Genomic DNA, 72,089 nt, shown 5'->3' with positions numbered 1-72,089 from the left:
AGGTAAGAACTTAGTGAAGAACTGAAGAAGTCTCCCACTAGGGAAATTGTCCCCTAAAACAGGAACAAGGAGTGATCATGAAGAAGCAGCATCACTGAAGCATGAAGAACCGCAAAACTCTGTCAAAATGCTGATCTGTAGAACCCCCATGGAAATAGAAGGCACGAACCATCAACCAAAGGAACCTCCATGGAAATAGAAGGCACGAACCATCAACCAAAGAAGCATAGAACAACAATATATCCTCCCCTTAAGGTAGGTGAGGTGACAGGCAGCTGAAAAGATGGGCAAAAAATCTCCTACAACACAGGAGCCAAACACATCGAGACTGAGGTACAAACACAAATAAAGGCATGTGTCGTTGACACTGCATGAGGAATTAGAGAAAGAGGGCCTATAAGCGGCAAACAACTATCCCCCCCATGGCACTTTATATAATAGTGCGAGTACAATGAATCACAATGATGAAAAGGATCCTGAATCGCAAGAGTGGCACTTTATCTCAGTGCGTTGCATAAAGATGCTTACAGTGAATATCAACAATGATCAAAAAAAATATAAGGCTGAAACAACAGAAGGTAAAGCCCAAAATGAATCAACTGAAGCAACAAAATTGATCTCCGGACCTGAAATAAACAGAGTATCCACCAGAATGCTAAAATGCAAAAGACTGAATAGGATGTGTCTGGAACAGAATCTGGAACAACAACCAACATCACTGGAAAGAGCACAGAAAGAGCTTTCCAGCGATATAAAGAAGTCCAAAATTGGAGATCGGAAGCTCAAGATACGCCTCTCGGAGTGCAAAATAGAACATTCGACTTTGATTGCCATAATAGGCAACCAAACTATACCAAAACTCAAAAAAACCTATACCAGTATCTCTGTCTCAGAATCAGCTTTTCGACGCTTCTTTCAGATCGGAAAAATACCTCCATATGAAAAAGTTATGGCCAAAATACCACAAGTAGGTCTTGATTTCAATGCATTACAAACCCTCATGAAGAGCATATGTTAAAAGTGAAACTTGGGCACAATAATCAAGGAAACGAATAGCACCACTGCGATCTACTCGAAAAATCATGCACTTTCAAAAAAAGAATCGCCTCGATATGAGGTCGTATGAGAAAGTTATGATCCTCCGAAGTTTCCAAAACAAGAACTGTGCACAGTCACGGTTGAGAATCTGCAATTTCTGAAGAATTCATGCATGAAAATCAAAAAATAACTCCAATAGTGGATAGAGCACAAAAAAATAGCCAAGTTCATAACAAGAATCATCAAAATCGGAGTCCGTATGAGCAAGAACGAGGCATTTGAAAACTGCATTCAAATCTGCGGCTGCCAACGGAGAGGGGTATGGCTGTAGCTTTGCATGCTCGATTCTGAAAAATATACAGCTTGCATGTAAAATCTAAAAGATACCCAGATGGTTTTTCGGGGCTGAGAACAAAACCCAGAAAGCGTTTTTCTTCCTGATGAACAGAAGATGTTGCTGTAGTGTAAATTAGATGCCTTTAACAGAAAAAAACGGCTCCAAAAATCAGAAAACGACCCCAGCAACCAAAATTTGACATGCAAATGCTGGATCAGCTTCTCAAGTCCATCAATTGCATGCTGAAACCTGCAAAACTGATTGAAAACTCCAAATATGCAAGTTGGTTGTCAGATTTGAGATTGAAACCCCAGAGAAAAACTGTTTTTGTCAAAACTTTTCTGATTCTCAGGATCATCCAAAGATGCAAGAGAAGAGCATACTTCGTTTTTCAAAAAACTACAATAAGGTTTATTTGTCCCCCCCAAATCTCTCAAATAAGGAAACTAAAATCTACTCTTGCACATAGAAAAGCTCTGATACCATGTTAGAATCTGAAAAGATTAATAACCCAGAAAACTAGTGCAAAGAGGAAATATCTAAACTATGAATGCAAATGATACAAAATCAAAATAGCATCATAGAGTTAGTCTCCAAGAGAGTAATGCAAATGCTGGAAGCAAAATAGCATTAAGAGGATGCAAAAATAAGAGATGCAAATACAAGCCAGGTAGCATGCTTATATAGGCTAGGAAGAGGGAGGAGGTGTCAACACCAACCAATGAGGAGCAACCATCTATCGGACTAAAGATAGCAAAGTATCTTCCCAAGATAGCTAATGGATGCTCACATGTAGGAAGGTGACACCTCACAACCATTCACCTAATAAGACATGCTTTATTAACCTAAGCGAGATTATTAAAAAGTGTAGGAAAAACCTAGCAAAAAAGGAAAAATAAAAAACTACACTAACACTTGATTGATGCTTTGAGTTTGATTTAGATTTTAGTGTGCACTTAGTGTTGATTTTGAACCTTTTGAAATAGAAACTTGAAGTTCTTTTTAAATTCTCAAAAATGAAGTGTTCCTAACTTTGCATGAATGCATCTAAAACCTTGATGTTGCAAGGATGCAAATGATTGGATTGGTTTGCTTTCACTTGTTAAAAGATTTTTTTTTTTTTTTTGCAAATTTTTAGTTTTTAATGGATTTAAGTATGATTTGGTGGTTCATTTTAAGCACTAAAACGAAGTGTGTATGATTTTGCTTCCTTAAAAGAAAATGGCCAAGATCTCCCACAAGAAGAAGAAGAAGTAGATGGAATAATAAGAATATAGACAAGAACAGGAAGAAGAATTCCAAGTGCTTTGTCCACCTATAAGCTTGAAAAATCTGCAAACACTATGAGATATACTATGAGTTCCTTTGTTTTCTTCATGCTCATGTGGACCTACAAAACCAATTTATTTAATCCTACCAATCACAAAAATAAGAAAAATTAGCCAAAATTAGAAAATGACATACAAAACTTGACTAAAAAAGCTAATGAAGATGACCCATGCGGGGTCCCACCGGGCGTGCCAAAATGTATATGAGCAATGTTAATATGCTAATAGAAACTAAATTTAAATAAAACTTCTACAAACTAAACAAAATTCATAAACTTCAAGATAGCCTAAGATGAGCTCTCAATTGACAATATGAGTCATTAATGGGCTCTCTCAATGAGAAGCTCTCTTGTTGAGTGGCTTTGTCTAAATAGATAGGATGTATGCTCAAGCTTATGCTTCAAAAAGGGCTTCAAATAGAGTTGGAATTTGGGTGTGAGTGTATGGTTTTGATGTAAAATGGCTTCTTAAAATGGCATTATGACTTTACTTCATGGATTGTGTTAAAATGGCTTGGGAGAGGATTCCTTAAATACACAAAGGGCTTGAGGGATCAAGGGCTAAGATGCAAGGATGGGAAATAGCTTATGGAAGGTTTAGATTGAATGAGAGAAGAGCACATAGATTGTGCTTCTTTACAGCCAATCAGAGAGTGACACATGTCACAGAGTCATTGGTTAGAGCAAGAGGGGTTGAGGGGTCAACAAAGGAGGCTCAAAACTCATAAAGACCCTCATAATGGCTTGTAAGAGCAATGAATGAGCTTGTAAGAGTCATTTATGGCTTTGTCGGCTTAATAAAAGTTTCATGGTTGGGATATTTTGAGGGGATAGATTTTGGCTTGGCTTAGGAAAGTCTTAAGCTTGTTTAGGATTGTGCAAATGATTAAAGGTAGGATTAGAGATGGCTTAGGATTAGATTAGGGATGTTAGAGATGGGCAAGTGGATGGCATTTAATGAGGGTGGGTGAAGGAGGAGATATTTGTTAACTTTGGCTTGGGTTAGCAAGTTTTAACCCATGTTTAGGGAATGTGACAAGGTTAGGAGGGGATTAGGATTAGGATTAAAGATAAGGATGACATCTTCTAGAAGAGTCTAGGCTTTGGATGAGGATGAAGACTTTCTAGAAGAGTCTAAAACTTCCTAGGATGAGGATAAAAAAGGTTTTTTAGAAAATAAATAAAGTTTTATTTCTTTCAAAGGTTTTATTTGAGGAGATATTTATTAAAACATTTTTAATAAACATGATGATTAATATTTAATTTTAATTGAATATTTTGAGTTGGGATTAGGGGTAGGAAATGATGGGAATAGCCTTTAATCAAAATTAAAGAAGGATTAGAAAATTTTGGAAGAAGTTAGTGGTCTTAAGAAAATTGGCCAAGTTTTGGGCAATAAATAAATAAATAATTTATTTTGAGATTTTTGGTCAATTTATTAATTAAATAATTAATAAATAAGAAAATAATGTTTAAATAAGATTTAAACATTTTAGGAAGGGATTCCTTAATTAAATATTTTTAATTAAGATAAAGGGATTTAATGGCATAAAAATAAATAAATAAATTAAATAAATAATTAATTAATAAATGATGATGTCATCAATTTTTTTTTTCAAAAAATAAAAATACTTTGCTTTCTAAAAGATTTTTAGGTGTCTACACTACGACCCCTAGGGACATATTCAAAAAATTCATATGGGTCAAAGGGGGCCATAAGGTGACCTATGACCCTCTTTGACACATTAAACATTGACATATGTCTCCAGGGGTCCTCAGACCCCTAGGGACATATTCAAATGGGCAATATGGGTCAAAGGGGGTCATAGGGTGACCTATTACCCCCTTTGACCCATTAAACGATGACATATGTCTCTAGGGGTCCTTGGACCCCTAGGGACATATTCAAATCGTTCATATGGTTCAAAGGGGGTCATAGGGTGACCTATGACCCTTTTTGACCCATTAAACAATGACATATGTCTCTAGGGTTCCTCGGACCCCTAGGGACATATTCGAATGGGTAATATAGGTCAAAGGGTGTCATAGGTCACCCTATGACCCCCTTTGACCCATTAAATGACAACATATGTCCCTAGGAGTCCTAGGATCCCTAGGGATATATTCGAATGTGTAATATGGGTCAAAATGGCTCACAGGGTGACCTATGACCTCCTTTGACCCATTAAACGATGACATATGTATCTAGGGGTCGTATAACCCATAAAAACATATTTGAATCATTCATTTGAGTCAAAGGGGGTCATAAGGTGACCTATGACCTCCTTTTACCCATTAAACGATGACATATTTCATTAGGGGTCCTAGGACCCCTAGGAAAATATTCAAATCATTCATATGGGTCAAAGGGGGTGATAGGGTGACCTGTGACCCTCTTTGACCCATTAAACGATGACATATGTCTCTAGGGGTCCTCGGACCCCTAGGGACATATTAGAATGGGTAATATGGGTCAAAGGAGGTCATAGGGTGACTTATGACCCCCTTTGACCCATTAAACAATGACATATGTCTCTAGGGGTCCTAGGACCCCTAGAGAATTATTTGAAAGGGTAATATGGGTCAAAGGTGGTCAAAGGTCATCCTATGACCCCCTTTAACCCATTAAACGATGACACATGTCCCTAGGGATCTTAGGACCCCTATGGATATATTTGAATCATTCATATGACTCAAATGGGGTCACAGGGTGACATATGACACCTTTTGATCCATTAAACAACAACATATGTTTGTAGGGGTCCTAGGACCCCTAGGCCCATATTTGAATGGGTAATATGGTGCAAAGGGGGTCATAGGTCACCTTATGACTCCCTTTGACCTATTAAATGATGACATATGTCCAGAACATATTCGAATCGTTCATATGCATCAAAGGGGGTCATAGGGTGACCAATGACCCCCTTTGACCCACTAAACGATGACATATGTCCCTAAGGGTCCTGGGACCCCTAGGGACATATTCAAATGGGTCATATTGGTCAAAGGGGTTCATAAGGTGACCTATGACCCCCTTTAACCCATTAAATGATGACATATGTCTGTAGAGGTCCTAGGACCCCTAGGGACATATCTGAATGGATAATATGGGTCAAAGGGGGTCATAGGTCACCCTATGAACCCCTTTGACCCATTTGAACGATTCCAATATATTCCTGAACATATTCGAATTGTTCATATGGGCTAAAAGGGGTCATAGGCTGACTTATGACCCCCTTTGACCCATTAAATGATGACATATGTCTCTATGGGTCCTAGCACCCTTAGGGACATAGTCAAATCATTCATATAGGTAAAAAGGGGTCATAGGGTGACCTATGACCCCCTTTGACCCATTAAACGATGACATATGTCGCTAGGGGTCCTAGGACCCCTAGGGACATATTCGAATGGGTAATATGGGTCAAAGAGGGTCATAGGTCTCTTTCACCCATTAAATGATGACATATGTCCCTAGGGGTCCTAGGATCCCTAGGGACATATTCGAATGGGTAATATGGGTCAAAGGAGATCATAAGGTGAGCTATCACCCTCTTTGACCCATTAAACAATGACATATGTCTCTAGGGGTCCTAGAACCCCTAGGGACATATTTGAATGGGTAATATGGGTCAAAAAGGGTGATAGGGTGACCTATGAGCCCCTTTGACCCATTAAATGACAACATATGTCTTTAGGAGTCCTAAGACACCTAAAGACACATTTGAATCGTTCATATGGTCAAAGGGGGTCGTAGGGTGACCTATGACCCCTTTTGACCCATTAAAAGATGACATATGTCCCTAGGGGTCCTAGAACCCCTAGGGACATATTCGAATCATTCATATTAAATAATGACATATGTCCTTAGGGGTCCTAGGACCCTTAGGGACATATTGAAATGGGTAATATGAGTCAAAGGGGGTCATAGAGTGACCTATGACCCTCTTTTACCCATTAAATGATGACATATGTCCCTAAGGGTCCTAGGACTCCTAGGAAAATATTCTAATGGGTCATATGGGTCAAAGGGGGTCATAGGCTGACCTATGACCCCCTTTGACCCATTTAATGACGATGTATGTCTTTAGGGTTCCTAGGACCCCTAGGGACATATTAAAATCGTTCATATGGGTTAAATGGGGTCATAGGTGACCTATGACCCCCTTTGACCCATTAAACGACAACATATGTCTCTAGGGGTCCGAGAACCCTTAGGTACATATTGGAATTGTTCATATGGGTCAAAGGGGGTCATAGGTTTGACCCATTAAATGATGACATATGTCTCTAGGGGTCCTAAGACCCCTAGGGACATATTCAAATCGTTCATATGGGTGAAAGGGGGTCATAGAGTGACCTATGACCCCCTTTGACCCATTAAACGATGACATATGTCTCTAAGGGTCCTAGGACCCCTAAGGACATATTCAAATTGTTCATATGGGTCAAAGGGGGTGATAGGGTGACCTATGACCCTCTTTGACCCATTAAATAATGATATATATCGCTAGGGGTCCTCAAAACCCTAGGGACATATTTGAATAAGTAATATGGGTCAAAGGGGGTCATAGGGTGACTTATGACCCCCTTTGACACATTAAACGATGACATATTTTTCTAAGGGTCTTAGGACCCCTAAGACATATTCGAATGGGTAATATGGGTCAAAAGGGGTCACAGGGTGACCTATGGCCCCTTTGACCCATTAAACGATGACATATGTCTCTAGGGGTCCTAGAACCCTTAGGGACATATTCGAATCATTCATATGAGTCAAAGGAGGTCATAGGGTGACCTACGACCCCCTTTGACCCATTAAACAATGACATATGTCTCTAGGTGTCCTAGGACCCCTAGGGACATATTCAAATTGTTCATATGGGTAAAAGGAGGTCATAGGGTGACCTATGACTCTCTTTGACCCATTAAACGATGACATATGTCTCTAGGGGTCCTCAGATCGCTAGGAACATATTTGAATGGGTAATATGGGTCAATGTGAGTCATAGGGTAACCTATGACCCCCTTTTATCCATTAAATGATGACATATGTCCCTAGGAGTCCTAGGACCCCTAGGGACATATTCGAATGAGTAATATGGATCAAAGTGGGTCACAGGGTGACCTATGACCCCCTTTGACCCATTAAGCGATGACATATGTCTCTAGGGGTCCTAGAACCCCTATGAACATATTTAAATTGTTCATATGAGTCAAAGGGGGTCATAGGTTACATTTGACTCATTAAACAATGACATATGTCTCTAGGGGTCCTAGGACCCCTAAGGACATATTCAAATCATTCATATGGGTAAAATGGGGTCATAGCTTGACCTATGACCCTCTTTGATCCATTAAACGATGACATATGTCACTAGGGGTCCTGGACCCCTAGGGACATATTCGAATGGGTAATATGGGTGAAACTGGGTCATAGGGTGACCTATGACCCCATTTGACCCATTAAACGATGACATATGTCCCTAGGGGTCTTAGGATCCCTAGGGATATATTCAAATGGGTAGTATGGGTGAAAGGTGGTCACAGGATGACCTATGACCCCCTTTGACCTATTAAACGATGACATATGTCCCTAGGGGTCTTAGAACACCTAAGAACATATTTGAATCGTTCATATGGGTCCCTATGACCCCCTTTGTCCCATTAAAGAACGACATATGTTTTTAGGGGTCCTAGGACCCCTAAGGACTTATTGGAATCATTCATATTGGTCAAAGGGACCTATGACCCCCTTTGACCCGTTAGATGATGACATATGTCCCTTGGGGTCCTATGACCCCTAGGAACATATTCAAATTGTTCATATGGGTCAAAGGGGGTCATAAGGTGACCTATGACCCCCTTTGACCTATTAAATGATGACATATGTCTCCAGGGGTCCTAGGACACCTAGGGACATATTCAAATGGGTAATATGGGTCAAAAGTGGTCATAGGTCACCCTATGACCACCTTTGACCAATTAAATGATGACATATCGAATTGTTCATATGGCTCAAAAGGGGTCATAGGGTGACCTATGGCACCCTTAGACCCATTATATGACGACATATGCCTGTAGGGGTCCTAGGACCCCTAGGGACATATTTGAATGGGTAATATGGGTCAAAGGGGGTCATAGGTCACTGTATGAACTCTTTTGACCCATTAAATGACGACATATGTCCCTAGGGGTCCTAGGACCCCTAAGGACATATTTGAATGGGTCATATGGGTCAAAGGGGTTCATAGGGTGACCTATGACCCTCTTTGATCCGTTAAATGATGACATATGTCTCTAGGGGTCCTAGAACCCCTAGGGACATATTCAAATTGTTCATATGGGTCAAAGGGGGTCATAGGGTGACCTATGATCCTATTTGACCCATTAAATGATGACATATGTCTCTAGGGGTCCTCAGACCCCTAGGGACATAGTCAAATGGGTAATATGGGTCAAAGGGGGTCATAGGGTGACCTATGACCCTGTTTGACCCATTAAACGATGATATTTGAATGGGTAATATTTAAATTGAACATTACTAGATACTAAATTAATATGTATATCATTATGCACATGAATGACAAAAATATATATCAAAATAAATGTATCAATAGACAAAATTTTACACAAATATATATCAAAGATCATGTATCCATAGACAAAGTACTCAAATATATATCAAAATACATAGATCCATATACAAAATGTGGCTGATCATGTCATCAGAATGTGTATAATATCAATGTTTCTGTATACAATTTGGCATATGCCATCTCAAAATGTCTCATGATGCATCTTACGACAACAATACTATCCTAGGGTGCTCGTGGATGATCAAAATGTAGCCTCTTCTGTAATGCCCTGACCGAAGATCCTTGGAAACAAGGTTTCAAATCAAGCCAAGATATATATTTTTTAAAAGTATGAATGCACAAGACAACATCATACAAGGATCACAAAGATTGCAATGGAAGACTTCAACACAATCCCGACAACCAACGAATCTTTGAACGCCACTACCAAACTGACACACCCAAACAAAAGCCAACAACCACCACAACATGATGAGGGCACAAGAAAAGAACACTCATCAACAAAACACCAAGCTGGATTAAAATGCAGAATCCCGAAATTTGGCTAGGCCTGAAATATTGAAGCCTTGAAAATTGGCTAAGTCTGAATTTCTGAAGCCCCAAAATTTCCTAGAATCCATAACTTATCTCCAAGAGGTCTGAAACCTATCTCAAATGATTTGTCGCATATATTAAAATATATCTTACGTATAAGTTGACTTATACTTAAACGATATATTTTAAACCCCAAGAGACTAAAACAGAAACACAACCCCAAGAGACTAAAACGGAAACATGAAAACTCGATTTCAAGAGAAACTGACAGAATTCAAAATGCAACAGCATAGGGTCGAAGAATGCCCAAAAGGGTATCCAAAACCACTCTTAAAAAGATCAGATCACGAAGAAAAGTGCCCGCTGATGGCACGTGCAGGTTTTTCACAAAAACCTTGCGACACTTTTTACTAAGGGAGGGCGATACTTCTCCTTAAGGCGTGCGACACTCTTCTAGTGTCATACAAAATTCCTCAAGAAGGCATGCAACACTTTTTAGCATCGTATGACATTTCTCAAGAAGGCATGCGACACTCTTCCAGTTTCGTATGACATTTCTCAAGAAGCCGTGCGATACTTTATAGTGTCGTATGACATAGTTTGCATGGGCGTGCGATACTTTTTAAAGTGTCCCACCATGCTGAACAAATGTCACCCATAGAAACACGAAAACACTCCCAGAAGAAAAAAAGACCAAAATTAGAGCAAAGAACCTCCACACCAGGGAGTACCAGATCCACAAAGGCTCGAGGAATGAACACTCGAGTGCAAGAACAACACAGAAAGGAGAACATCTATCCATCTAAACTACAGTAGCAAAGAACACACTGAAATAAACATCACAGAGAAGAAAAGCAACATCGCAATGTACATAAATATATCTAAGAAACAAAACAACCAAACTAAGTACGCGGTTCCTCCCAACCGTCAATAGCATCATAAGACCATCATGGATCCTAGCCATCCCCCGCGCGTAACATCCCAATCCATCGACTAGATCGTCAGTACTGTCGTTATAGGGATGTCACTACTAAAACATGCAACAATATAAGCATAAGGAAATATAACATGCTATTAGAAAAGCATAAGATAATCCTACAGTAGATAACATCACCTATCACATGCTAAACAACAATATGCAACAGATATGCTAATACAACAATTCACAGCATCTAATCATATGCTAAACATCATAATAAGGGAATGCGTCAAATAAAATAACATCATCTAAACATGATATACAAGCATCCCAATGAAAGCATAAATTACAAGGAAGCATACTCCAAAACCCGAAGTACCAAGTGAAAACATCTAGCAACGGTCGCACTAGGACAAAGATCGCCTCTGTACACCAATCCCTAGCAGTGGTGAAGGTAGCTACGCCTCCCAACCACGTGGCATCCGTAGGTCCACACCCACCGTGCTGATGGAGATAATGATCCAACCACAAACACACATAAAACACAACATCCATGGCTAACACTCACGCCAGACAGTATGATGGCTGCAACCAAGAACCTAAGACAATGCAAGGAGTACAGGTCCTGGTCAAACACTCAAAAGGCTACTAAGTAGGGGCTAACATCATGGAGAGTTGCTTGGCATTGAAAAGCCCAAGCTCAGATCTGTGTAGCTCAACTCCCTCAACGGAAGGCCAATACATAGTGTAGGTCAACTCCCTCAATGGAAGGCCAATACACAAAAGTACCATTTTATTATCTTAAGTTTTATTACCAGTCACACATTTTCTTTAATTATTACTTATTCAAGCTCCTCTCAGCCATACCCATGGTGTCATGATCACCGGGCTGCGAGATAGAAGCCCCCTCCATATGCTACCCTACCCTACCCATGCTCATCCTACGACAAGTGCCCATGGGCATGCATACCCCCATCCCAACCCCAATGATCATAACTTCTGGCAAATCCACGAAAGATCGAGCCTCGCAAATCACCCAACAAATGTACGCGCATGTACTCGTGTGTAGGGCACCATCATCACGAAGATCATAACACAAGGATAGGAATGAGAGCACAATGCAAGGAAAAAACCCAACTGAAAGTAACACAGGAAGGACGGATTCTACACGAATCCCAAAGCCAATAAAACCATACATCATTAAATCACTCAATCAGCCTCAATCCGAGAGTATGGATTCTACACAAATCCTAATGATGCAACAAGACCAAACATCATCAACTCACTCAACCAGCCTCAATCCAAGAGTATGGATTCTAGACAAATCCTAAAATTCACGAACAAAAGTAAAGGTCCAAAAGAAACCATAACAAGTATAAAATCACTCAACCGAACACAACATCGGGAGTACGAATGCAACACACATCCCAATGCAACAAAAGGTGCAATAGTGGTCTGACTGATATCCAAACGGATCATCCAGGTGCACATCCCACATTGTGCTAAGAAAACCCAAGAAAACAAGGTGGCATGCAAAACGAGGTAAAAATTCTAAAAATTTGGAAAATTTCAAAATTAAAACCCATTTGGCCTTTGGGTTCAAAAACTTCAAAAATCCAAAAATAAATGGAATTAGACACCGTATGCAAAAACGGCCAGCATAACGGCGTAAAATTCCAAACCCTCATCCCAAAAAATAGGAAAATGTTCATACCCGCCCAACCGGGTAGAACTAACATACAGAAATAGAGGGGAACACTAGTTCTCAGCCTCCAAACAAACGGCTACCCAAAAAAGAAGCTGAAACGAAGCAGAAACAATAAAACAGGAAAGCCCTACCTCACAGCTAAAAGGGCAAAACGGGAATCTGAACCATAAAATAAATATCTCGCAGAAGTAGCTGAAAATCGTGGCAATCCAAAGTTTCCCCGACCTGGATCCAACAAGCCCGACCTCGCGACGATCCCACGCCCGTAGCTCCCATAACGAACAAAACAGTAAATCCTCATGAAGAGGATTTTTGGGTTTTACTCTCCAACTTTCCAATTTGAAAGTGAGAAGTGAGGAATTAAATTCCTCTTTAGATACTTATTCACTTTTCGAGTGTATAATCGATTAGGGCAAATAACCAGCCAACCTAGTTAAATCCTAAATCGACCCAAATGAAAATAGGCTATTCCTATAAATAGGAATTCATCTATGGCAAAGCTGCCAGAAATTAAAATAAATCAATTAAAAAGCCGAAAAACCCAAAAACAAAAAAATCACCTTAAACACTTTTGCGACAATGCGAACCTCTAAAAGCACAGACACACTTACTGGTCTAATCACATAATGCAAATGAGTTCGGATTTAATAATCATCGAAAGGTTTAATTTAAACATTTAATTAAGGATACGTCGACCATACAAGGATGACATTGGTAGAGTATGAACGGTTGAATCACTAACTCCATGTGCCACTGCCAGGGATATAAATCCTGCACACTAAACAACACGATCAAGTGCAATTGCATATAATAACATAGCCGAAGCAATAATGCGTTAAATTACCTAATTTAACCATTTATTTAATTAGATTAAAATAATCTATTTACATCACTCACGTTCACATAAAGCATAACAATGCAGGAATGACGTAAATAACCATAGCATTAAATCCATCACATAACATAATAAGAGATATGTCCAAATACTAGATAACCAGATAACATCATAAAACACACTGTCATCTCAAAATGGCATCATCATGCAATATGATTAACTGAATAGCATAGTAGTCTAATATCTATGATACTAGAATCAAAGAGTAACATTTGACCCTCAGGTCATCTCAAATGTAAAACATAACATGAGTAACAAATATCTCTCTACTCAGAAATATAACAAGGTAAATGTCTGCAGCACATAACCAAATAATCCAACAAGAACAATCTATTCTAATTACTTAAGCATTTAATAATGATTTATTACTCTGCATTAAAAAGGCATTTAAAACACATAAGCAAACACAGTCATAAACATGACTAATCACTGCTACAGGAACCTAGTCCAGTGTAGCATGGTAATGGTACACAGTGCAATCTCTGCACACATCTCAGGGTAATCACGGAACAACCTCATGATAACACATCGATCCTGGTAACCACTGGCACAAACCTCAGAGAACCAAAAATCACATCATAATCTCAAAGATTAGTCAAAAGCATAACCAATGCAACTGATAAAGAAACATAAATCCAAACACCTCAACGGTGTAGACCACTCAGGGTCATAATCATGATCCATCACAACAAAAGATCAGGAAGGGTGCATCCATCAGGATAACTTACAAAAGTCAAATGGGAGAGGCACTACATCTTCATTGCACTAGGTGGATCGGATGCCTCCTACATAAACAAAAAAGGAAAACCAAAAGTTAGACTACTAAATTTATATGATTCTTTATATCTAACATTGAATTACTCAAATGCATAATGATCATTTTTGTAATGAAGATTTATACTATCAAAATTTCATAATAAATACCTCTCTCGTCGACCTCCTGCGCCAGTCAGGAGTCCTCTCGTATGCCATCGGCAATGATGGTACCTCGCTGATTGTGGGCTATATATGTTCAAATATGTTTGTTAGATCAATCTACAATTCAAACTATAACATTATAACTCATCAATGCTAAATTTATAACATATTTAATCATGAATTCAAACTACAACTTACTATTTTAGGCTCTGCTTGAGGAGAGAGTGGCCGCATCATCAAATTTACATAACTCTCCCATTAGACCTCATGTGCACTAGGAGTCTCCTATGAGACACAAAATAGTAGTTGTTAATATCATGAAAATTAGTTTTGAATTTATTTATGAAGATAAGTGATGCAGGAGCATCGAATGCTCATTAGGGGAACATTGAAGATTGAAGGCATTACAGAGGTCATGAAGAATCTCTTGAAGTCAATTGGGCAATCCTTGCACCAATTATGGCTCATGAAAGCATAAAAAGTTATAGTGTTGGACTCATATGTGGAAAAAATTTGTAATTGGGCATGAGATAGGATTTTAGGATTTCATATGGTAGATGAGTCATTTGATAGGTTCATGTAGGTTTTCATGATCATATCTTGTCATTAGACAAGTCAAAATGTTCAATAAGCCCATTAAAAGCATAGTTTAATAGTTAGAAATTTGAATAGTAACGATTATGTGTTTTTTGGAGGGAAACTCCATAATTTAAATTTTATGAAGAGTTAACAAATGAAACAAATTGGAGGTGGTTGAGGGGGTTAGTAACCATCCCTTGAAACTTATAAATTGTGATTGTACGGCCTGGAGGGTTAGATTTGTACGAACTGTCTTAGAAAATTGAATGAAATTGCTTGGTTTTCAAGAACAACTTGAAGAATCCTTTGTTTTGTAAGTGCTTTCTGATATTGAAATGAGTGGTAATATCATCTTAGATATGTGAATGCATGGTGAATTCTGGAGGAGAAGTTCTAGAATTGAGTTTTGGGGTTTGAACAAGCAGGCCCTGGTTTTTAAGCCATTTTAAGGAGGGTTTTGAAGTTTGGGTGTTTAGGAGTGTGACCAAGACCTATAATCTTGAAAATTCTTTGATTTAGATCATTAATAGAGACTATGGAAAAGTATTAAGTCAGATTGCAAGTTTTAAGGGTACTTGCTTTGTAAAAGTGGTCTAATTAGGCCTAATTTTGAGACAAATTGCCCTGTTTCGTACAATCTTTCCAAATGAGTGATAATTGATTTTTGGATATGTTATAAAAATAAAAAAAGGGTATCTGAAAAGCTAGTTTATTTTCTTGGTGTTTTGGAAAGTTTGGGAGAAAAATAAAGAAAATATGGTCTACTAATCCAAAGAAGAGAATAGCTAGTAAAGGGCAAAACTGGTCTCTTTTGTATCTACTGAAGATTTATGGGTCTAGAAACCTTAGAAACATGTTGTTTGAAGTTTTTTAAGGTGTGTAGAGGTGGCGGGAACACTTGGTGAATGTAAATCCAAGTTTGGAGTCTTTGGTGGCATTGTGTGCATTTGGGAACACCATTGAAACATAGGGGTTGGGTCCATATTGTGCTTGAATTTGCAAGTTTGTGGTTAGATCCTCCATCCTCTACATCAAATGGTATTAGAGCATCAACAAGGTCTTTTATGAGTAGATAAGTTGTAGGTTTGATCATCATAGGAGTCTTTGTCATCCTTAGTGCGCTTGTCCCTTTGTTGAAGCCTTGGAGTGTCTAATTCCTCCTTGTGTATCCCAGAGTTGAAAGGTACATAAGTGGTGTCCAGAGATTTCTTGGTGAGGAAAGAAAAAGAATTAGTGAGTTGGCCCTTGGGAAGGAAGAAAACTTGTTGTGAAAATGCCTCCTAAAAATCAAATGGCTAGAGAACATGAAGAATTGAGAGAAGAGTTGGCAAGAGAGAAAAGAGAGAGGAGAGAAATTGAAGCATCTAGAGTGAGGGAAGAAAGACATATGAGAAGAGAGAGGCTGCAGCTTATTTCAAGGATAGAATCCTTAGAAAAGGAAAGGCAAGAACCTAGAGGAGAAGAGGTTAGAGGAAGAAATAATGGAGAGAACCATGAAGAAGAAGAGGTTGGTAATGCAAGGCAAGAGCATGAGACAATAGATGATCCTGAAGAAAGGAGATTTATGAGAATTATTAAGGTAGTACAAGGTAATGGTGGGAAGAACCATATTGATTTGCCAATATACCAGGGTTAAATGGATAGTGAAGAAGTGCTAGGGTGGATAGAGGCCATTCAGAACTACTTTGATCTTGAAGACATAGAGGCAGATAAGAAGGTAAAAGTAGCAAAAGCAAGACTGAGAGGAACAACACTCACTTGGTGGACTAGCGTTCAGAATGAGAGAGAGGAAAGGTGGTGCAGGGCACCTAACCTATGTGGCAAGGGGGAACAAGTATCTATGTTGCCAGATACCTTGCCACTCCATGAAAGCGAGGATTCAAGTAGAATAGGAAGTTGGAATAAAGGTTTGGTCCATATTTTAAAAGTTGGTCTATGTTTTGTAATAAAGGCACATGTAAGGCCCACGAGCATTTTGGTGTGGTTATAAACCAACTGACTCCATGGGACCAAAAGGACTTAGAATAGGGTATTTAGAGTCTAAATAGTATTAGCAAAAAGTGGTTGTTTGTTTGTTTTATGGTTGGAAATGCCTATATGGTTGTTCCAACAGTCATGTAGACCTTTATATATGTCATATGTGATCTCATTTTAAAGGGGGAGATCAGAGTGTACGGTGGTTTGGAGAAAAAATAATAAAAACTTCAATTTTCTAGAAATTTACTATTAATCACTAGGCTGTTACGCTGGTACAGATCCATATAGAAATTTATGAATGCTAAGTGTATGAAATAGTTGCAGGGGTGAGTTAGGAAACTTTTGGTTTTGGTTTGACTCAAAAAGGAGTTGGGGTATAAAAGTTATCTGCATTTTAGTAGAAGGTGGTCTGAAAAGCTTTATTTCCTAGACCCTTCCACAAATGCATCCCTAACTTGCATTCACACTGGTGGCACCCTCTAAAACTGAGGGATATGCAAGCTAGGAGACTAGGAAACATAATGCCAAAGGTTGGAGGCCTGGAGAGAAGGGAAACTATTTTTCCAAGTTGGCCCTAGGTCAAGCAAGCCCATGTGCTTGACCAATTTTTGCAAGGTAATTGGTGACAGTCATGGTTGTAGGCACTTTTGATTAGTTTGGGTGTTGGAGTTGGATGCATTGAGTGTGTTGGAGATTTCCTTAAGTGTTTTGGGTCTTGGGAACCCACCTTGCCCATTCTTCCTTGAAGCCCTAGCCTAACTTGATCAACTAGTCCTAGGTACCAAGAAGCAGTTTGGAGGGTGCTGGAGCATGATCAGCCCAAAAGGTTTTGGATTCTTAGTAGGTGCCAAGAAGGTTGTTTGGACATATGGAGAAGTCCCTATGCTATTAAGGGATACTGGGAGAAAAGTGCAAAGAAGCTAATTGGAAGGCTACAAGGTTTGTAGGCCTAGAAGTGCAAAGGTGTGTTGAGAGTTTGGTGGAACCAAAAAAATTGATGCTTTTGGGTTGGAACAGTATGTCCATGATTGTCTCCATTTCTGGTGACAGTTGGTGAGGCTTTTGAAGTGGGATTTCCTTGTTTGGCTTGGAGGTTGAGTATACCCGGAGTGGGTAAGAGGACTTGTGAGAGGTCCTAGAATCCTAAGTTGGATTGTGATAGCCATTTATTGGCTTGTGGAAGGTAGTTGTTGTAGACTCTGCATCAAAAGGGGATTGAATAAGATTTCATATTGGGAGAGAATGAAGACCATGGTGAGAAATCAATTCTTGCCATCTGATTTAGCAATCCAAATAAAGATAAGAAGGAACAATTTGAAACAGAGGGATATGGATGTCATGTCCTATACTGAGCAATTGCATACCTTGAGTATTAGGGGAGGACTGGAAGATGAAGATGAGAAGGTGGCTAGATACATTAATGGCCTCAAGTACAATATTCAAGATGAAATAGGATTGAATGTACCAAGGACACTTGGAGAATGTTTTCAATTGGCAATTCGAGCAGAGGAGAAGTTGAAAAGAAAGAATGAGAGGCAAGAAAATTAGAGAGGAGGTGGAACAATGAGAGGAAGAGGTGTAAGAAGTCAGTTTGACACTTCAAAAAATCAAGAGAAAGATAAATGAAAAGAGATTACATCTGAGACAAGAGGAAGTTTAAGGGGAGGAAGATTTGGAAGTGGAAGAGGTAATAGTGTTTTCACAGGTAAATGCTTCACATGTGGAGGAGTAGGAAATCAATCCTACAAGTGCCCTGAGAAAGGTGTGGATTTAAGGAAGGAGGAGAGGAGAGTCACCTTGACCCAAGGAGAAGAGGAAGAAAAGAAGTATGATAATAAAAACCCTGAACTTGAAGGAGAATCTTTGATGGTGAGAAGAGGACCACAAATGTAGCAGCAAAAGGAGACCAGACCATCCATTTTCAGGACAAATTGCATGAGCCATGGTAAGATTTGTAAGATGATAATAGACTCTGGTTCCTTTGATAATTTAGTGTCTTATGAAATGGTAAATAAACTAGGATTGAAGAAGTATCCTATTGATAGACCATATAGGGCATCTTGGGCAGTGATGCACAAAATATTGTTGTAAGGGAGCAAGCAATAGTGGATTTCTCTATAGGAGAATATAAAGATCAAGTTATATGTGATGTCATTCTAATGACATGCTGCCATGTAATCCTTGGAAGGCCTTGGCAAGCCTCAAGGAACACTATTCATTTTGGCTCATCAAATGTTTATATAGTACACAAATATGGTGTGAAGTTTAAGCTAAATCCTTTGACTGGTCATGATGAGGAAATAGTTATTTGTTTTGGAAAGAAAGAGTTTGTGGACTTGCAGGAGCAGAGGGAGAGTAAACATGATATGAAAGATCTACCACTAGAGCCATCTCTTTTGGTTATGAAGGATGAGATTGTTCAAGACAAAACTTAGAATTCTGCTTATAAGCAGATAGTGACAGCAAAAGGAGTGATGATAGGAATAGTATGGTGTCCTTTGGTGATGAGAGTGAACAAAGAAGTGAACATATCCATGGAGGATAAGAGACAAGGTCAGCATGACATCAGACAACAAGTAATTCAACCTATGTCAAGGATAAAACATGACTGTTCACAATTAGCAGGCAGTAAGGTTATCATGACTGTTAACAAGGAACCAATGCTTTTTGTTTCTAATGATTTGTATGCAGGTGTGTAGGGTAATACATTGCAGGTGCAAAGTTGCAAACATCCCTCTAGAAGGATGGGAGGAAAGAAGATAGTTCCCCTTAACTCTTGGGACAAGAGTTTCTTTGAAGGTGGGGTGTTTGGTGCAGGGGCACCTATTAAATCATCTAAGAGAGCCTTGGTACTAGATGAAGATAGAGGATCAAAGACATGATTGATTGTTAATTGGGATATATTAAAACCAATAATGGAATTATGTAATAAACAATGTACTTTGAAAGACAAAAGTCATAAAAGTCCTAGTAAGGACCTAAGGGCAACATGATGTAAAATGGCCAAAAGAGCCATATGGGGTAGTCTTAGGATAGTTTCATACTTAGTTGCATTTAATAAATCCATATGACCAATTTTGAGTCAATGGAATAGTTTAGAAAGTTAGGGAATGCATAAAAACTATAGTTTGAAATTTGAATTTTAAATTCAAATGGTCATATTAGTTTTGGAGGGAAAGTAGTAATTTGGTATTTGTTTGATTAAATAAACCTTTTTAACCAACTTGGTCAGTTGGACAGGTGCATATAAGCCTATTTAAGTTGTAATGAACATATGCAAGACATGAATCTTTATTGGTACGGAAAAAATCATAGAAATTGTACGGAATACCAATCATACTTTCCTTTGCATCAATAAGAAAAATAAAAAATAAATGATACTTATACATACAATGGGCCTCTCTGTGCGAATGGAAATCCTTGATGATCTAGGATGCTGAATCTGTACAGGCTCATCGCCAGTAGTCACACCCTATATACAATAAAGAATGTAATTAAATGGGATTACCACAAAAATTTTACAAGAATGCATCGATATTTAATCAAATAGAAAACATCTAATTACCTTTCCTTTGTTAGTGCATGCTGGCTCACCCCCTGCACTTTGTCCCCCCGGGGCAGGTGGTATCTCCAAGATAAAAGAAAGATTAGCAACCATATATGCTAAAATATCAAATAGAAAAAATATGCGAACACAACATAATGTACCGTAGATGTCTCAAGGCCAAATGAAATGGCCGAGAGTGTAGCATCATCTATCTATATGAGCTCCTTCTCGGTCATCAACTAAACATGAATGAAGATAACATACATGTGAAAGTCAGTATGGCTTAAAAATTAAAATTACTCTATTATAAAAATTAACTTTAAATCACATATATCATAACAAAAAAATGTATACACATACCGATACCGAAGGAGTCCATGCCTCTACATTTCGCTCCTCTCTCGCATCAAGATTTGTAGCCTCTGCACGTGTGTCTGGTGTATCCTCGTCTAATACAAAATGATACTCAAGAAGATAACCTATGGGACCCAGGCAATTATTCTTGCATGTAATGCAAGTGTGAGGTAGAAAAATGTGTGATGAGCTAGCCGATGATGAACTGGCACCAACATCATCAACATGAGGAGGCAGGACTGACCTAGCCTGAAATATCATTAGGCTACTTAGCCTATGAATGGCTCTGATGGTCTGAGAGCTAGCCTCTGCCATAATATCTGGATGCTACACTCGAGGAGGGGGGGAGATATCAGTGGGGGGGGGGGGGGGGGGACAAAACTGCCAAGTTTCTTTCGCTGGGAAGAGGGTCTATCCTAAGGAGCTCCTAGTCCTAAGACCATGTTGGGCTTCATGCTCCAATAGTTCACTTTAAGTTTCAACACAAATTCTGCATATAATTTTCTACGGAAATAAAATGGTATGTCTAAATTTTCATGTGGAGGGATATCAAAGACCATCCACCAACGATCCCAAAAATTTGCACGTATGGCATCATTTGTGCACCATTTAATCGATAGTTTGGATTTTTTTGGGTCAACTGGTATACGCATTTTCAGGTTAGCAAAAAGGCTAGCCAAATCGTCTTTGGTTATGTTGAGGGCTGCGACCTCATCATAATCCAAACCATCATCAAACATTTGGTGCATTTCATCACGCCAATGAAGAGCAACATTTTGTTGGTTTGTAAGAGTTTCAATGTTATCCACTATGGTGTTTAACGTGGATAACATAGGAGCCAGTGCAGGTACATTATTATATGTTCTATGCAAACCTCTCAACTCGGTGAGATTTTCATTTATCAAATCCTCGATTCAAGGAGGGTTTTGAGGAGGTAGAGGATCATTTGGTGGATGGTTTTGTGGGGGTACTGGATCGTTTGATGATGGGTTACGAGGAATATTATTCCTTGCCTCAATGTCATCATTCTGATTAGCCATTCCTATTGAATTGCAAAACGTAATATATATTTTTAAAAAATCTAAATTTTAACCATTTTTGTCAAAAAAAACCCTAGATTCAACTAAAACAAACAAAATCTTCCTAAAATCTATTGAATTTAGGTTAAAAATGAGTTGGAAAAAAAAACATACTTGAATATCTAATATCCGATCTTGTATTTGATATCCGATGGATAATGGTAATACTGGCCCCAAATTAACGCGAAATGAGGGCCCGCGGGTCTGTGATTTTATTTTATGCTATGCACAGGTATCAGATATCCGATATCCGATATGGCCGCAATAACATATAATGACATATAATATATATAATATAACATATAATATATAATATATATAATATAACATATAATATATAACATATAACATATAATATATATTACATTATGTTACATTTTATATATTATACTTTTTTATTATATATTATATTACATTACTATATATTATAATATATTAAATATTATATTATATTATTATAATAATATTATACGATTATAATATAATAATAATAATATTATTATTTAATATGATATATTATTTAATAGTATAATAATAATAATATAATAATAATAATAATAATATTATTATTATTATTTAATATTATTATTATATTAAATATTAATAATATTTAATATAATAATATTATATTAAATAATAATAATATCATATTAAATATTAATATTAAATAATATATCATATTAAATAATAATAATATCATGTATTAAATATTAATATTAAATAATATATCATACTATTATAATAGTATGATATATTATTTAATATAATAATAATATTAATATTAAATAATAATAATAATATTGCTATAATATTATTACTCTAATTATCAGATATCCGATAAGGCTTGGACTTACCTTCCAGGTTTGGTTCCTGGATAGGTGAAAAAAAGTCAGAGCAGATTTTGAAGCACTTTTAGGTGTCTTTAAACTCTATTTTTTTCACATTGCCACTTTTTGGCACACCATGATCCTGCACATACCCGATATCTGGAAGGCAATCTTACAATGTTTCAGTAATTAGTTCCCCTTTGAAAAATTTGTCTTTAGTGCACGCCTACACTTCATGACAGTAGTTCTTTGGTTTCTAAAAGCTTCATGATCCAGTGATTATAACGAATAAAATCATAGTGATTTCATCCTTAACATCTTTGAAAAACTCATTATTCCCTTATCTAGCCAGCAAAATTAGTCAGGCCCAAAGTGGGTTCAGGTAATTTTTTTTTTTGTTTTTGAACACCTGAACTGCCAAATTGATCCATTACCCATCTGGCATTGATTAGAACTATGTTTGATCACTGAATCATCAATTAAAACTCATTTTATCATTGATCTATAACTTGTGATTCTTTGCTAACAGGGCTTGTCGGTTAGCTTTAAAAACTGACTTGAACACTTGACCAAGCTCTGAAATCAGACATACTAATTGTTTGTTTCGCATACTTTTACCTTGTCAAATCTCGTCTCATGATGAGTTAAGAGTCAAAAGATATTCACTATCAAAGTTGACCTCTCAGAACTACCTGCAAGAAAACAATTCAGAAAACAATTCAGAAAACAATAAATTGGGTTTGGATTTGGCTTTGAAAACTGGGTAAACTAACACTTGGGGGCATGAAAACTGGGACATTGGTTCATTGTCATGGGGAGAATATGGAACTACGATTTGGGCTCATGAAGAATAATTGGATGCAAATGGCGAGCGGTCAAAGTGAGATACTCAGAATTTGATGACTGGAAGCAATGGCAAAAAAGAAAATTTTGCAAAGAAAATTGACCTAGGAAAGTGTGCAAATGGATTTTTCATGATTTGAAAATTGGCACACTTAAACTATTTTCAGAGCACAATGCAGTGGTGCAATTCATTCGATCTCACCTACCATGAATTAGGAGTTATAACATCCTGAACAGGGGTTCCAACAAATTTGCATATGCTGACACTGGTAAAAAGGTAGAAATTGAATTTGGAAGTGTTTGAAAATTGATCAAACAGATTTGTCATAAGCTCAAACTTGAAACATAGAAAGTCTTTGACCTCTAAAATGCAACGCAAAAGGAATTTCATCATTTGGGTCAACTGGGTCAAAATTATAACACATCAAAGCATTTCATATTAGCATGACAACATTAAAAGACCAACTTTGAGGGATTCAAAACCTAGTCAAACAGACCATAAACAACTCGAAATTTGAAACATAGGCTCTTAGATATGGACATTAGAGTCTCCCAATGCGGCGAGTCATGACACAATACTGGGTGTGAGATATTCACTTGCAAACATGACCTCTTGTCGCTATTTGACACAGGTGAAAAAGTAGATTTGACAATTACTCAAAATGAGACTTCATGAAATGACTCGGAATCTCAATTTAACTTCATGGAATAGGTAGATGCACTAAATGAAAGGTGCTAGAAGTATTAAGCACCTCATGGGGCTCAAAGGTATAGCCGGGTACACATGCATCAAAAAGCGCTTATAGGGCTTAATTTCTTTATGGTGCTCAAAATCAAGGCTCTAATTTTGAGCGCCAACAGGTCAAATGGGATTATAAAGTTTCCTATGAGCCCTTTTGACTCATTAAATAAGAAAATACATTCTTAGGGGTCCTAGGAATATATATTATGTGTACGAATGAATCGAAAGGGGTAATAGAGTATCTTTTGACCCCTAAGCACACTTAATGTCATCAAATGGGTTAAAGAGTGTCAAAAGGTACCCTATGACCCCTTTTGATCCTTTGGAACTATTATATGTATGGGTAAGGGTCCTAAAGCCTTTAAAAACCATATTATGTATCCAAAAAAGGGGTCATACTATTATAAAAGAATTTGAAAGAAAAACATAAATTTAAAAATCTTTTAAATTTTTTTTTTTAATAAAAACTAAAAAAAATTAAAAAAAGAACGAGTATCCGACTTGAGAACAGGTATCCGATTTGGGAACGAATACTCGATTTGGCTTGGCTTTGCTTTGGATGCCAACCCTCCATGGTCAATGCCAAAAACGTCCTAAAAACATGTTTTTGGTGTGTTGTTGTGTGTTTCTGATTTCGACAATGTAGCTGACAACTTTTTTTTCATTCAAATTTGATGAAATGAAAAGGGTTTCTTAAGAATGTTCTCAGCTTTCCATCAATATAATGTCTATCAAATTATGAGTTAAGTAAGTAATTATTACTTATTTTCTAATGGAGTTAGCTACAAAGTACTGATTGCCACATTGATTGAAAAATAGCTATCACTTTCAAATCGTATTAGATTTTTGAAATCCAAAAGATGCATCACATTCTATGCTTTGACTAGTATAAGAAAAAAAAAAATTAATTTTGAATTTTTTTGAACTAGTTAAGGTGGTCAGACATGGGAGTTTTTTAGTTCTAAAACTAATATAGTAGAAAATTCATAATTAATTATTCATTTGGAATAAAAATTCCCAAAAATATGCATCACATCCGGCATGAGTCTACTTTTTATATCTATAATTATATTAAAAAATATTATCATTTGATTTTGATTAAGGTGGTCAAACATACACCTACTTTTTATTTTTGCCCTGAAATTTTTGTAGTACTACATTAAAATCCAAACTTTTGACCAATCAAATACTTTTTTCTCCAGATAAGGCCTAGTAGTTTAGAAACTAGATTCAATTTTCTATAGATTATTTTCTTAGAACTTTTTGATATAATGTCCAAAACCACTTTAAAATTATGTGTCAATTTGACATAACCCTGATTTGCTGGTTTTTCATTGCCACTTAAGGCCATAGTTTGGTTGACCATGATCTTGCACATACCCTTAATCATGTAAGTCTTCAACTACTTCCTGCTGACATAGCTTTAATATCTACAACTACTTCCCAAATATTTCTTTCTTTCTTGGTGGTCATTCAGTGAATCTAATTTCATCTAAATCATCTAAATATAATTTTGTTCCACTTGAAAATTAGATCCTCGTTATTACTATGTAGATCAAGCATCAGTGTTCGTCCCTCTTAGTTGTTTAGTGCTGACCTGTGCCCTCTTCTATTTATTCACCTAGAATTCAAACCCTTTGTATTCTTGTAATCCTGTAAATAGGCCTTTATGATCTTACAATTTATTACTTTTCGTATCCTTGAAGAAGCCCTTTAAGTTTCTCACAATCTTACAAGCCCCAACTTATCGTAAGATTGGAACATTGAAAGCTATGTCCGCTTTTGGAGTTGCGAACTTGCGCTTAACATTTTATATCTACCCTTCATACCATCCACAACAGATATCTCAATTCTTACGATCTTACGATCACACCTTCACATAGAATTCAACCTTTCCTTTTCATGTCTTACAATTTATTAATTGCAGTTAACTGACTCTTTGACATGACTTTGGAAGTTTATTCTTAATTGCTTCCTTCAACTCCCAACTATACACTAACTGTAGCCTCTTTGTTGTAGCTTCGAAAGCCTTAACCTTTACCTTTACGATCTTACACTGACTGTAGCCTTTCTCTATCGTAGCATTGGAAGCTCTCAAGGTTTTCTCTTGTAATCTCATGATCATCTCTTTATCGTATCTTTGGGAGACTGCAATAACATGTTCACATTTCTACTATGCCTATGAGCATGGCCCCACTTCGTAGATTCATGTCTTACGATCTTATGATCCCCTTGTCTTCATATGGTCGAAGGTCCCTCTTTAAGTCTTTTATGATCTCACGATCATCAATATTTCATGGCTTCAAAAACCTTCACTATCTGCTCCTGTGATCTCACAATCTATCTTCTTGCATCTGATCTTATGATTGGTGTGAGATTGTAAGTCTTCATCTTTGCCTTCCTAATCTTACGATTGGAGTGAAATCGTATGTCTTCATATTAAGACTTATGACCACTTAGATTTCCATAGCATCGTAATTGCATGATTTCAATCTCTCAACCATATGAAATGTCATAGTGTTGTATCAGCATAACATCATGATTCCATTGTAGAAGACTCCTGACCATACGCTATTGGCATAACATCGTAACTGTGCATCTATGGTTTTACGATCTTATGAAATTGCTTTTTTTGATGCCATGTCACCACCCATGTGATGACCTCTAGATGTGCCACATGGCACCTTCCTATTGGCTAAATCTGCCACCTCACTCACTACAGCACCAGGCTCTGCCACATGTCATCTTCTTGCGCCTTTGGGGCCTTAACTCATAACGACACTTTAAGTAATGCAACCACGTGCCCAGAGGTTAACTAACCATCTTCACATCCTTGCACATGTTATCTCTAAACTGTGAGTTAATTTTGCGACCATGCGATTGCCTACTTTTGCACCTTCAAAGTTGTTTTTACTGACCCAACGTTTAATGTTGCGACAATGCGAAAGGCTTGACTTTAGCTGTTTCATGGCTTTGCTACCCTAACCTGGAGGCTACCCTTAACAACTATGACACTATGATGGTCCTTATCCTGATTGCTTCACATCTTTGCAACTGCAAACTATGACTCATCTTTTAACCCCGCGGAGATCTGATGAAGGATTTTTGCTACTTCGCTAGTTTAACCATGGGTTAACCTTAACCTCGTGTGAAGTTGCAACTAACATGAACTTTAACTACCATGTTTACCCTTTGCACCATCACAACAAAAGATTCTTCAAGCTAGAAATAAGCTACGATCACACAATCTCCATTGAATTGCTCCTTCACAACCAAGACTTTGCAGTTACTATTAACATCTGTGATGTCACGATGGCCCTTTCATTGACTTCTTCGCACCCTCGCTACTACTAAAATAGTTAGAATTCAAAATGGGGCGATGTTGTGAAGAAAGAAACTTCACAACATCACAACTTGAAATATTATAGAGGCACACCATTATAATATGAAAAATAGCCAAGAAACCTAGGGATATGGAAAGTTAAATGAATGACCATGGTTTTTGATGTATCCCTATTTCATACTTGCAAATCATTTCATGGACAATTTATCAAAACATAGGACATGAGTATTTTCTACGGTTTTTATGAGGAAATGACAAATTTTTCAAAAACCCTGAGCAACAAAAATACATTCCTTGCTAATTTTCACAAGGTATTTCAAAATTTTTTGGCTCGGTGAAAAATCAGGCCAACACAAACCAAAGCTCAATCATATGTGATTGGCTATTTTTAAAGTGCTCTTAAAACTTAACATACATTTTATATTCACTACCATATTTTCTTATTACATTATCACAGAGGACTTCCATAAATTACTTTAAAGACTACTAAGAATAAATTTATGCAATTAGATAAATTCAAACATTATGTAATGAAACAAGATCTTTTAGTTTTTAGATTTTAATGGGTTGGTTTCAAGGTACAAATCAAAGATTTTCCCCACACCCAAATTTTAATATTAAATGTCATACATTAAGTAAATAATAATAATTTTTATTTTAAGATTTGAGTATAATATTCTATACATAACTATTATTTTAATTTTGAATTAAACTTAAGATAATTTCTTAAAATGTTTGAAGTTCAAATATTTAAGCTTGTTAATATTATAAAATCCATACAAAATTCTTTAGTAAAACTTCTAAAAATTTCTCAAAGCCCATTCCAATAATTCAAAAAGACATCTTTTTAAATATTGCAACCCTTTTAAATTTAGAATTAAAAAAATCTTATTTAAGCAAGGAAATATTTCATTTCAACTTATGGAGATGTTACTACACTTGCATTCGTTAGTTCAATCCTAACATAAAATTATTACAAATAAATTATAGATATTAAATTAAATTATATAATAATAAATTATTATCGTATCCAAAATTATGTAAATATTTTATTTTGGTATTAAAAGTACGAAAAAAAATCTTTTTGATGGCAAGGAGATTCAAAGTCCTTGAACATGAGACCTTAGAGTTAGAATTAAAGAAGAAAAATTTAGCTTGGACACACAATCGGGGATCAGTGGTTTTTGGGGGTGTAAAGTTGGAAAAAGTAGATGTCTCCCAAAACCATTTTGGGGGGGGGATTCCCCCTGGAGCTTTCTAAATGTACCAGCTTGACTTATCTTGACCTCGGCGGCAACAGCTTTAATGGCACAATTCCTGATAATATTAGCAGCCTCGTCAATTTCGAAACGCTGGTCATGTCTTCCAATAACTTATCTGGAAATATTCCAAGCTCATTGAAGGCCTCGCCAAGCTATCACGCTTTGCAATTAATCAGAACAAACTGAAGGGAAGCATACCCAAGGAGTTGTCAGCCATCGCAGGTCTGGAATCTCTTGATCTCAGCTACAACTTGTTATCGGGGTCTATTCTTCTGCAAGTGTTTTCCATGAGCAATCTCAAGACTCTGGACCTTACCTCCAATTTGCTTACTGGAGAGATGCCTCAGAATTTCTCAAGAAGCTTTTACAGGTTGCGCTTAGGTGTTAACCACTTGACTGGGAGCATGCTCCAAATTTGACATACCTAGAAATGAATAACAACTCTCTCAACGGCTCAATTCCAAAGCAGTTAGCAGTACTCCCCAAACTTGTGCAGTTGCAGTATATAAAGCTACCAAATAAAAAATTTGAGGGAAATATTCTAGATGGGCTATTCTACATATGTGGATTTGAGTTACAATCTCTTATCAGGACCCATATCCCCAAACATATTTGAGCTTCAGCGGCTGCAGAATCTGCGTTTACAAAATAATCGTCTATCAGGAATTATAGCAGGGAATATACAGAATAGCAAGTTCTTGTTAGAGCTTCAATTGGGCAGTAACAAACTTAGTGGAACAATTCCACAAGGAGTTAGTAATCTTTATATGCTGCAGATTGCTTTGAATCTCAGCCACTATTTTCTGGAAGCCAAAATTCCAAGCTCTCTATCCAACTTGATTACTCTGGAAATCTTGGATCTTTCCAATAACAAGTTGACAGGAAATATTCCAGGATCATTATCAAACACGAAGAGTCTCACAGTATTGAACCTGTCATACAATGAATTATCGGGCATCATTCCCCCTACTCTCTTGCACAACAAAAACATAGTTTTTAATTATACAGGGAACGCTTTCCTTACTACAGAGCAATCTAATCAGTCTTCCATTAAGAAGACGAAAATGCCGTCAGCAGGATTGCTAGCTGGAGTCGCTGTTGGTGGTGCCATATTTGCCCTTGGCGCAGTGGGATTGACAATGTTGGCGTGCAAACATTTTCAGTACAAAGAGCACGAAATATCAGTAGTGCAAAGAGTTATGGAATTCCTAGGGCCAAGAAACTGGCAAAGACAGAGGAACAATCGATCACAAGCAATTCGAAAAATGCTTCAAAATTTGGAGCATCCACGGATGTCATATGAGGATCTTCTTGCAGCAACCAATAGATTCCACACTTCCAATTTGCTTGCTTCAAATAGCTCGGGATCCGTCTACAAAGGATTTTTGGCCAACGGTAGCAGTGTTGCTGTGAAGGTTCTCAATTTTCAAAGCAGAATGCAAAGTGTTGCAGAAGGTTCGACACAGGAATCTTGCTAAAATCATAACCACATGTTCCACCTATCAGTTCAAAGCTTTAATCTTTGAGTATTTTCAAAGCAGAATGCAAAGTGTTGCAGAAGGTTCGACACAGGAATCTTGCTAAAATCATAACCACGTGTTCCACCCACCAGTTCAAAGCTTTAATCTTTGAGTATTTTTCTAGTGGAAGCTTAGAGAAACATTTGTATCAAGATGAATATCGTTTCTGGAGATTGGTATTGGAAAGAATTGTGAGAAATATAAATTAAAATTAAATTTAATACTCACAACTCTAAATCTAAAATTTTACTCGGCACTTAAAAGTTGCTCAGCACATGAAGGTGCCGAGTGCCAGTTTTACTCAGCACTGGAAGGTGCCGAGTGACAGGTTGCTCGGCACTTGATGGTGCCGAGTGACAGGCAACAGGTGCCGAGTAAGCTCGGCACACAAAGGAAAATGCAGTAGATGCCGAGTTAGCTTGGCACTCAAAGAAGACAATGGATGCCAAGTAAGGTCGGCTCCAACTAATAAAATTTATAACTTAGAAACAATCTAACGTGAATGCTTTCACGATTAAAACCAGAGAGCCGAGCTTTAACTTTTCAACCAAGTTTCTCAAATGCAATGAATAGAAGAGGAAGAACTACTTTCTTTTCTATTCAACTGAGATTTAAACTATTACAAAATCTAGGAGCATTCGGCTTCAACCAGAAAATCTTAAAATAACCCTAAATTGATAATATTTCAAACTTCAATAAACTCTTAAACTTGCAGCTCTAATGGCTGCATACAAAGGTGCCTGGAGCAATCACTGCTTCAACAGGACGAATCTAACAATGACAAACTTACAAAATGAACAGAGGAAGCACGTGCAACTACGGGCACAAATTTCTTTCCTTTTTCCTTCTCAGCTCAGCTCTGCAACTTCTCTCTAATCTGCTTGATCTGCAAACTCTCTACTAAAAAATGAATGTAGGAACATTCTCTTTTTTGTCACATTCTTCCTTTCCCTCTCAACGTTCAAATTTCAAACTTACCTACCAAACATAAATGCCTGTCGGCCATGGGTGCCTGCGGGAAGCAAACTGACAAGGTAGATGGGCGTGGGGCTCGAGGACAACCTGCAGGCGTTGACGTTTAAATCCCAACACTCCCCCTTTGTCCCGAGCCAAACAAACATGGATCACAACTGATCCAAATCAACTACACCAAAACTCTCTCTTAAGTATACAAAAGTTCCAATGCCTAATGGCTTGGTGAAAATATCAGCTAGCTACTGCTCAGACTTGCAAAATTTCATCTTGATATCCCCATTCTCCACCAACTCTCTGATGAAGTGATATCTGATTTCAATATGCTTGCCTCTCCCATGGAAGACTGGATTATTAGACAATGCAATTGATGAGATGTTGTCACAATAAATTGTGGTTCCATCCTCTTGCCTTTCATTCAAATCATTCAAAATCCTTCTTAACCAAATTGCTTGACATGTTGCTGTATTTGCTGCTATGTATTCAGCCTCTATTGTAGATTGAGCAACAATAGATTGCTTCTTGGATGCCCATGAAATTGCACCTGATCCCATATGAAACATGTATCCAAAAGTGCTCTTCCTATCATCTAAACTTCCAGCCCAATCACTATCAGTGTAACCAACCAACTTAATATCATCATTTGCAGTGTACAAAATTCCAAATCCCTTGGTACCTTTCACATACCTTAGGATCCTCTTTCCTGCTTGCCAATGGGAATCTTTTGGTGTTTCCATAAATCTGAAAATTAGACTTATTGCATGCATTAGGTCTGGTCGAGTTGCAACCAAATACATTAGAATTCCAACCATACTCTTGTATAATGTTGGATCTACTCTTTTGTTAGAGTCTTCCTTGCTCAACTTCAGACCTACTGCTGTTGGTGTGGGGGCTGCCTTACTATTCTACATTTTAAATCTCTCCAAGATCTGGCCTACATATTTTTCTTGAGAGATGAAAATGCCATCATGCATTTGTTTTACTTCTATGCCTAGAAAGTATTTCAAGAGACCTAAGTCTGTCATTTCAAATTCACTTTTCATGGCCTCTTTGAACTCACCAATTAGAGCCTTATCATTACCAATAAAAATTAAATCATCTACATACAAGACAACAATCAATACATTACCATCTGCTGCCTTAATCTAAAGAGTGGGCTCACCATTGCTTTTGCTAAAGCCATTGCTCATCAAATATGAGTCAATCCTACTGTACCATGCCTATGGAGCTTGCTTGAGGCCATAAAGAGCTCTCTTCAATCTATATACTTTGTTCTCTTCACCCACAACTTCATAACCAAGTGGTTGCTCCACATACACTTCTTTAAATACACCATTAAGGAAGGCGGACTTCACATCCATTTGAAATACCTTCCACTTGTGTTGAGCTGCAATTGCTATGACAACACACATGGTTTCCATTCTTGCAACAGGGGCATAGGTCTCATCATAGTCTCTTCCATACTGTTGTTTGTAGCTCTTGACTACCAGTCTTGCCTTATGCCTATCAATCTTGCCTTCAGCATTGCATTTGGTCTTATAGACCCATTTCACTCCAATCACTTGCTTCTTTGGAGGTAATTTGGTTAGCTCCCATGTCTCACTCCTTTCTATGGCATCTATTTCCTCATCTATGACATTACACCATTTCTTCTCCTTAATAGCTTCCTCAAAATATACTGGATCACTATGGGAAAATAATGCAAAATTAACACTCTCATCATAATCTTCATATCTTTCATCTTGGTATATCTTCCTAAGACTCTTGGTCTTTCTTGGTAACAGGGAGGAGAGTGTGGGATCAGAATCTTCACTGCTGTTGCATTGCCGACTAGCTCGATCTTCACTGGTACTTGGCACTGACACTCGGTCATGTCTAGAGGAGCTCGATAATGACTGAACCTGCTTTCCTTTTCTTCTATTTGCTCATTCTTCTTGTTGTTCATCAACATCTTCTTCACTCATAATTGGCACTTTACTAGAAGTGCTTGGTGACTCATTAATTGAACTATACTAAGACTAATTTTCAAGAAATTTCACATCTCTTGAAAGAGTCATCTTGTTGTTCAATGGGTCATACAATCTGTATGCATTTGATTCTGAGCTGTACCCTGTGAAGATGCACTTCACACTTTTGTCATCCAATTTTTGCCTTTTTTCTTTAGGCACATGTGCATATGCAACACATCCAAACACCCTTAGGTGTTCAACTATCCATCTTTCTTGTGACCATGCTTCCATTGGAATTTTGTCACGAACTGCCTTTGTAGGACACCTATTAATTAGGTAAACTACTGTTGCCACAACCTCTCCCCAAAATTCAGTTGGGAGACCTTTCTCTTTCATCATGCTCCTTGCCATTTCAACAATGGTCTTGTTCTTTCTTTCAGTCACTCCATTCTGCTGTGGTGTATAGCTAGCTGTGAGCTCTTTTTTAATGTCATATTTTTTGCAAAAAATTACAAAAGAATTGGAGGTATACTCCCATACTCTATCTGACCTTAGGACCTTGATATAGTGTCCACATTCTCTTTCAGCCTAGGCTTTAAATTCTACAAATTTATCAAATGCTTCAGATTTATTTTTTAAGAAATACACCCATGTCCTACGACTGAAATCATCAATGAATGTCATGAAATAAGTACTCCCCCCAATGGAAGTAACTTGCATAGGACCAACTAGGTCGGTATGCACTAACTCTAATAGATATCTAGCCCTCCTAGAATTTTCAGAATTAAAGGGAAGCCTATGTTGCTTACCCAAAATACAAGCCTCACACTTGTCAAAAAAATTTCCTACATGTGGCAAACCATCTACCATTCTATTATTTGACAATAAATTTAAACCAGCATAGCCAAGATGACCATACCTGAGGTGCCACAACCGTGAAGGGTCTTCAATCACACTCCTTAGAGCTGATTGTGTGTGAGGTGCAACACAAACTTGAGATGAGAAACATGTCTCTATCCTCAAGGGAAACATTCTATTCTTTGTCATTTGAACTGCTGCAAGTAAGTTCTTGCTCCCATCCTTTTCTTGAATGACACACATGTCATTCTCTATCAGCACTTTCTATCCATTTTGAATGAGCTGACCAATGCTCATCAAATTGTGCTTCATACCAGGGGTGAAATACACATTTTGTGTTTCTTTCTTCTCACATTTCTCAGTGCGGACCATAATAGATCCTTTGCCCACAACTGGTAGGGTTCCATTGTTACCCATCTTAATTTCTGATTTGAAACTCTTTTCAATGAATGAAAACAAAGTTTCATTGCCACTCATGTGGTTGCTACATCCACTGTCAAGGTACCAAACCTCAGGACTTCCTTCTTCACCAACATTACACATGATGAAGGTAGCAACATTGGGTCCATTTCCCATGTTCACATCAGCCACATTTCCTTGTCCTGATTGATCATTCTACTTCTTCTAGCATTCATTTGCATAATGCCCATATTTATGATAGTAGTAGCATTCTACATTACTCTTATTTGAGTTGTAATTTTTCTTACCTCCTCTTGAAGTATTTTGTGAGCTACTTACTCCATCTGCTCTTCCTAAGCTTTCTGCTGCAGCATTTCTTTGTCCTCCATTTCCTCGGCCTCTACCTCTAGAGTTTCTACTTGAGCCATTTCTTCCTCTCCCCCTTCCTCTTGGATTTGAAGGAGCCTTGAATGCTTGCTCTTGGGAAGTAGAAGATGTAGATCTATTGATCCTATGCTCATGGGTTTCAAGAGAACCCATCAACTCATCCATTGTCAAAACAATGAGGTCTTTTGCCTCTTCTATGGTCATGACCAAATTGTCATATTTATGAGGTAAACTCCTCAATATCTTCTCCACTATCCTCTGCTCTTGATAGTCTTCTCCATTTGACTTCAATTGGTTAATCACATTGGAGGTCCTTGAACTGAAGTCTGCAACTGATTCATTCTCCTTCATTTGAAGGTTCTCAAACTCCCTCCTAATGTTCTGTAGCTTTACAGTACAAACTTTATCAGTCCCCTTGAAGTTCGTCTCAAGGATATCCCATGCTTCCTTTGCATAATTTGGTACTGAAATCTTTGGGAATACTGTCTCCGTCATTGCTGCTTCAATCAAACTTAATTCCTTAGTATCCTTCCTCCTTGACTCTTTCAAATGAGTTTTCTGTGCATTTGTGAGGGCAGCATACTGAGTTGGATCAGTCACATCATTGAATCCATTGACCACAAACTCTCACAAATCATTTGCAACCATTATGGTCTTCATCTTCTTTGCCCATGTATTATAATTTTGCTCATTAAATGATGGTGGTTGCTGCCATATCTTTCCTGCATCTCCTGCCATGTCAAATATCCAAAGAAAACAAATGCCCTAACTCACTATGGATGTGGGGCTTCAAAGGTTTGATACCATGTGAGAAATATAAATTAAAATTAAATTCAATACTCACAACCCTAAACTTAAAATTTTACTCGGCACTTAAAAGTTGCTCGGCACATGAAGGTGTCGAGTGCCAGTTTTACTCAGCACTGGAAGGTGCCGAGTGATAGGTTGCTCGGCACTTGATGGTGCCGAGTGATAGGCAACAGGTGCCAAGTAAGCTCGACACACAAAGGAAAATGCAGTAGATGCCGAGTTAGCTTGGCACTCAAAGAAGACAATGGATGCCAAGTAAGGTCAGCTCCAACTAATAAAATTTATAACTTAGAAACAATCTAACGTGAATGCTTTCACGATTAAAACCAGAGAGCCGAGCTTTAACCTTTCAACCAAGTTTCTCAAATGCAATGAATAGAAGAGGAAGAACTACTTTCTTTTCTATCCAACTGAGATTTAAACTATTACAAAATCTGGGAGCATTCGGCTTCAACCAAAAAATCCTAAAATAACACTAAATTGATAATACCTCAAACTTCAATAAACTCTTAAACTTGCAGCTCTAATGGCTGCATACAAAGGTGCCTGGAGCAATCACTGCTTCAACAGGACGAATCTAAAAATGACAAACTTACAGAATGAACAGAGGAAGCACGTGCAACTACGGGCACAAATTTCTTTCCTTTTTCCTTCTCTGCTCAGCTCTGCAACTTCTCTCTAATCTGCTTGATCTGCAAACTCTCTGCTAAAAATGAATGTAGGAACATTCTCTTTTTTGTCACATTCTTCCTTTCCCTCTCAACATTCAAATTTCAAACTTACCTACTAAACATAAATGCCTTTCGACCATGGGTGCCTGCGGGAAGCAAACTGACAAGGTAGATGGGCGTGGGGCTCGAGGACAACCTGCAGGCGTTGACGTTTAAATTCCAACAAGAATGCTGAAGATAGCCATAGATGTAGCCCATGCCGTGGAATATCTTCACCATGATTGTTACATGCAGATAGTACATTGTGACATAAAACAAGTAATGTTCTTTTAGATGAAAACATGACTGCTCATCTATCAGATTTTGGGATATCCAAATTGATGGGGAGAATCGCAATCAACTCACTAACTTCAACAATGGATTTAAGAGGTTCAGAAGGTTACATAGCACCAGGTATGGTCAATTTTTGAATATATTCTTTCTCAATTTCTTTTTGGGTTGCATGGTAGAATAGAGAAAATAATTAAAATCATTCATTTGATTGCAGAATATGGATTGAGTGGTAAAATGTCTCCTCGTGGAGATGTTTACAACTATGGCATATTGTTATTGGAAATGCTGACAAGGCAGCGTCCAATTGATTGTATGTTTGAAGGGGATGTGAATCTGCACAAGTGGGTGAAGATGGCATTTCCAGACAGGGCTGCCGAGGCAATTGGTGAAGGTTTCCAAGTGGAAGAGTGTTTGATTTCACTGATGCGAGTTAGTCTGTTGTGTTCAGGAGATTCGCCAGAGGCACGACCCACCATGAGAGAAGTGTGCAAGTTATTGAAGGACATTCAGCAAGTCTGGACTCCCATCAAACTAAGACCGACAATATCTAATTTAGTTTTGGATAGAGGGGCAACAGTCAACTGTGAGGGCACATCAGATACCCAAAGTTCTACTTTTAGTATACATTGTGACTAGGTCACGAGTTGAGTTGACAGTTTATAATATAGAAGACTAGAAAATAAAACATTAGCATAAAGTATGCCATAATTAATGTATTTAAATATGAGTATTATGCCAAGAAAACAATTCAAATTTTTACTTTTAATGTTATTTTAATGAAATTTTAAATTTGTATTATCATAGAGTTTGAATGGTGATTAAACTTGAAAGTTTCCTAATAATTGTCTTATTAATATATAACTTAAATGGTGATTAAACTTCAAAGTTTTCTAACATTTATCATTTGTAGGTCAGAATATTAAAATATGTGTGAATATAGAAAAATAATTTTATTTTATTTTATTGAATTGGGTTGATGTTCTCAAGTATTGTGCACCGATGACATAATATGTGTCTATTATAAACAACTTCAATTTTAAAGTTTTTGTAATTGTATATTAGGATCAAATAGCATGATTCATTTTTTTAACAAAATATGAAATATTGAAAATATTCAAATAATGCCTTATCTATAAGAATTTAAGTAACTAGTGTTATTTTAAAAAATGATAGAGAAAATAAAGATAGGCACTCAAGTTAGAATCATAGAGAAGAAAAGGAAAATTGCTTAAGAAAAAGTATACAATTTATGAATGCCAAGTATATTATTTTAAAAGTATATATATATTCCTTGACATCATTACATCCTTACAAATTATAAGGGTATGTGTTCTTTCTCTCTTCACTAGTTTGATCATAAATTCATCCTTTCATTATTTAAGAAAATGGGTTATCAAGTAGGTACAAATATTTCGTGGAAGACCTCCATAAAAAAAAAAAATAGCATGAAGGATTTGACCTTCCATTGAGTCTTTGATTTTATTTCTTGTGAATAAGTTTTACTTGGTTAGGGGTTCATTAATTCTTAGATTGTCAATGGCTTGGGAATTATAATTTGAAATGTAGCCAAGTTGTGATTGTAGTGGTTGTATATTAGGTTCCATGAAGGCATTTCTAACCACATTCTCTTTTTTGGCATAATGTATTGGTAAGAAATAGTTATGGGTTTAGAAATGCATGAAGTGTCTTTCACATATAGTTTTGGTTTGTTCCCCTTTATTTCTTGTTTTCTTGGTCTTGTACCTATCATTGTAGATTTTCTCTAGTTGAGGTAAGGGAGGTCGGTTTTCATGCTCTTGTCTTGTAATGAGAACATGCTAATCCTTTTATCACCCACATCAATGCTCATAGTAATTACGTAAATGAAAGAAAATGAGAGACAAATTGAACCCTTTGTTTTTTAATAACCTAAGGAGGATAATGAATTATAGAGGTGTGTTATGCAAAATAAAATAAAAAATAGATGAGGAAACAATGTCTTAATTTTGTTTGCAGATAAGTTGTATCATATAAAGATTTTTTTGGTTAAATCTCATCGAATAATAAAATTTTGAATTGTGGCAATAAAATAGGAGATCAAGACATCTTCCAATATAAAATCAACCTTATATATTGAATAGTCAAAGAATTAGTTGTTCTTATTTATTATTATAGAAGTGTACCTAGACATGTATATGCATATTAACAAGTACATAGAGTCTATCTATACATTAATTACTTTCATACATTTAGACATATATAAAATTGTGCTATTGATAACTAAATGTATATGCTATTTGATTATCGTAGTGGTCAAATCAAATTACATGTATGTGTTTAATACTAGCTATCTCTAGAAGACAAGGCATATAGTTTTCTTACAAATTTTTATAGTAATCAATCATCAATAGATATATTTAAAAAATGCTCTTTTATGATGCACTAGGCAACTGCGAATTTCATTAATATGAATAATAGAATTGAGGGTGCATTGCTTTGACTTCCTTCATGTGAGGATAATTGTGTAAAGATGGTTTTTCTCTATATTAGAAAATAAAAATTAGTAGTGTGACCATGGTTTATTTGTATGGATTTACTTTTGGAGGAATATGCCTATTTTTCTTTTTTAGTAAATTTGTATTTTGATTCTATGAACTTTGTTGGATTGTTCCAATCTTAGCTATTCAATTTATGCTTTTGTAGATGACATGTTTGGATTTCTTGATATACTTATATGAGTGATTCAAGGTAAAAATATTTTGATATATTTGTTAATTTTAGTAATTCTTATTGATACATAAATTGCACAATTGTGGTTCTAGAACAATTTATGATTCTTCCATAAATTATTGGAGTGAAAATTTAGAAATGTTTTTTGGAAAAGATTATTTTTTAATTTATGAGAAAAGTTTGAGGTTTACAATATTGTTTTAAAGTAATTAAAGTTCATGCATTAACATGCATAATTTCATTGCACTTCTTAACTTTTGTTTATTTAGACTTTGATGTTGGCTTAGTAGTTGGCTAGAAAAACACTCCTACAATGTTTTGGTTCATGTGTATTTGTGTGAACGTGTATTTAGAGTTCATATAAGAAAAGTGGACAAGTTCAGATTAACTTGATAATTTTATAGTCATCTGATAGTCTCTTGAATTTATTTTAGTTTTATTATTGAATCTTATTAAAAACAATTGTCAATTATGATTATTTTAAGCAAGATATAACAATTTCAATACAGACCATTAATTCAACATCGTCTGCCATGGCTGACATTGACTCAGCAATTATTTGCTACAAAATCAAGTCTGAAGAATATTAAAAACCACATCCAATGTGATAGGAAAGGAAATATTCTTCTTCGATTTCAGACATTAAAAACGTAAGACAACTTAAATCAGTTGAACATATAAAAAAACAAAATAACATGAAAGAAATTTCAGAATCTTTAAAATAAATTCAAAATTCTCAGCTATGAAACAATGAATCAGTACGCTACATTTTGATGATAAAAAAATAGAGAGTTGTCATTTTGAAATCCACTTCAATGTTTCTCCATACTATTTTGTGAATTAAATATCAAAGCAAAGACTCTCAATCTAATACGGTGTGAATGTATTTATCAGGAGGTTAGCGATGTAGTAAGACTTGTGGTCATAAATACAATTTTGTGGAATTGAATATCAAAGACTTTGTTGTAACTGTTGGAAATAGGAGAGTATAAATATTGAATTGAATTGTAGAGTGTATAAATAATGTAGAGAACAATTAGAAATATTGAATTGACTGCAGAATATAGATTCGGTGGGATGATCTCTCCCCGCGATGATGTTTATAGCTATGGAATTTTGTTACTGGAGATGCCAACTGATGATATGTTTGATGGTGATCTGAACTGGCACAACTAGGTTAAAAGGACATTATGTATCCAATGTATTAAAGAAGATTCGACAACACTTGGAGTCCTAGACACTTCTTTCATCAAATTAAAATCCACCATATCCATTTGATTCATTATCCATTTGATTCGTTACAGAGGTGTGATACTTAACTGTGAGGAAGCTTCAGATACCCAAAGCTCTATATTTTAGTATTCTTGGGTTAGATCAATGGATGATATGAAAATAAAAAATAATAGTTTATATTTTACTATAAACTATAGTTTATATCCTATGTTTATGGTTAGATATGGGCTTCTAAATAAGGAAGGTTGTTCAAACATAGACTTTATGTATGCATATTTTGTTTATAATGGATGAATGATTTCAAGAAGTTTGTTCGTCTTGTGTTTTTTTTATCACTTTCTTTCTGTTGTAACAATGAGATTGTCTTTTGCTGCAACTCTTTGTAACTTACATTTCATCAATAAAAAAAACAAAAGCACAATGAGATTTTCATGAGTTTGCCTTCATCCTCTTTGTTTATAGGGTTTCATTTTGTCTTATATTTAAGCTTTGTTATGATCTCTATCTTATAACTTCCTTCCTCAATATAATATAATAGGTAAATCTTTTATATTTTATATTTTTTATAGAAAAATATAGGTTAACCTTTATGAATTTACTATCAATAAGAGTAATTAAATTTCTATTCGTGTTGTAATTTTCTTTTATAGGTATGAGACAGAATTCAAACTTGGAGTTTTTCATGGATACTAAAATTAAATTGAGACATTTGTTTTGTAAAATGTATGGTCATTCCAATTAGAGAATTTCTGCATATATTGAATGAGGATAAATATATTTAATTACAAGACATACTATGGTTTTCCATAATGTTTACATGACTTAGCATGAGGTGTTCTAAACATAATTTTTCAATTTAATGACTATTTTATGCTATTGAACAACAATTTCTAGATCTCATCAATTTTTATGTGGTCTCAATTAACTTACCACCCTTTAAATGGTTGGGGATGCATGCATAAGTTGTGAATAGGGAAGATTAGAGCCCCACTACTATTTATTTCTTCCATTGTTTATTTTTGCATTGGGAATCTATGGGTGGGTTTATCCTATCCCATTGCTTCTTTGTTGGGGTTGGTTTGTTCTAGATTGAGCTTTTGTTGTTGAACAATTATGGGACCTGTCTTTAGTAATCTCTAACATGCTTAATGTTGAGAGTTATTTTTCTTCTTTTTGGTCCTCTTTTTTAGCTTGTGTGAGCCTATGGTGCTATTTTTTGTGGCTTGTGGTTGTTGTCCTCTTTCATTTTTATGACTCCTCTAGAGGCGGAGCCATGTCCCATATAGGAGGTGAGGATTCTTGCATGTATGGATTGGGTTTGGCTCTTTGGTTCCCTCTCACCATCTACTACTCCTATTGAGGTGGGTATATCTTCTATTAAGGTGCATATTTTCCATGTGGGTGAGGTTGGAAGTGTTTCTTTGAGCGATTTATACTTTCCTAGTTGCTTGATTTGGAAGATTGTTAGAGGATCTTTCTTCTTTCTAGATGTTCCTATCTCCCTAATCTATATTAAGGTGGTACTTCTCCTATAGAGATCAAGAGGTTTAATTTTTGGGTTCTTGGAATGTGAAGACAAAGAGAAACTATTGACAATATTATCTTGGTTTTGGGCATCAATTTAAAACCAAAACTTAAGGTAAGGAGAGTATTCTCAAAGCATTTTTTCATCTTCTTGGATTGTGATTTTAGTAAGTGTTTTTAGGTAAAATTTTATGTAATGGGATCCAAATCAAATTCCACATGGTATCAAGGTTACGGGCGCTAAGCTAAAACACACATTGTAGGTTTACTAAGGCTTTGAAAACCCCATGTTGGATTTGGGTTTCTTGCTAAAACCCACTATTATACTAGTTGAAGTTTCAATGTGTAATGTTTAGATGTTGATTGCAATGGTTTTGGCAGCCTTCTAAAACCTCATGATCATTTTGCATTCCATCTTAAAATCCATTTTCCTTTCTACTGACCTTGTCATGTTAAATTCTTTTAGGATGATTAGTAAGGTTGGGGGAGCTTGTCGAAAACCCCTGTAACGTTATGGGTTCCTAGCAAAATACATGGTTTATTTCTTACTTAAGGTTTAGGGTGTCGTAAAAAAACTCATAGCGTTTTTTGTAAGGCTTTGGACTATGATTGTTGCAACCTCTAAATTCTTGTCTAATTTTTTGGTTGTTGTTTCGCAGATGGTTATTAGCTATAGGGATAAATTTAAGAAACCCCCCTTTAGGAAAAAAGTATAAGATTTTGGCGAATTGAAAATTAGTTCAGGGAGAAAAATTTAATTTCTATTGGCGAATATATATTTTTTAAGTATGATTTTTAAAAATTTTTATTGGTGATTGTTTTTCAATCATATGAAAATTATATAAATCTTGGCAAATCTTTCATTATTGATGAGAATCATGAAAATAAGTACACATACCTAGAAATAATGATTTATTATTATTATTATATGGAACCTAATTAATTATCAATCTTTAAGGTTAAATTTATCCCACTTTTATCATTGAAGTTTCCCTCTAAATTATTGAATGGTGGTTTGGGGGAAGCACCTCTATTATTTTTAACTGTTAGATGATCCTAAATCAAATGCCTAAATCCTATTTCAAGCCAAAATTTAAAAGGATACCAAGTTTTAAAAAAAGTTCCCAAATTAAAGACATGTGTCCCCAATCAAATCTATTTTGTGGCAAAGTGAGAAAGGATAAAAAGTTTCATGAAAAGTCTTCAGAATAGAGACACATGTAAAATATGCATACTTAATCTTTAGTGTAACTTAATTTTTTACCAAATATTGGCGAATATGACCATCAATTAAGGAAAACCTTGAAAATTGTAGGTGAAAATATTTAATTTACTACATAGAAAATTTAGATTTCATTGGCAAAGTCATCACTAAAAAATAAATACTTATGCATTATTATTGGCGATTAGCCTTATCATGGGACCCAATTGTGGTAAAGTGCAGGTGCCATGGACACCCCAAAAGTGCAAAAAATTTAGCCAAATCTAGGGTCCTCGATGAGTGAGATTAGCCAACTGGCGAATATTAGCCACTAAAGTTATCCTTGATTAACTATTGTATTGTAGTGTGTTTGAATCTTATGCAACCATGGTTTTAGACCCCCCTCAAAATATTCTTGTATATGGTTTCTAGTCCCTTTCATACATATTTTCCTATAATAAAAAAACATATAATTAAATGCATGCAAATAATATCATAATAGCTGATTAGCAATGATCATTTAGTTTTTCATTCTTTCTCAGGGATGACATGAGGATGGTATAGGTTCATAAAAAATTACTTCATCCAACATTACAACTTGAGCTTGTCTCCCTCCCCACTTTTCTCAAAGAGACAATGTTTAGATATTTAATATATAATCAAACATATGCAACATGTGCTACATTGAATCCATAAAATGAACAATAATATTGAAATGAATAGCTGAGTCCACTTATATAATATACATTTAATATTGATAATTTATTTATTCAATTTTTTACAAGGATGGTATAAATTCATTAAAAAAATTCTTTATTCACCATATAGCACAAGCCTGGCCAACCAGACTACTCATGTCACTTTTTTCACATTTCCTTTGTCATTCAAAAAGCGTCAGCATTATATCTACTTGCCATCTTAATCTTGAAGACCATTCTTTTTCTCTTATATTCCTTCTCAACTTAGTCAAAACTTTTTTAGTTCCCCTTTCTTTCCTAATTTTATTTTTTTGGATCCTTTCTTTACCCTTGTTTCCAACCCTATTTGATTAATATTATTTTTCCTCTTGAAGATATCCCTTTACAAAGTTCTACTTGTTTCTTATTGACGATATCTCTCATGCTATGCACATTATCATGTTTTATAATCATCGTACACACTCTTCATCCCTTCCTTCACTCTTCTTTTATATAATTTTCTATTCCATTTTGTTTACCTCCATAACTATTTAAATTCCCTTAGTATAACCATTAGTGTTGCAACTATCCTTAACTATTTGTCTCCTTGCATTAAGATTGAAACAATATAACTTTATAAAAAGAACTCCTTTCTCCTTCTTTAGTCTTTAAGGCTACCTAAAAGAATCTTTTATCAAATATCTTAAATAAAAACAATATAGGGAATAATGTTATATCAACACAAAGGCCACTAGATTGAGCATGGAAACTATAAAGGTGATTATAAAACCAAGTCAAGCCTTAACAAGGATGCCAAAGAGAACCTCTCTCAGTCTCATTTGAGTCAACTCAAAAGGAATCATCTTCACTATATTCTAGAATTGCATCCATTCATCATCTCCCTTTACTTTGAATTCATCTTCTATATTTCAATTATTTCTTGTGTAATGCCCCACTTGGGAACCCAAGAGAAATTAACATATAATGTTACTAATTTTTCTAAACAATATTTTTTAAAAGATTAATATAGAAAAGAGATAAAAAAGCATAATCAATAACTCACATACATACATAAACAATACAATAGAAGTTACATCTCTCAAGGGTTCCATAATGTTGAATCACACACATACATTTTATTATGTTTAAGTTTGATAAATAAAAGAAAAACCATGTCATAGAATAACCACACATAAAAACCACATGAAAGAATATATGAGTACATAAGATGCCACATGACATTTCACTAGAATGCATACTTATCCCTTACACATGTCACAAGGTATGAAATGTGCAAAGAATACTCATCATGATAAGATACAAAATCATGTAGGATATCAGATAACCAAGGTAACAAATACCATAATATGACCATAGAACATAATCACAAGAAAAGAAGAATAAAACAACTACACAAGGTAAATGCAATATCAACATCAAGTTATTGGATCTCAATGGTATAAGAATCACTACAAACCAACCTCGTGGAACCTAAATGACCCACTCCCACCATGTTGAGGAGATATTCTCAAGTCCCAAATAGATAACAATCCAAAATTCATAACAAGATTCTAGGTCAAGGAATCTTGATAGTATTCTATCTCAAAGGCACCAAGCACACAAATAAAAATTTAATCACATAGGAAAAACAAGACACATAGGAAACCTAATATGCATATGGGAAAGTGTCATCACATGAGACAACTTTAAGGCTATCCTAGTAGTCTCTGAGGATTTTGGTCCCCTAGTGACTCTATGCGGTATCAATATCCTTTTTTATAGACAAGGAAATACTAACAAGAAATGATCACAACCAAACATCATCTCTACTCCCATCCTAGCCTGTACTAGCACTCGAGGTATGAGTGAGGTAACATACTAACTCTTTTAATTCATTTTAACTTCATTTATGAGATTGTTGTCACTTATTAATACAACTTATAATGGGTTAATGTGGAAACCTCTTTAGGGCTCCAACCTCTATTGTAAGAGACTTCCCAACATACACGTAGATAGCCTACCCTAAGTTCATAAAAATATATCTCATAAAACCATAATTATCATATATGTCCTAAACAAGAAACTAGAAATCACTAATAGATCATAGATCAAAACCTCAAAGGTTACATAAGGAAAGTCATAACACACAAGCTTACATAGAAGAATTGGATCTTATTAGAGAAATGCATATCAAAACAATCTTGACATAAGTCATTGGAAATACACTCACAAATCCCCACCTTCGGTAAACATCCCTAATTTAGCCAACTAAAAGGTTTTCCAAACTCATCATTAGATAAAAATAAAACAGCATAAAAGACATTTAAAACATGTTTAGTTTTCAGCCATGTAGTTTTCAATATAATTTCATTAAGTTTGATTTGAATAAAAGTTGGAGTTTCCATTTGCAAAAAAATTCTAGTTGATAGTTTTTCCAAGCTTAGTTTGATAGTTTTTCCAGTTTTTGTAGTTTAAAAGAACCCATTTTTAGTTAAACTATTTTTTTCATTCAATTCACAATAATAATAATTTTTATTTACTTAAGAAAAATAATAATGATATTCTAGAGAACCCCCTTTAAAATAATAAAAATTATACATAAAAATTAAAACTTAAACCCTATTTAAATAATTTAAATTATAATAATATTAACTAGTAATTATATTTAATAAAAATAATAATTTATTAAATAAAATTAAATTTATGTTAAATGATATTTAATGTTTTAATTTAAAATATATTGCTACAATATTAGACCTGTCATGTGAAACCTTGTAAAGGCCATCAGTGGCAAAAAATGGGGGGTTGGGAGGTGGTGATGCCCGACCCACCATAATGTGTGTGTGTGTGCACAAAATTTTACTATATATCTAATTGAGAAATTACTGCCACCTAAATGAATTTATTTAATAACAATCTTTTCTCATTTTTTTCCTCAAACCCTAGCTATGGAATCAATTCCTAAATTCTTAGCTTTTCTAATAAGTGTTTTGGTTTCAATTTCTCCTAGGGGTGAGTGCACCAAGATGGTGTACAAAAAGGGGGTATAAGTGGACACCTTTTTCTGAAATCATGTAAACTTGAACTTGGATAAGACATTTGAGAGTCATCCTCTAAAAATGACAAGATGTGTAAAACATATAAATTGTAGTACTTACTTTGAATCTACTTTCTAAACTACTAGAGTTTTTACAAAATGGATAAGATTAGGTGGGTCAAAGCCTACGCACACAAAAAATAGTTCCTAATTTTTTTAGAAAATATAACGTAGCTGTTTTCATGTGCAACACAAAAGACATAGTTATATTTAGTATTTTTCATATCCCTTTGGTAGGATGATAGTTAGGAGTCATATCTAAAAGTTGCATTTTTTTTTTTTATAATTTTAAGATGACTATTTTTGTTTAATGAATTATTGAACATACTACATCCTAAAACTTTGGTGCCTATTCGTGTGTTGAGCATAACTTGCATCAAAATAATTGAAACTAGAAACTTTTTTTTTAAAAATATGTATATAATGAAGTGTAGAAAAACAATATGTAATTTGTTTTGAATTTGGTCAAGTATATCAAAAGTTATTAAAAAATGGTAGACATATGTCTGTGATGAATATCATGGCATTGGTAAAAGTAATTAAAGTTTACAATGTTAATGTTGTCCAGAAGGATGAAAAATTATATAGTTAGAAAGCTAAGAAGATGCGTAAGATGATGGTGGTGATTTTAGAGATACCCACTTCACTATTAGTGTACCTAATGAAGACAAAGCTGAGAATTCATCTTAGAAGATGAAAAAAACATCTAAAGGAAAAAATGGACGAAAAATAGTCTCCCAAGCCTTTGGGTTGTTTCCCTAGGCTATCACCAAGCCATAACCCGATTGGGTTTTTTGGATTCAAATAACCCAATTAGGTTATGAAAGTAAAAAATGCATTCAAAACCTAATCGAGTTTTTTGAAATACCGATCTAGTTTTGTATAACCCGATTAGGTTATGTATTACTACTACACAAGGGTAGAAAGGAGGGAGTAAGGGGGGGGGAGAGAGAGAGAGAGTTATGTATTAGACTATACCAGTGTCTATCATGTCCCCTAATCTCTCTCTCTCTCTCTCACACACACACACACACACTCTCTCTCTCTCTCTCTCTCTCACACACACACACACACACAAACACTTGCTCTTTATCCTATCCCTTAATCTCTTTGTATCTCTCTCCCTCCCTCTCTCTCTCATTCACTCACACACACACACACATTCTTGCTCTTTATCCTCTCTCTCTCACACCCTTTCTATCATATCCCCTAATCTCTCTCTCTCTCTCACACACATATCCTGTCTCCCTTTTTCTCCTATCCCATTCTCTCTCTCTCTCTCTCTCTCTCTCTCTCTCTCTCTCTCTCTCCCCCTATATATATATATATATATATATATATATATCCTATCCCCACCCCACCCTCTCTCTCTCACACACACACACACATTCTCTCCATTAATCCCTCCCTCCTTCAATCTACCTTTGTGTAGTAGAAATACATAACCTAATTAGGTAAATTACAAAACCTGATTAGGTTATTATCCATGTGGATAATGTAGTTAGAACTCCATAACCTAATCAAGTTATTGAAAAATGTAAATAAAACATCATGTTAACAATTATTATGATGTTTTAGTGTGGTCCACCAAATTGTACTACTATTTCACATGTATTTCTATACCAGGTATGCAAGTATAAGGTTTTTTGTGCTTGGAAATGCTAAATTTAATATTTTTCATGTGCCAACATCTTATTTTATGTTAGTATCTTGTGATTGAGATTAAAATAATCATGAAAATTTATTTAGTTTTGTAATTTATTGTGTATTGTATTCATGTTATTGTTTGTAGGGTAATTTGCATCTACACTTATGGGAAGGAACAAGAGAGAAACAATAGAAAAATGAGAGACAAAAAAGGAAAAAATAAGGGAGTGTATGAGGAGATTACATGTAGGTACATCATCAAATGCCTCTAATGTAAGTGATGAAAATCTACCTATTGTTATTGATGTCAAAAACACACCTAATTTGACAAACGAAAATGTTCAACATACCCCAATTGAAATGATTATGAAAAATACACTTACATCACCTAATGCCCCTAATGTGACTTCTCAAGTTGAAATGATGAATGAACATAATCTAAGTAATTAAAATATAGAGCTTGAACATACATCAACATCTCCTAGAATAATTCATAGAAAATCAAAGTTTCTAATTGACATTGATGAAAATATTTTGAAGCCAATGCATGATAAAATGTCAGAAAGAAATTATAGGAGAATTGTTCAAAAGATTTGGAATAACTATTTTGAAAATTTAAATTGAAGTGGAAGATGCCAAATTCTTGTTGAAATGGTTAAAAATATGAAATTTAGAGAGACAATGAGAATTTTGGGGTTAAGAACATTTGAAAATAGTAGTGAAAGAATAATTGTTAGAAATCTCTTTGATGCATACCAATCCATTGGTTCAAAAGAACGTACTAAAGATGCTAATACGAGTTGATGGGTCCTCACATCAACCATAATGGGAAAGGAAATGGCAAAAACTTATATGGGAAGCAAAACAAGTAAATCATTTAGGATAAGAAAAACAACATTAGTCAAAGCCTTAGTGAGGTGAGAGAAAATTGAGAATTCTAATGAGACTTCTTTTTTGTCATTACAAGGTAGATTTCCACATAAGGATAAAGTTATTGTTGATGCACTAAGAACATTAATAGAAAACATTTTCCATGGCAACACAAGGGCTTCACCAAACCAAAAAGATGTTGTCAAAAGACCAATTGGAAAAACAAACCATGAGCCACATGTAAAATATTTTTTGGATGACTCAAACACAATTTTATGAAATTTTTCTTCAAATATTTCCTCAAATTAAAATCAGCCAAAGGTTTTTTGAGATGGAAAAATCATTCTACATTAAGATAAATCATACGCACACTATATGTTGTTGTGGGGTTCATGTTGAGTTTTCTATGCATTATGATGTCTATCATTATATGTGTTGTACTTTGCATATGAATGAAATATTTCAAGAATGTGGTCTATAATTACCTTCTAAGCCACCAAGATAATTTATTTCAAGTGTACTATTAAATGAGATGATGGGTGCATTTATTATAAGACCATGTGTTTGAAAGGTTTTTGCCCTTAATGTGGTGGTTTGCAAAAGTTGCATAGATGCCTACATCTAGATGACACACATGAAATTGGTAATACACTAGTTTCTCTTGGAATGTACAAGTAAGTTATATATAGTGTTAATGATGGAAAATAATTAAAGAGGTGTGAATTAGTGGAAATTGATGTATGTGTAGCTGATTTTATGAAATTGTTTCAAGAGAATATAGTTTATGACAACATAGGTTATACACATAGATCTAGATGGTTAGATGAGAAATTCAAGTTGTGTAAGGACACTTTACCCTTAGTTATGATTGTGTCAATTATTGAATTCATTGAAAACTAGACACTAAAACCTTAAAATGAATTACAATCAATGTATTACAACTCTATAGAAGTGTCAATTTTTGTACACATAGCATTTATTGCTACACATGATAGCATAGAGGATAACATAAAAGTATTAAAAGAGTATCACTTTTATATCAACGATGATCAAAATCATTCATTAGAGTTGTGCAATGATGTTTTAGAGTTTTATATAATAATTTGAGGGAAAGAGATGTAAGATACAATCAACACATTATATGGTCAGACAATTGTACTGCACAATTCAAGAATGCAAGGATGTTCTATTGATTTAGTAGTATGCATGTGATGAGTGGAGTGTAACATTTTTAGAATTTCACTAAGGTGGGACATGGAAAGGGAGAGCATGATGATGTTGGAGCATGTGTGAAAAAATCCCTTAGTAGAGAGGAATTTAGGTACAAAGGTGGCACAATATTAGAAAATGATGAAATAATTGTCCAATGGTGCAATTCTATGATGGGACTAGGTAATATAGGAAAGTCTGTGGTTTCTAGATATTTTTGGTTGATACATGAACCTAGCATTGAAAATTTGCAAGATTGTTGTACACTTTTAGGATCAAATGAGATGCATTCATTTTGAAGTTCAAATGCAATGTTACTAGCTATTCATACTATAAAGCTTGCATGCTTTTGCTCTTATTGTATGCATCATTTACAAGATGAATGTGAATAAAAAGAGTGAGTTGACCAATGGTCTTGTAGACCTTTTCATCCAATTGATTCATATCAACTTCCTAGAACACTACAACTCAACCAGATTGAAGCATCAATAGATTTTGAGCATGTATTTGACCTAGTTGAACCAAGTACTAAGTTATCAATTTAATACTTGGTTAAAATAAATTACTTTCAATTTTGCCATTAAGTTATCCTTCTAAATAATGCATATCATGTATATGCAATTATTGCATATGAGAATAATTATGAAGGAACAAATTACTTTCTATGTTAGTGTATTGAGCCCAAAAAGAAACTAATAGCTATAGTCATTGATGGTGAGGATATTGAGTACCAAATAGGATCCATTATTGTGACATGCACATGGTTTAGAAAGTAGTTTATTTTTGTCCCCTTCCATGAAAGTAGTATATTATTGTGACATGCACATGGTTTAGAAAGTAGTATATTTTTCATGTATAGCACATATTAATTTTGAATTTAAATTGTCTTTACAATTAAATGTAGGTACCCTATCAAGAATTCTACCACATGGTTATTTGATGATTTTGACATGCATAGACATATTTTTCATTACTCTAACCTTATTCTTGCAACAAATATTCAGTTGATATTGTATCATGGTAGGCCTCTTAACAAGAAGTTGTGGAAAGTATGTTAATCTAATCATGAGGCAATACTTGACACAATAAGGGTTAGAACTGATCCACAAGGTTCCCTTGATTGATTGTGTGCTATATAGCTAAATCATTCTACATATGGTAGAATAATTTTGATATATATATATATATATATATATATATATATATATATATATATATATATATATATATTGTAAGGAAACTTGGCAACAAAGAATATAACCATTTCCACATAACCCATAATAAATCTAAAATAAACACGGAATTAAAATCCACATGCAAGAGAATAGACAACATACCCACAAAATTGTGACACAAGATATACCCTAGGAAACCCTCATTGAGGAAAAAAACCTAGCCTCCAAAAGCATCCATCACCATGTATTATTCAACAAAAAATACCATTGCCATACAACCATGGAAGCCTTCATGGCCATAGCCACAACCGAGCAAACTATGTGAACAAGCATGAATCCACACATCCCATGCCATGCTTTCAACCTTCACAAATGCTCCCTTGGCTAACCTGTCAAGCCTTGTCCCGCTCGACTCTTGCCTTTTGTTTTCTCCTTGTCACTCTCTCTTTCTCTATACAACAACTACCCTTGTGGCTGCTTATTTAGTAGCAAGTCTCACAAAACCACCAAGTGGTATTACATAAACCATGTGCTAAAACCATGTGCTACCTAACCCACTGACCCCACATTTAATATTGGGCTTTTAATTCTTTTCCCCAATATTAAATAATTACATCAAATATTATCACAATGTTACAATACAACTCATCAAGAATATTCCATGGGAATATTTACATGTTGCATGTCCATCTAGGTACAACATTACATAATAAAATAAAATAATAAAATAACAATATTATGCAATGTGTGCACACCCATTATCTCAACAATCTCCCACTTGTTGTATACATTGCATAGGGTCAATACGTAGCCACATAAATAAACAAGGGAACAATCCCTCCTAGCACATCCACCATCATGGATCAAAATACACCAAGTGCTCCATCCTGGTACCCGCAACAAAATCAAAGTATCTAGCAGCTCAAACATGAATGATCTCACCTCCTATTATGCTACTACCACTAGACATACATAGAAGCCATCCAAAGAGAAAGCCACCTAACCTGTCGCATTAGAAGATTATAAATTCCTATACCAACTAAAATTTCAAGCACAAAAAACCTGATCCAAAGGTAATCACATGTATCCGTAGTTGTCAAGATATCCATAGCTGAAATAGCACCCACAGCAAGTGCCAAACCCATCCAACTATCCATACCTCAAAGGTATAACAAGTGAATCTTATATCACCGACATATCCAATCTACAACCTGCAATCATAAGCCTCAAGAGAAATACCTGCCACATATATACCAAGAAGCTCCCACTGCAAAAGATAATGTCAAATCTATAACCAATCCACTCAACACATCTCAAAGAAGTGAATCCATGTAGTCTCAAGAACATCCACAATACATAAACTGATATCCTACAAGAACAACTCTCATAACAAGTCTCCAATGCTCTCCCAAGTTCACCACAACCAACAGAGGAAAGAGATAAAGGAATAACCATGTCATCTCTCACATGACATGCATGAGCACAAACCAGTGATCACAATCTCCAACCAATCTCAAATCCGATGTAGGCAAAACTGAACATCCAGGAAGATAACCAAGACCAGAGAAACCATGCAAATCATAACCTGTATCATGTCCTTCTACACACACCTCTAGATGTAAACTGTGCAAGTATGATCTCCTCCATAAAACCTCAACAAGAAGCCTTAACAACACCCAAACCATACCATATAACTCATCATGGATGTAAGCCTCTCACAAGAAGATCAAACTAAATAAAACCATTCCTAAACCAAGGAATATGCCTAATATAAAACCATCTCCCAAACTCAACCAGCATAACAACACATGCACATGGAGATAACCAATGCTAAACCATCTCTCAAATGAACCCTCCAAAACTAACTCATGTACCATAGCTCAAGATCCATATCCATGAAAGACAAGCATAAATATAATGCAACTGAGAGAAAAAATGGGCTATACCTCTCAAGTAGCAAAACGCCGAGTAGACCAAGAGTGGGGAATGAGAATGCTCATCAAGATACCCAAGTCTCCAACCAAGACTCATCTAAGAACAATCTCCTCTCAAGTCCATATCAGGTGACTGCCCCTCGGACTTCCTACTGAAACCATCAACTGTCCCAACAAATACTTCTCTAATCCAAGAGAAATCAGCATCACCACCATCTCTAAGTATCCATGAGCACCTGTAACCAATCAATCCATGCCAGCTCCAAATGCAACATAGCAATATCATGAAGTATCTAGCTTATGATCAGTGTACTCAATACCAAGAAACTAAACCAAGATCAATGTCAAAGTTCCAACCATGGCTTCGGGAACATAAACATGACAACATGATCTTACCATCTCAACCAAAGAGATAACATGCTCCACATGAACACACCATAACATGTCACAACTCTAAACGCGTATCAAGAGTATACCATGACATAATAATGAAACCATCCTCACACTAAGGATAACATGCCAAATAAAAGCATAAACCACACCTTTGCCAAGAACCCTATGAGTCCTCAAGATGCAACCATCTCCACACACCATGAAGAAAACCATCTCCACACACCATGAAGAACCATCTCCATACACCATGAAGATAACCAAGAACTCCATGAGTCCTCAAGATCTAACCATCTTCAAACACCATGAAGATAACAAGTGCACCATGCAAATGTCAAAGACGCTTCTTCAGCAACAGGATCTAAGACAAACCTCCAACATCTGCAAACACTCAATAAATATATCAATGCTAACAACTCTCACTCACCCGTGGTACCAAGTCACCTATGGCATCATAAAATCCATCCTCTCCAAACCAAGAAGATATAAACCAAACCAAGAACTAATCCTGCACTGTCACCCCATCACTGTCACAAGCTCCCACTAAACCATGTATCCAAGCTATCCATGACATCATGATAAAAAATCATCCTCTAACCATGAGAATCAACCAAGGCATCAAATCATCAAAGAACTCAAAGTGCACATCATGAGCTCCTCAAAAGAAACCAAATAACCATGATCCTCAACCAAGAAGATATACCACCATAACCAAATCAAAAAATCTAAGCTAATGAACATCAAGGATGTACCTGTATAACCAATCATGTCATGCCAAAATCCATGACACCATGATCACATCCATGAACTGAGCATCTGGCTCTCAAAGTGTCCAACTTGTCAGCATAAAATAGTCAACCACAATCCTCCACCATGACTGTCCCTGGTAACAACATCTTATCCCTTCTACATGAAGAAATCAGAAAATTATGTGACTTAGGGCATAGACAACCCAAATCCAAGCCACCAATCTGAATATGCATCAATAATGAAGATCAATGGGCAAAGACAACCCATAACCAAGCTATAAATGCAACCTGTAAGTATAGACCGCTTACAACACTACACAACTTGTAGACCCAACAAGTCATCATGCATATCCAAACCAAACACTGATAACCATATCATCATGAGACCAATCTGAAATATGGACTTAGTATACAATGACATCAAATCTTAAATCTCCAATGCCATAAACTCACAATGTTACCATAGTAAAAATATACTTATAAACTGTTCAGATCAATATATCAACAAATAAATCATACCAAACCTGCACCAAATCTGAACCAATGTGTAGAGCTCTCCAAGAGCTTTCCGTTGACTACTCGAAGTCCAAAATCTGACTTCGTATGCCCAAGTTATACCCTAATCCGCGCTTAAAATAAATAACATCTGACTTTAGGGCTCTTAAAACCTAACAAAATTTTAAAATCACAGAACCAAACCTATACCATGTTGTAGTGCTCTGAATTAGCTTTCCAACACCTGTAAGAACTCTGAAATTCGATATTCTGAGAGAAAGTTATGATCATTTTACTAAGACGGTCTTTTTACCATTTTCAGTACGATTTTTCATTTTTTATTTTTTCAGTGATGAAAATTTCGACGGGATTAAATTTGACGGCCATCATGGGCTGAAACTAAAAAACTCTTTCATTTCCTCTGAACATGGCCAAACAAGGGTATATTATATATCAAAATTTATGGAAATGTCGACCCGGATCCAATGGTGAGGTCTGTTTTTACCCAGGAGGTCATTTCTGCAAGCTACCCCCCAAAACCCTCATTTAAATGAAACATCCGAAAAAATCTTTTTGTCCAACAATTTCACATGCCCAAATATTTTAACATCCCATCATAACAACAAACCCAAAAGCCTCAGATCTGCAATAAATCATTCATATATCTTGCCCTTTCTTTTATCCTCTCATGCATTCCCATGGATTCAATCTAGGGTTACAATAATAAAACCATAGCTCTGATACCACTTGTAAGGAAACTTGGCAACAAAGAATATAACCATTTCCACATAACCCATAATAAATCTAAAATAAACACGGAATTAAAATCCACATGCAAGAGAATAGATAACATACCCACAAAATTGTGACACAAGATATACCCTGAGAAACCCTCATTGAGGGAAAAAACCCACCCTCCAAAAGCATCCATCACCATGTATTATTCAACAAAAAATACCATTTCCATACAACCATGGAAGCCTTCATGGCCATAGCCACAACCGAGCAAACTATGTGAACAAGCATGAATCCACACATCCCATGCCATGCTTTCAACCTTCACAAATGCTCCCTTGGCTAACCTGTCAAGCCTTGTCCCGCTCGACTCTTGCCTTTTGTCTTCTCCTTGTCACTCTCTCTTTCTCTATACAACAACTACCCTTGTGGCTACTTATATAGTAGCAAGTCCCACAAAACCACCAAGTGGTATTACATAAACCATGTGCTAAAACCATGTGCTACCTAACCCACTGACCCCACATTTAATACTGGGCTTTTAATTCTTTTCCCCAATATTAAATAATTACATCAAATATTATCACAATGTTACAATACAACTCATCAAGAATATTCCATGGGAATCTTTATATGTTGCACGTCCATCTAGGTACAACATTACATAATAAAATAAAATAATAAAATAACAATATTATGCAATGTGTGCAACACCCATTATCTCAACATATATATGTTATGCAAAATATTGCAACATCATAGTGATGTGCATATGTAGATGCCAAATTTTTTATATATAAAATAGAAGACATGTAACATGTGCATATTTATATGCTATATTTTGTATAAACTTCTGATAAGAGATGTGACATGTGCATATTTAAATGCCAAATTTTTTATATAAAATTGACAAGAGATGTAAATATTGTACATTATTTTAATAAATTTTGAAAAATATATATTTGGCTCTTGAACTCTTTTTTGTGGGTTTAATGATATCTTTAAAACAATATTCAATTATCTTCAACTTATATGGATTTAGATGGTTGTTCTCTTGCATTTTTCTCCCAAATTTTTCAAAACATCAGGAAAATAAATTATAGATTTGGATATCCATTTATCTTCTCTACAACAGATGAAAAGATTGGATAGGTTTGTTATGGAGTGTTTCCTTTCTATCACACTATGGCACCCCTTTTTAGGCTTAAAATAGGTCACTTTTACAAAGCAATGACTCTAGTGTAGGAGCACCTAAGGATTGCCTAGGGAATCTAAGTTTTCATGTTTTTCTTGTGCAAGTGTGAGCATTATGGAATTTTGGATGTGTTGGATATAAATTCATGTTGACCAGTGTAGGAGTGCAATGGAGAATTTGTTCATAGGTTCTTAGGGCCTTTCACTAGGTGCAATTAGGGGTTAGTAAGTCGTAAGGCTCTTTGATTGGCACAAGGCATGATCATGACATCATCATGAGGTCAATTGGGTATAGAAAGAGTTAGGGTGAGGTTTTTACCATAGGCAAGGTTTTTGGTTAAGTTTGAGGAGATAGGAAGGTCATTTGACCAAATTGGTGAAAAGTTGCAAAAAAATGTAAAAGTTGCATTGTGCAACTTTTGGCAAGAAAGTTACAAAGCATTGAAGAGGAGTCCTAAAGGGTGAATAACCACCCACCCACCCTATATAAATCATGAGAAGACCTATGAGAAGGATTGGAAGTCCATTATACAGATTGTGTATTCTTGCAATCAGTATCTTGAAGTATTTTGTGAGCAATTTCTTTGTTTTGAATAACAATAGATAGTTAAGAGTTAAAGATCCATGTCATCACTTTGCACCATTTGGTTCTCATGTTTTCTTGAATATATGTGTTGGTTCATATCAATCCAAGAACAATCCCAAAACAATCTTGTTTGTTGAAACAACCAGTGAAGCCTAAAAAGCCCTATTTTCACCTAAATTGGGTCAGGGTAATAGATGGAAGGGTATGATGCCAAGAGCCCAAAAACATATAAGGGGATGGAAAATAAACCAAGAAACAAAAAAGATATTGTAGGGTTCCTTTGGAAGGTATAGGAGAAAAACCCTATTTTCTTGCTATAGGAGACCTAATTGGGGCTACTAGCCTTTTAGGCCTAATTGTGAAGAAAATAAGAAATTAGGTGGGAAGATGGAATTGATGGGACTTCTAACTCACCTAATTGGTTGAGTTGTAGTGTTTGATGAAGCCTCCACACATCTACAATGTCTAGTTAAGGATTTGGAGATTGAGAGTCTTTATGTTGTTATAAGGGCTAGAGTGAATGAAGTGTAAAAGCATCAAGTTTTGACTTGATAGTATAATCTTTCTTAGTAGTTGGGTTGGATAGAGATACCAGGGGACCCTAAGATAGTTAAGGTCCTATAGGTGAAAAAAGGGTGAAGAAGAGACAACCTTAGAGTCTTGCAAGGAGTCCAAAAGTTGTAATGTTGCTCAGTTCAAATGAGCATAGTTGTGTATATTTCAAACTATATATCCTAGGATCAAACCATTTTCTCTGTTATCTTTGGTTAGTTGGTTTTAGGCTAGGACTAGCCTTTTTTTAGCTACAACATCCCTAGGATGGTATCAACCACATTGAACAGAAGTATCCCTAAGGGTCTCTAAGTACCATTGAGCTATGATCTTTGATCGAGCATTTATCTAATCTCATGCGAGGTATTGATGAACTATAAAGTGCTACAAGATAATGTTTCTAGGTCTACAACAACCTATCTTAGTTCTAATAGATTCAACTTTTTTTGGATTTGGCATCCCTATCTCACCTAATGCCAAAAGTTGCAATGTTGCTTAGTTCAAATGGGCAAGGTTGTGTATATTTCAAATTGTTGGTCTTATGATCGAATCATCTACTTTGTTAGATTTGGTTGGTTGTGTCTAGGCTTGGAAAAATCTCATTTCAGCCACAATATCCCTCTGACAACATACACCAGACTAAACGGAAGCATGCCTAAGAGTCTCTAAGCACCATTGGGCTACGATATTTGATCGAGCATTTCTCTAAGCTCATGCAAGGTATTGATGAACTATTAGGTGCTATAGGATTATGTTGTCTAGGCCTACAACAACCTATCTTAGTTTTTAGAGATTTGACATTGTTTGGATTTGGCATCCCTATCTCGCCTAATGCCAAAAGTTGCAATGTTGCTCAATTCAAATGAGCAAGGTTGTGTATATTTCAAACCATTGGTCCTAGTATCGAATCATCAATTTTGTTAACTCTATTTAATTAGGTTTCAGCTAGGACCAACCTTGTTTCATCCATAACAACCCTCTAGAGGTATTGATCACACTAAACAGAAGTGTCTTTAAGGGTCTCTAAGCACCATCAGGCTACAATCTTTGATTGGGAATTTCTCTAAGCTCGTGTGAGGTATTGGAAAACTATCAAGTGCTACAGGATCATTTTATCTAGGGATACAACAACCATATTTTCAGAGATTTTATTTTGTTTGGGTTTGGCATCCCTATCTTGCCTAATGTGAAAAGTTGCAATGTTGCTCAATTCAAATGAGCAAGGTTGTGTATAATTCAAACCATTGGTCCTAAGATCAAATTGTCTACTTTTTTAGCTCCTATTGGTTAGGTTTTGGCTAGGAGAAACCTTGTTTTAGTCACAACATCCCTCCAATGGTATTGACCACACTGAACGAAAGTGTTCCTAAGGGTCTCTAGGTACCATCAGGCTGCAATATTTGATCAAGCATTTCTCTGAGCTCGTATGAGCTATTGACAAACTATCAGGTGCTACAAGATCACATTATCTAGGCCTACAAAAACCTATCTTAGTTTTAATGATTCAACTTTATTTGGATTTGGAATCGCTATCTCACCTAATGCCTAAAGTTGCAATATTGCTTAGTTAAATGAGAAAGGTTGTGTATATTTCAAACCATTGGTCCTAGGATCAAATCATCTACTTTTCTAGCTCGGGTTGGTTTGGTTTAGGCTAGGACCAACCTCATTTAAGCCACAACATCCCTCCAACGATATCAACCACACTAAACAAAAGTGTCCCTAAGGGTGTCTAAGCGCCATCAAGCTATAATCTTTGATTAGGCATTTCTCCAAGCTTGTGTGAGGTATTGAAAAAAATCAGGTGTTATAGGATCATGTTGTCTAGGCCTACAACAACCTATCTTAGTTTTTTGAGATTTGACTTTGTTTAGATTTGGCATCCCTATCTTGTCTAATGCCAAAAGTTGCAATGTTGCTTAGTTCAAATGAGCAAGGCTGTGTATATTTCAAACCGTTGGTCCTAAGATCGAATTGTCTACTCTATTAGCTCTAGTTGGTTAGTTTAGGCTAGGACCAACCTCATTTCAGCCACAACATCCCTCCAATGGTATCAACTACACTAAAAGAAAGCATCCCTAAGGGTCTCTAAGCACTATCGGATTGCGATCTTTGATACAAATACAAAAATCATGACATATTTTTACTTTTCATGGCTTATTACATCAAAATAAGTGAGATATGAGTTTGATTACATGTTGTAATGAATTTGAAGAACATATTACATTTTTTATATAAAATAATGAACGTTCATGTGTTTGATTAATTGCAAGAAATTAGGATGAAATACAAGCTAGATGGAAATCCAAGTTTAATGTATATGAAAATAAATAATATATTGTGCAATATAAACCGTATAGTTACAAAAATATGAACATGTCTCATTAGTACAATGCAAAAGTCAAATACTCGACAAATGTCAAGTGTGTACAATAGAAATGTCGAAAGTGCACAATATAAATCTCAAATATATACAATAAAAAAGTTGAATATATGTAAATGTCATGTGATGACCACAAATACATATGTGTATCACTATCAATATATATGACTATGTAGAATCATCAAAATTGAGCCTCTTTGATGTAGTTTGTGGCTTGCTAGGTGTCTACAAAAGGAAAATTAAAATATTATATCAAATATCTTATCTATAAGGGTATGTACAAGATCATGGTCAACCAAACTATGGCCTTAAGTGGCAGTGAAAAACTAGCAAATCAGGGTTATGTCAACTTGACACATAATTTTAAAGTGGTTCTCGGCTTTATATCAAAAAGTTGTAAGAAAATAATCTGTAGGAAATTGAATGTAGTTTCTAAACTACTAAGCCTTATCTGGAGGGAAAAAAATTGACTGGTCAAAAGATTGGATTTTAATGCAGTACTACAAAAATTTTAGGGCAAAAATAAAAATTAGGTGTATGTCTGACCACCTTAATCAAAATCAAATGATAATATTTTTAAATATAATTATAGATATAAAAAGTAGACTCATGCTCGGATGTGATGCCTATTTTTAGGTATTTTTATTGCAAATAAATAATTAAATTTGAATTTTATACTAAAACTTTTTCAAAAAAAAAACTTGCATGTCTGACCACCTTAACTAATTGAAAACCTTACCAATTTTTTTTCCCTTATACTAAGTGAAGCATAGAATGTGACACAACTTTTAGATTTAAAAAATGTTATACCGTTTGATGGTTATAGCTATTTTTCAATCAGTATGTCAATCAAAACTTCACAATCATCTTCATTGAAAACTAACTCATAAATACTTATTGAACTCATAATTTGACAACAATTATATTGATGGAATCTCGAGAGTGTTATAAAAAAACCCTTTTCGTTTCATTCAATTTCGATGAACATAACATTGTTAGATAGCTACCAAAAGTTTGAGTGTTAGGGAAACCCTTCTCAAACACATTCTTTGGGTTCACCAAATAGGCTTGGTAAATAACGAGCCTAATTGGATACCCAAAGTCAAATCGGGTATCTAATTACTGTGAATTTTCCAATTGAGAGGGAAACCACCCACATTGAAAATTTTGGAGGGAAATTTGAGAGGAAAGTTTTAGAGGGAAACTTTAGAGGGTTTTAGAGGGAAAATTATTTCCAAGAAGTGTGGGCATTAATATTATTATTACATATGATTATGATTATGATTATTAAATATTATTATTCTATATGATTATATTTATTATTATATATAGTAATATGCATGATTATATTATTAAATATAATATGGTTATAAATATAATAATAATAATTATAACTGTCTATAATATAGTAATATATATATATAACAAATATTATTATTATTAAATATATATAGTAATATTATATGATTAATATTATATATAATAATATATATGGTTATTATTAAATATATAATCTAGTAATATATATGATTATTATTGTTATATAATCTAATAATATATTATTATTATATTAAAATATATAGTATTATATTATTATTAAATATAATATTTTCATGAACTACATCAAAAGGGTCATAGGTTCACCTATGACCACTCTTGATAAATTTCATGAAAATATATGTCACTAGGGCCCCTAGTGACCCCTTTTGACGCATTCCCAATGGGTCCCTAGGGGTCCTAGGGTCCCTAGGGATATATGTTGTCATGAAATGCATTGAGAGGGGTCATAGGTTAACCTATGAAACCTCTTGACACATTGGAAACAACTAAGTGGGTCCCTAGGGGTCCTAATGACCCTAAGGACATATGTTGTCATGAAATACATCGATAGGGGTCATAGGTTAATCTATTACCCCTCTCAATGCATTCAAACCAACCAAATGCATCCCTAGGGGCCCTAAGGACCCTAGAGACATATGTTGTCATGAAATGCATCAATAGGGGTCATAGGTTAACCTTTGACCCCTCTCGATGCATTGGAATCAATCAAATGTGTTTCTAGGGGTCGTAGACCTTTAGGAACATATGTTGCCATGAAATGCATCGAGAGGTATCATAGGTTAACCTATGACCCCTCTCGACACATTTGAACCAACCAAATGGGTCCCTAGGGGTCCTAAGGCTCCTAGGAACATAGGTTGTTATGAAATGTGTCGATACAGGTCATAGGTTAACTTATGAAAGCTCTCAACACATTGGAACCAATCAAATATGTCCCTGGGGAACCTAGGACCCCTAGGGACATACGTTGTCATGAAATAAATTGAGAGGGGTCATAGATTAACCTGTGACCCCTCTGGATGCATTCAAACCAACCAAATGGGTCCATGTGGGTCCTAGGGCCACTAGGGACATAGGTTGCCATGAAATGCGTTGATAGGGGTCACAGGTTAACCTACATATTTCATTACAACTTATGTCCCTAAGGGCTTGGAACCAACCAAATGTGTCCCTAAGGGCCCTAGGACCCCTAAGGACATAAGTTGTAATGAAATGCATAAAGGGGAGTCATGGGTTAGCCTATTACCCCTCTCAATGCATTAAAACTAACCAAATGAATCCCTAGGGGTCTTAGGTCCCCAAGGGACATATGTTGTCATGAAATGCATTGATAGGGGCATAGGTTAACATATGACCCCTCTCAACACATTAAGACCAACAAAATGCATCCCTAGGGGCTCTAGGACCCCTAGGGACATACATTGTCATGAAATGTGTCGAGAGGGATCACAGGTTAACCTATGACCCCACTCGACACATTAAAACTAACCAAATGTATCCCCAAGGGTCCTAGGGCCCATAGGGACATACATTGTCATGAAATGCATTTAGAGGGGTCCCTTTTGACACATTAAAACCAACCAAATATGTCCCAAGGGGATCTAGGGCCTCTAGGGACATATGTTGTCATGAAATGCATCGAGAGGGGTCATAGGTTAACCTATGACCCTTCTCGATACAATAAAACCAACCAAATGCATTCCTAGGGGTCATAGGGCCCCTAGGGACACACATTGTCATGAAATGCATTGATAGGTGTTATAGGTTAACCTATGACCCCTCTCAAAGAATTGGAACCAACTAAATGTGTCCCTAGGGGCCCTAGGACCCCTAGGAAAATATGCTATCATGAAATGCATCGAGAGGGGCCATAGGTTAACCTATGACACCTCTTGACACATTAGAACCAACCAAATGAGTCCCTAGGGGTCCTAAGGACCCTAGGAACATATGTTGTCATAAAATGCATCGACGAAAGTCATAGGTTAACCTATGACCCCTCTCGACACATTCGAACAAACCAAATGCTTTCCTAGGGGCACTAAAGACATACGTTATCATGCCTATGACCCCTCTTGACAAGTTAGAACTCATGAAATGTATCCCTAGGGGTCATAGGGTCCCTAGGGACATATGTTATCATGAAATGCATTGTCCTCTTGATGCATTGGAACAAACCCAATGCATCCTTAGAGGCCCTAGAATCCCTAGGGACATATGTTGTCATGAAATGCGTCAAGAGGGGTCATAGGTTAACCTATGATCCCTCTAGATGCATTAAAACCAACCAAATTCATCCCTAGGGGTCCTAGGGCCCCTAAAGACATACGTTGTCATGAAATGCATCAATAGGGTTCATAGGTTGACCTATGACTACTCTTGACACATTAGAATCAACTAAATGTGTCCCTAGGGGCCCTAAGGACTCTAGGGACATATGTTGTGATGAAATTTGTCAAGAGGGGTCATAGGTTAACCTATGACACCTCTCAACACATTGGAACCAACAAAATGTATCCATAAGGGCCTAAAGACCCTTACAAATGCATTTTTTTGGTCCTAGGGCCCCTTGGGAGATACATTGTCATGAAATGCATCGATAGGGGTCATATTTTGACCTATGACCACTCTCGATGCATTAGAACCAACCAAATGCATCCCTAGGGGCCCTAGGGACTCTAGTTACATACGTTGTGATGAAATGCATCAAGAGGGGTCATACATTAATCCCTGACACCTCTCAATGCATTGGAACCAACATAATGTGTCCATGGGGGTCCTAAGGCCCCTATGGATTCATTTATTTGGTTCCAATGCATCAAGAGGGGTCATAGGTTAACCTATAACCCCTCTCAATGCATTTGATCCAACCCAATGCATCCTTTCTTGGGTGATGCGACGTGCCCCCTGCCCACAGGTGGTTAATTATGTGGTGTTCCATATTCACTAATGGTCATGGCTTTTGGTGCAACGGCAAATGGGCCCTACAATTGGTATCAGAGCCTGGTTTTGGCCTGGTCATGGGTTCAAATCTCCCTGGTGCCTTCCCGACCCATGTAAGCACCTGGTATGCGCGTTGAGGGGGAGATTGTTGGGTGATGCGACGCGCCCCCCTGCCCATAGGTGGTTAATTATGTGGTGTTCCATGCTCACTAATAGTCATGGCTTTTGGTGCAACGGCAAATGGGCCCTACATCCTTAGGGGTTCTAGGGCCCCTAGAGACATATATTGTCATGAAATACATCAATAAGATTCATAGGTAAACCTATGACCCCTCTCAATGCATTGGAACCAACCAAATGCATCCCTAGGGGCCCTAGGATCCATAAGGACATATGTTTTCATTAAAAGCATTGAGAGGGGTCATAGGATAACCTATGACCCCTCTCAATACAGTAGAACCAACCAAATGTGTCGCTAGGGGTCCTAGGGCCCCTAGGGACATACATTGTCATGAAATGCATCGATAGGAGTCATAGGTTAACTTATGACCCTTCTCGATGCATTGGAACCAACTGAATGTATCCCAAGGGGCCCTAGGACAGCTAGGGACATATGTTGTCATGAAATGCATCGATAGGGGTCATAGGTTAGATGTATTAGAGCCAAACCGATGCATCCCTATGGGCCTTAGGATTCCTAAGGACATACGTTGTCATGAAATGGGTCAAGAAGGGTCATAGGTTAACCTATGACCCCTCTCAAGGCATTAGAACCATCAAAATGTTTCCCTAGGGATCCTAGGGCCCTTAGGGACATATGTTGTCATGAAATGCATCGATAGGGGTCATAGGTTAACCTATGACCCCTTTGGACATGTTAGAACCAACCAAATGTGTCCTTAGGGACCTTAGGGACATACATTGTCATGAAATGCATTAAGAGGGGTGATACATTAGAACCAACTCCTAAGCACATATGTCATCATGAAATGCATTGATTGGGGTCATAGGTTAACCTATGACTGCTCTCGATGAATTGGAACCAACCAAAAGCATCCCTAAGAGCCCTAGGACCCCTAGTGACATATGCTGTCATGAAATGCATCGAGAGGGGACATAGGTTAACCTACGAACCCTCTCGATGGATTAAAACAAACCAAATTTATCCCTAGAGGTCCTAGGGCCCCTAGGAACATATGTTGTCATGAAATGTATCGATAGAAAATGAGTCCCTAAGTGCCCTATGAACCCTTGGGACATACGATGTCATGAAATACATTGAAAGGGGTCATAAGTTAACTTATGACCCCTCTTGATGCATTAGAACCAACAAAATGTGTCTCTAGGGGTCCTAGTGCCCATAGGGACATACGTTATTATGAAATGCATTGATAGGGGTCATTGGTTAACCTATGACCCCTCTCAATAGATTGGAACCAACCAAATGCATCCCTAAGGACCCTAGAATCCCTAGGGACATACATTGTCATGAAATGCATTGAGACCTATGACCCCTCTTGATGCATTAGAACAAACTAAATGCATGTCTAGGGGTCCTAGGGCCCCTAGGAGCATTCATTATCAATAAATGCATCGATAGGGGCCATCGGTTAACCCATGACCCCTCTTAATGCATTAAAACTAACCAAATGTGTCCTTAGGGGCCCTAGGAACTCTGCGAACACACATTGTCATGAAATGCGTTGAGAGGGGTCATAGGTTAACCTATGACACCTCTCGATGCATTAGAACCAACCAAATTTGTCCCTATAGGTCTTAGGGCCCCTAGGGGCATACATTGTCATGAAATGCATCAATAAGGGTCATAGGTTAACCTATGACCCCTCTCAACACATTGTTACCAAAAAAATGCATCTCTATGTGCTGTAGGACCCTTAGGGACATACTTTGTCATGAAATGCATTGAGAGTGGTCATAAGTTAACCTATGACCCCTCTTGACGTATTTGAAGTAACCAAATGTGTCCATAGGGGTTTTAGGGTCCCTAGGAACATACATTCTTATGAAATGTGTTGATAGCCTATGACCCCTCGTGACACATTAAAACTAACCCAATGTATCCCAAGGGGCCTTAGAACCCCTAGGCACATATGTTGTCATGAAATGCATTGATCTCGATGCATTGGAACCAACCCAATGCATCCCTACTGGCCCTAGGACCCCTAGGTAAATATGCTATCATAAAATGCATTGAGAGGAGTCATAGGTTGACTTATGACCCCTCTCAATGCATTAGAACCAACCAAATGTGTCCCTAGGGGTCCTAGGGCTCCTAGGGACATATGTTGTCATGAAATGCATGGATAGGGGTCATAGGTTAACCAATGACCCCTCTCAACACGTTAGAACCAACCAAATATGTCCCTAGGGACCCTAGAGATATATGTTGTTATGAAATGCATTAAGTGAGGTCATATGTTAACCTATGACCCCTCTTGATGCATTAGAATCAACCAAATGCATCCTTAGAGGTCTTAGGACCCCTAGGCACATATGTTGTCATGAAATGCATTGATAGGCCCTTTTGAAATGTTGGAACAAACCAAATGTATCCCTAAGGACCTTAGGACCCTTAGGGACATACATTGTCATGAAATGCATCGAGAGGGGTCATAGATTAAACTATGAAACCTCTTGATGCATTAGAGCAAACCAAATGTGTCCCTAGGGTTCCCAGGGCCCCTAGGAACATATATTATCCTGAAATGCATTAATAGGGGTCATAGGTTAACCTATGACCCCTCTCGACGCATTGGAACCAACCAAATGCATCCCCAGGGGCCTTATGGACCCTAGCAACATATATTGTCATGAAATGCGTTGAGAGGGGTCATAAGTTAACCTATGACCCCTATTAACATATTAGAACCAACCAAATGTGTCACTTGGGGTCCTAGGGCCCCTAGGGACATAGGTTGTCATGAAATGCATCGTAGTGGTCATAGGTTAACCTATGACCGCTCTCGACACATTGGAACCAACCAAATGCATCCCTAAGGGCCCTATTACCCTTGGGGAGATACGTTGTCATGAAATGCATTGATAGGGGTGATAGGTTAATCATAGGTTAACCTATGACCCCTCTTGATGCATTAAAACCAACCAAATGCGTGCCTAGGGGTCCTAGGGCCCCTAGGAGCATATGTTGTCATGAAATGTGTTGATAGGGGTCATAGGTTAACCTATCACCCCTCTCGACACATTAGAACCAACCAAATACATCCCTAGGGACCATAGGGAGATATGTAAACATGAAATGTGTTGAGAGGGGTCATAGGTTAAACAATGACCCCTCTTGATGCATTAGAAACAACCAAATGTGTTCCTAAAGGTCCCAGGGCCCTTAGGGACACACGTTATCATGAAAATATGTCTTTAAGCATTGTAACTAACCAAATACGTCCTCAGGGGCTCTAGGACCCCTAGGGACATATTTTGTCATAAAATGTGTTGATAGTGGTCATAAGTTAACCTATGACCCCTCTCAATGGATTAGAACCAACCAAATGCCTCCCTAGAGGTCCTAGGGCCCCTAGGCACATACGTTGTCATGAAATGCATCGATAGTGGTCATAGGTTAACTTATTACCACTCTCAATGTATTAGAACCAATCAAATGCATCCCTAGGGACATACATTGTCATGAAATATGTTGAGAGGGGTCATAGGTTAACCTGTTACCCTTATTGATGCATTAGAACCAACCAAACGCGTCTCTAGTGGTGTTATGGCCCCTAGCGACATACATTGTCATGAAATGTGTTGCCAACCAAATGTGTCCCTAGTGGTCCTAGGGCCCCTAAGGACATACATTATCATAAAATGTGTCAATAGGGGTCATAGGTTAACCTATGAACCCTCTAAACACATTGGAACTAACCAAATGTGTCTCTATGGCCCTTAGGGCCCCTAGGGACATACGTTATCATAAAATGTGTCGAGAGGGGTCATAGGTTAACCTATGACCCTTATTTATACATTAGAACCAATTAAATGCATCCCTAGGTGTCCTAAGGCCCCTTAGGACATATGTTCTCATAAAATGTATTTCCCTAGGGGCCCTAAGGCAACTAAGGATGCATTTGGTTGGCTCCAATGCATTGAGAGGAGTCATAGGTTAACGTATGACCACTCTCAATGCATTGGAGCCAACCAAATGGATCCCCAAGGGCCCTATGATGCTTAGGGACATACATTGTCATAAAATGCATCGAGAGGGGTCATAGGTCTCAATGCATTAGAACTAACCAAATGTCCCCTTAGACATCTTAAGGCCCTTAAGCACATATGTTGTCATGAAATGCGTTGATAGGGTTCATAGGTTAACCTATGATCATTTTTGATGCATTAGAACCAACCAAATGTATCCCTAGGGGCCCTAGGGACCTTAAGGACATATGTTGTCATGAAATGCATTAATAAGAGTTATAGGTTAAGCTATGACCCCTCTCAACACATTCAAACCAACCAAATGCATCCCTAGGGGTGCTAGGGCCCTTAGGGACTTACGTTGTCATGAAATACATTGGTAGGGGTCATAGGTTAACCTATGACCCCTCTCAGCTCATTAGAACCAACCAAATGCTTCCCTATGGGCCCTAGGGACCCTAGGAACATATGTTGTCACGAAATGCATCGAGAGGGGTCATAGGTTAACTTATGACCACTCTAAATGCATTCGAACCAACCAAATGCATCTCTAGGGTTCCTAGGGCCCCTAATAACATATGTTGTCATGAAATGTGTCGATAGGGGCCATAGGTCAACCTATGACCCCTCTCAATGCATTAAAACCAACCAAATGCATCCTTAGGGGTCCTATGGCACCTAGGGACATACATTCTCATGAAATGCATCGAGAGGGGTCATAGGTTAACATATGACCCTTCTTGATGCATTAAAACCAACCAAATACATCCCTACAGATCCTAGGGCCCCTAGGGACATACATTATCATGAAATGCGTCTAACCTATGACCACTCTCGATGCATTAGAACCAACCAAATGTGCTCCTAGGGCCATTAGGGACATAAGTTGTCATGAAACTCATCGATAGGAGTCATAGGTTAACCTATGACCCCTCTCAATGCATTGGAACTAGCCCAATGCGTCCCTAGAGGTCCTAGGACCCCTAGGGACATATGTTGTCATGAAATGTGTTGAGAGGGGGTCATAAGTTAACCTATGACCCCTATTGATGCATTCAAACCAACCAAATGCATCCCTAGGGACTATAGGGACATAAATTGTCATGAAATGCATCGAGAGGGGTCATAGGTTAACCTATGACCCATCTCAATGCATTAGAACCAACCAAATGCATCCTTAGGGACACTAAGGACCTTAGGGACATACATTGTCATGAAATGCGTGGAGAGGAGTTATAGGTTAAGCTATGACCCCTCTCAACATATTAGAACCAACCAAATAGATTATAGGTCATAATAATAGTAATAATAACAATAATAATAGATGTTATCTATAATATATTTAATAATTATAGTAAAAATCATAATAATATAATATTATAATCATATATATATATATATATAATATTTATAGGTCATAATAATAATAATAACATATATTACATTATTATATTTAATAATAATAGCAAAAATAATAATAATATAATATAATAATCATATATAATAATAATAAATAAATCATATATAATAATAATCCTATATATATTAATCATACATAATAATAATAATCCTATATATATTAATCATCATAGATTTAATCATACATATTAATAATCCTATATATATTAATCATCATAGATTTAATCATCCATATTAATAATCTTATATGTATTAATCATCATACATTGCCCATAATTCCCTCAAAAATTTAGGCATCAATATCAGATATCCGATTTATTATTGGGTATCTGATTCTAGATGGGATACCCAATTAAACTGGCATAATTTTTCCAACATATTCCCTATCACTACAAACCTAACAACATCATTTTTTGTGGGCCATTTTCACAGGTTTTGGGAAAATTGAATTTTTGGGGTCCAAACGATCGAAAAAAGTTTGATAATATATCATTAGGTGTCTGATATTGTCATTTGAATGGGGAGCAGTAGTCATTGAAAAGTTAAATGCAAAAGGAAGGTATCCAATGAATACATTGTGGTATATAGGGAAAGGGACAAGGTAAATCACTCAAGGAAAAGACAAGGTATGTTAAATGTGAGTGAAGTTGACAATGTATTGGTCGAAGGTGAAATCATAGAGTTAGATAATGAATATGTGCAATTGGAGAATGAAAATGTACCAATTGATAATGATAATGTCAGGATTGAAAATTTAGAGAATGAAAATTTGGAGGATGAAATGCTACCAAGTCATAATGTAAATTGCATGATGGACCATGCCGAACATGACAATGCACAGGAACCTTACATATCTCCTAATAATAATTGACATGAAGGTTCTAGAACACCAAAATGGATAATTCAAATTGATGAAATGATTATTACTAATTTGGAAGGGAAAAAATTAGAAAGAACCATTCAGTTATGGGCTTCAAGACTATATTAGATGTTTTTCGACAACAAGATACTGGTGGAGCAATTTCATCTTTTAATGCACTTATTAAAGATGAAAAAATGAGACTTATGCTTTCCAAATTGAATATTTGTGTCAATAAAAGATTGAAAAGAAATGTCATTATCCTGAAGA

The 72,089-nt window shown here is 36.3% G+C and overlaps 1 pseudogene; it reads left to right on the top strand.

Annotated features, from left to right (window-relative positions):
• The first annotated feature begins 28,653 nt into the window (after window positions 1-28,653).
• LOC149554416 (uncharacterized) lies at window positions 28,654-37,363 on the top strand (annotated as a pseudogene).
• Window positions 37,364-72,089: the final 34,726 nt, after the last annotated feature.

Source organism: Cupressus sempervirens, chromosome 5 (genome assembly GCF_028749045.1).
Source record: "Cupressus sempervirens isolate cs-2001-9-10 chromosome 5, ASM2874904v1, whole genome shotgun sequence".
NCBI classification, from domain to species: Eukaryota; Viridiplantae; Streptophyta; class Pinopsida; order Cupressales; family Cupressaceae; genus Cupressus; species Cupressus sempervirens.
This window is presented reverse-complemented; position numbering and strand designations above follow the sequence as displayed.